Source organism: Ochotona curzoniae, unplaced genomic scaffold (assembly GCF_017591425.1).
Source record: "Ochotona curzoniae isolate NIBS_2020 unplaced genomic scaffold, NIBS_Ocur_1.0 contig_520, whole genome shotgun sequence".
Classification (NCBI taxonomy): domain Eukaryota; kingdom Metazoa; phylum Chordata; class Mammalia; order Lagomorpha; family Ochotonidae; genus Ochotona; species Ochotona curzoniae.
In genome coordinates, this window is record NW_024466457.1 from 259,624 (window position 1) to 324,233 (window position 64,610).

At 52.6% G+C, this 64,610-nt stretch overlaps 5 protein-coding genes across 6 annotated transcripts; 1 reads left to right on the forward strand and 4 right to left on the reverse strand.

Annotated features, from left to right (window-relative positions):
- Window positions 1-14,648: 14,648 nt before the first annotated feature.
- SOST (sclerostin) lies at window positions 14,649-17,225 on the reverse strand. Its single transcript, XM_040989280.1, has 2 exons — window positions 17,006-17,225; window positions 14,649-15,070 (listed from the first exon to the last, which is right to left on the reverse strand). The coding sequence occupies exons 1-2, from the start codon at window positions 17,223-17,225 to the stop codon at window positions 14,649-14,651; spliced, it is 642 nt and encodes a 213-aa protein (XP_040845214.1).
- Window positions 17,226-21,445: 4,220 nt separating this feature from the next.
- On the reverse strand, window positions 21,446-29,254 carry DUSP3 (dual specificity phosphatase 3). Its single transcript, XM_040989284.1, has 3 exons — window positions 29,092-29,254; window positions 25,917-26,143; window positions 21,446-24,926 (listed from the first exon to the last, which is right to left on the reverse strand). Exons 1-3 carry the CDS (start codon window positions 29,214-29,216, stop codon window positions 24,721-24,723), a joined length of 558 nt encoding a protein of 185 aa, XP_040845218.1. The 5' UTR covers window positions 29,217-29,254; the 3' UTR covers window positions 21,446-24,720.
- Window positions 29,255-31,080: 1,826 nt separating this feature from the next.
- CFAP97D1 (CFAP97 domain containing 1) lies at window positions 31,081-34,756 on the forward strand. The gene is made up of 5 exons (XM_040989285.1): window positions 31,081-31,296; window positions 32,292-32,362; window positions 32,649-32,767; window positions 33,845-33,968; window positions 34,437-34,756. The coding sequence occupies exons 1-5, from the start codon at window positions 31,173-31,175 to the stop codon at window positions 34,491-34,493; spliced, it is 495 nt and encodes a 164-aa protein (XP_040845219.1). The 5' UTR covers window positions 31,081-31,172; the 3' UTR covers window positions 34,494-34,756.
- Window positions 34,567-36,619, reverse strand: LOC121162280 (28S ribosomal protein S17, mitochondrial-like). The gene is made up of 2 exons (XM_040989200.1): window positions 36,175-36,619; window positions 34,567-34,664 (listed from the first exon to the last, which is right to left on the reverse strand). The coding sequence occupies exons 1-2, from the start codon at window positions 36,617-36,619 to the stop codon at window positions 34,567-34,569; spliced, it is 543 nt and encodes a 180-aa protein (XP_040845134.1).
- Window positions 36,620-41,178: 4,559 nt separating this feature from the next.
- MPP3 (membrane palmitoylated protein 3) lies at window positions 41,179-60,413 on the reverse strand. Of its 2 annotated transcripts, none has more exons than XM_040989240.1 (18): window positions 60,389-60,413; window positions 60,114-60,232; window positions 59,834-59,911; window positions 58,425-58,505; window positions 58,111-58,248; window positions 57,486-57,567; window positions 56,116-56,201; window positions 54,579-54,653; window positions 53,789-53,985; window positions 52,722-52,786; window positions 51,703-51,723; window positions 51,129-51,170; window positions 49,668-49,832; window positions 49,510-49,590; window positions 48,043-48,136; window positions 47,794-47,902; window positions 46,369-46,491; window positions 41,179-41,355 (listed from the first exon to the last, which is right to left on the reverse strand). In XM_040989240.1, the coding sequence occupies exons 1-18, from the start codon at window positions 60,411-60,413 to the stop codon at window positions 41,179-41,181; spliced, it is 1,758 nt and encodes a 585-aa protein (XP_040845174.1). The 2 variants fall into 2 exon arrangements, with proteins under 2 accessions (XP_040845174.1, XP_040845173.1); XM_040989239.1 differs by having other exon boundaries at window positions 58,425-58,529.
- Window positions 60,414-64,610: the final 4,197 nt, after the last annotated feature.

Genomic DNA, 64,610 nt, shown 5'->3' on the forward strand with positions numbered 1-64,610 from the left:
AGAGAGAACAAGAGCCCTGGAGAGAAAGATCTTGACTTTCAACATGGAAATGAACAGAAACTAGGGAGGCACTACCCTGGAGAGGAAGGGAGGTGTGGGGGCTCAGATGAGTGTTGCAAGCCAAAAGCCCTTTCTGTTCTGTTCTGACTTCTCCACTCATAACCACATGGGGCGCTGTCATTGCTCCCCATGAGGCATGGGGTGTTACTAGAACCATTCATTTCTCCCCACATCAGCCCAGGGTGGCAGTCCAGGTTCGCCACTGGTGCCAAGAGCCTCAGTGTGGTATCTGTAATGCACCAGAAGGTGTCAGGTCCCACTTGCCTGTAGTGAAGTTTCCTTTCAGGCACTATCTTCTCATTGACTTTGAAGAGTTTTTAAAAAAAAGTGAAAGATGCACGTGAAAAACAAATTCTATAGGGGCTAACATGGTGGAGCTGCCAGTTTGGTGGTGGCTTGCAATGTTGGCATCCCATCTCACAACGCTGGTTGGAATCCCGGCTGTTCCACTGCTGATCAGGCTCTCTGATAACGTCCCTGGCAAAGCAACAGAAGAGGCCCAAAGTGCCTGGGCCTCTGCACTCACATGGAGACCCAGATCGAGTTCCAGGCTCCTGGTTTTGGCCTGGCCCTGTCCTGGCTGCAACAACCATTTGGGGGCGTGAACAACTAGATGAGAAATCTCTCTCTCTCTCTCTTTCTCTTTGTGTCTGCCTTTCAAGTAGACAAATATGGGAGGCGGAGCAGGAGGAGAAATATAGCTGCTCTTGAAAAGTCAGGAATTTTTTTTCTGTCTTTGCTTAATATCTTCATTGAATAATTGCCATTAGAGAAAACTGAAGGAAACCAATTACATGATCTACAGATAACTTGTGTATTTTTCCTCAGTACTTTTCCTATTCGTGTGCACACACATACAAACACACACACACAGGACATATCTGTACCACATAATGACATTCTTCTGGTCAAGAGCCAACCACATGCAAGGACAGTGGTTCCATAAGATTACAATGGGACTGAAAACTCCCATTGCTTTGAGACACTGTAGGCACCTCAGTGTTGTAGTGGAACAGACTATTCACACGCTGGCGGTGATGCTGGTATAAACAGAGCCACTGCTGTAAAGTACAGCACCCACAATTACGTGCAGGGCATACTACCTGATAATGGCGTTCAACAACTAGGCTATCAGTTTACTTTCTTATGGAGCTGGGCTTTGCCTAATTAAGTTAGAATGGGTTCCATCCTATAAAGGCAGATGAAGCTGCCAGCAGCCTCACTCGTGGTATGTTTATGGCATTGCTCAGCCCTACTCAGAGGCCACTTGGAATGACAGAGCACAGCATCCGGGTTTGTAAGATTACCCCACAACATTCACATGACCAGGTCTCTTGGAACTTTCCTGCAGGAAAATGACAGGTGTCCATATAGGGTTTCACCCCTAGTCCCAATCAAGGACAAAACCATGGCCTGAGGGCTTCTTTTAAATTGCAGATTCTGTCCCAAAGCTGCTAAATGCAAGTCTACAACTTAAAAAGTCTGAGGAATTCACATGTACAGCAAGGGCTAATGTATACAGTGCTGGCTTTTTTTTTTTTTCATTTCCATCTATTTGAGAGGCCCCCCCAAAATTTCAGCAATCTGGCAAGGGAGAGCTGTTGCTTTTGCCTCCACCCCAATGATTCCTAGAGCAAATTGCCTCCATCTGGTTCTGTCCACTCCCGATGAGGCTGTCAGCTGGCCAGTTCTGCCATTGGTCCCCTTAACCCTAGCCAGAGCAATCGTACATAGGGTTTATTTATGAGAAGGTGGCTGTGGAGGCTTTCCACAGGCCTGGCCCTCAGCCACTCCTCCCAGGAGGATCACACTGTGAAGTCAGGGCTTCATGGGACTGCCAAGAGCATCACCCCAGCCGCCCTTGAAATCTGCAGATAGCCTCCCATGCCCATTGATCAATCTAGCTCAGCAACATCTACCAATGACTTATAAATCCTGCACAAATGGACTGGAAATGTTCCCCAGGGGTTCAAGACCCAAGTGTTCTCCCTGCAGCAACAGCACAACCCCCCCCCCCAGCCTGGGCAACTACCTATCCTATCTTCTATGAAACATTTATTTACTGAATGTTAACAGGTACCAGAGATGGGACCTTCTTGGCTGGTTCGGGTTATGGGATTGTAAAGTAGAGTCAGCCTTCAGGAAAACAGTCAAATTTTAGGTGTGGGAAGTGGGTGGAGAGAGTTTCCCTGCTAGATCATCCCATAGACAAGCAACTCTATCTGAATAAAGAAATTTGGAGCTACATCCTGTCCTTCATCATCAACAAGTTCACTCACCCCCTGCTTCAGGATGCAGAGGAGTCCAAACCTTTCCATTGAGCTGCCTCCTAGAAAACAGTGTCCAAGATGCCCAACAACTGCTGCTTCCCTTGGCTTCTCTTTCCTCCTTCCTCGTCCAGCACTTACAGAAAACCAGCTTCGATGGGGCCAGCCTTGTGATCCCGGATTCCATTAGCAAGCCCTGGCTGTTCTGCTTCCAATTCAGCTCTCTGCTAATGTGTTCAGAGGCAGTAGATGATGGCTCAGGGCCCTGGGCCCCTGACACCTGTGTGGGAGATATAGACAGGTTTCAGGCTCCTGGTTTCGGCTTGGCCCAGTGTTAGCCATCATCTTTCAAATGAATAAATAAACAAATCTTTAGAAAAAAGAAAATCAGCTTCACTCTTGTGGTCAGGAGCCAGCAAATCCACATTGTTCACAGTAACCTCTGTGCCCAAGGTGGGTACAGACACCTGCCCCGCACCCACCCAACCTCTGAATGGAGGACTCCTGAGATTATCAGTCTCTCTGGGAACAGGCCCGGCAGGGGAGAGGTGGGCACTCTCCTGATAAGCTGCAGCTCCTATTGGTGCCCACAAGAGCCAGGGCTGGGGATAGGACAGGCTGGATAAGACAGCAGCACCCATCAACATGCATGTGGGCCAGGTCTGGGGTGGGGCAGGCTGAGCTAAGTCACAGCACCCATGACTAGATACAAGAGTCAGATGGGATGCAGGTTAGAATGGACCAAGCCTCAGTACGTGTCAGCACTCATAACCAGGGCTAGGGATGGGCCTGGTGGAGGTTATTTGGGCTCACCTGGCCAGGCCACAAGCACCTGTTGGTGTGTGTAAGGACTGCGAAGAACTGGGGTGGGCTAGACCATGGCACCAATTAGTTTGTGTGAGATGGGGTTAGAGGTAGAACTGACCAGACAGCTGCATCCACTGGTATGTGCATTGGCTGGTGCAGGTGATGGACTGAACCTGACCCTATACTAGCTGGCATATACAAGAAACAAATCTGAGGGCCTGGTGTGATGGCTCAATGGCAAAATCCTCACCTTGCAAGTGCTAGGATACAATATGGGTGTCAGTTTGTGCCCCAGCTGTTCTACTTCCTATCCAGCACCCTGCTTATGGCCTGAGAAAGCAGTAGAGGAGGAAGGCCCACGTCCTTGGGACCCTGCACCTGTGTAGGAAGCCCGGAGGAAGCTCCTAGATCCTGGCTATGGATAGGCTCAGCTCTGACCATTGCAGGGAGTGAATCAACAGATGCTAGCTCTTCCTCTCTGTCTCTCCTTCTCTCCGTAAATCTGATCTGCCTTTCCAATAAAATAAATAAATCTTTTTTTTTTTAAAGAGTTAAGTCTGGGCCCGGCGCGGTGGCGCAAGTGGTTAAGGTCCTCGCCTAGCACGCCCGGGATCCCATATGGGCGCCGGTTCTAATCCCGGCAGCCCCGCTTCCCTTCCAGCTCCCTGCCTGTGGCCTGGGAAAGCAGTCGAGGACGGCCCAAAGCTTTGGGACCCTGCACCCGCGTGGGAGACCCGGAAGAGGCTCCTGGCTTCGGATCGGCAAAGTATCGGCCCGTTGCGCTCACTTGGGGAGTGAATCATCGGATGGAAGATCTTCCTCTCTGTCTCTCCTCTCTGTATATCCGCCTTTCCAATCAAAAAATAATAAAAATAAATCTTTAAAAAAAAAGAGTTAAGTCTGCAGTCACTCCAGGCAACTTTTCTTGGGGAACTTCCCAACTGGACTGCTAAACTCAAACCCTGATCACAGGGAAAAGCATAAGATATGTGGTCCTCAGTCCACTGCCCATGCTGGCAAGCACAGGAACCAGAGCTGGGAGGCCGGTCCAGTGGGGTTAACTGGGGGTCACTCTGACTGAACTGCAGCCCCCCCCACCCCCGGTAAATGTGAGGGCTGAGCATGTGTTGGGTAAGGCTGGGCTGGGCCACAGCACCCATTGGTTTGCTGGGGATAAAGGGCAAAACAAACTGATCAACCACCCCAGTGAAACTTAATGCAAATTTCTGGGCCAAAAGAGACTTGGAAGTGGACTATGACAGCCAATCAACTTGGAGGGGTTTCCTGTTCCGTGGAGTGGCAATATCAGTAGTATCTCAGAACTATTGAAACCACATGAGCAGAACCCTCAGAAAATGTTCCACAATGGGGACCCTGGGATGATATTGGGTGGTAGTTCCCCATCCCCCAGGTAATGTGATGATTAGGAGGTTGGGCATGGTTTCTCCTTTTGTACCCTCCTCTTTCCCATATTTAGGAAGAAGAAAAAGAAAATGTATAAACAATGGTCTCACCCACTATCTCCTGATCCTCAACACTTCCCACCCTGATCAACTATGTAAAGTTCATCAAAAAAATTTTTCAAAAGATATGTGGTCCAACCTTAGAGTACATGTATCAGAACAGGGCCTCTTCAGTTGCTGGTGCCCATGCAGTGGACAGTATGCCCAGATGCACATGGGGGACATGATAGCCAGCTCATCTAGGCCAGCAGAGGACATCAAGAGCCTCATCAAAGGATGGAAAACAGAACAGGTTTAAACAACTCTCCTGGCCAAGCTCCACAGCAATTGCCTGGTTCTATGGAGGCACTAGAGTGGACTTGCTCAGCCAATACACCTTCAAAACATTTTTTCAACCCTGGTGCAAAGAAATCAACAATGTCTCAGAATTATCAAAAGCACTTAAGAGACACCCCAGAACATTCTTCTCCACACTGAGTCTCTAAGTGTCATCAAAGGACCGTTCCCCATTTCCCGGTGAAAGCAAGGAGTAGTCCTCTTCTCTTTCCCTGCTGTGGAAACAGGTGGGAAAAAATACCCTAAAACATATATCCCACCCACCTTCCCCTCAACCCTCCCCACCCTAATCAGAGACACAAATGAGCACGCATCCCTTCTCCTAAGAGAAGCCCAGGTTTGCAGAATTCCTACCACCTGGTCAAAAAGAACTGGAAATGTTGAGGAGCCTCCTTCCCATCCCCTGGGATCCTGAGCCACATTCCTTGGGGGATCAGGCAGAGAGTGCGGGCAAATGTGGGAACTGGCACAGCCCAGCCTGGTGGGAGCCAGCATGCTGCATCTCCTGTCCCATATCCAGCTCCTATGCCCTCATCTGTTGCCACGTGTCCATCTGTCCACATGCCCACGGTGCCCCCCAGGACATCATGTCCTCAATGAAGTCCAGGAGCTTCACCCGCTTCCCCCTGCAGTTTCTCAGAAAACCGCCATGGGTGGTCTCTCTGCAGAAGCCTCTCCTACAGTTGCACCCAACCAACTCTGGCTCAGCTCTGGCCAGGCTAGATTTTCTCAGGGCTTCTCAGCATTCAAGGTGAAAGGGGGTGCAGCAGTTGACGGCTTGCACCGCGTGACAAGTTAATTAACAGCAGACAGCACAGAAACTGTTTCGCACCCTGCCCTTCCTACCTCCATTCAAGTTAGTTGAAGGCACGAAACCAACTTTGGAGGCTCCTTGAGCACCCCACACCTCCTGCTTTCCATACCATTCAGGCCAATTGACAGCGCAGAAATAACCCAGAAGGCTCCAGCCACTCCTGCCTCCTATTGTTAATTAACTACAGGAAAAACTCTGGGCTCCGTTAACTCCCTTCCTGCCTCCTGCACATGGAAACTGTGCTGGGTGATTGGAGAATGAGAACTTTAAAACCCCTGACTTTGACGCCTCAGCACAATGACCTTCAATTAACTTGAATGGAGGTAGGAAGGGCACAATGGTGTAGCAGGAGCTGCTGTCACCATGCTTGGGAAATAAAGATTCCTGCTAACATCCCACACTGGTCCAGTGTGATCTCTCTTGTACTCCACAACAAAGGAAAAGAAGCTTTCCTTGAGAACAAGGTGTGGTCTGGCTTCTGTCCAGGCCAGGCCCTGGACTGCCCACCTGTACTCTGTACTTGGCCCCAGGGCCCTCTCTGTGTGCCTTCCCTTTAACCTTCCTGGCATTGACAGAGCCTCTAGGCACCACCAGAGCAGCGCATGGTTGAGAGGGACTTGTATCTTGACAATAGCATTATCGAGACACTGCGTGAAAGTCATTTACTTTTCTGTTAGAAGAGGCAGAACTGGTGGTAGACGTTTGGCATAACTGTGGGACAAAGCTTAGGACACGCATACAGGATCAGCCTGCCTCCTGCTTTCTACTGGTGTTTCCGCTGGGAAGCAGCAGGCAACGGTCCAAGTCTTTGGGTCCTTGTCACCTCATGGGAAACTGAGGCTGAGTTCCTGGATCCTGACTTCAGCCTAAACACCAGCCTCAGTTTTGGGGGGGTTCAAAGAATGAACCAGCAGATAGAAAATCTCTCTCTCTCTTAATGTCTCTCTCTTTCCAATCTCACCTCCTCTAGTCTCTCAAATAATTTTTTTTTTAAAGAAAACAAATAGGTAGAGCTTCCCTATAGAAGAGAGTCAGGCATCTCTGACAAAAGTACAAAGATTCAGCCTGCTCAAGCAGACTGGCATGGTGGCCAGAGCATGGTAGGGAGCCAGGATGGCAGGGTTCTGTTCTAGCGGGGATGGCGGGGAAAGCTGCCCAGGAGGGGACATTTGATCCTGGAGCAGAGACTACAGGAAGAGGCTGAGGCAGCAAACAGGACCGTCATGGTGAGGGGTGGGGATGCTTTCGAGGAATGAAACAAGGCCTGGGTGGGTGGGGGAGGATGCTGAGAGCAGAGCGGTTAGAGAGAAGGTGGGGGCTGCCTGGGCAGGAAACCGACCAGTAAGGCCTCAGGGACCCCCATAGCTCAGATATGAAGGGAGTCCTCCTAGGGTGATCACAAAAGACAGGGGTTCTGCTTTAAGGAAGGGGTGCCCAGGCTGTCCAGAACAGGTGATCCAGTCCCCTCCCTGTAAATTGTCCAGTGGTGGTTTTAGAAACATTTCCTTTCTTGATTCAATGGCTCTTGGCCAACTTGACCAGGGAAAAATAAGTCCCTGCAAATAGCAATCACTGGAAAATGAGGGGAGATGTTCTCTTAAATTGAGGCTGGTTTCTTAGAAAAAGCAAGGAGGGATGGCAGAAATGTGCCACTGGGCCATTTCCCACCTCCACCCTCACTCCACCCTTCCAACCCCAGAGTGTGAGTGAGGACCAGGCTCCCTACCCTCACTAAGCACCAGCTCCAAGCCCGGCTTCTGGAAGGGAAGGAAGCAGACAGGGGAAGGAAGGCTAGCGATTAGAGAGGTTGGGGATGCAAATAGCCCAGGAGGAGCCACGCTGTCCTGCGCCCGTTCCCCAGGGAGGCTTTTGTCCCAGGGAATCTGGTTTCTTGAATGAAAAGTGATATCATTTATTTCTTGAGTCACAGTAGAGCTGTTTTCTCAGACATACAAATAGCCTAGCACCACAGTGCTGACTCGCTGGCCAAGCAAAAGAAGTCTCTGTAATTTGGGCATGTGATATGCCCCAGGGCAAAGAGCCATGAACTCTGTGTGCCAGAGGGGCCTGGCTCCTCCAACGGCCACACAGAGCTTCAGGGAGAGCCAAATGACGAGGGGTCCCATAGCTCTGGCCTCCTGCTGAGTTCCTGGGAACTGGGCTTCGCACTCCTGTTGCTCAGATCACAACTCATCACCCCAGAAGTCCAAGATTTCAGTAGATGATAATACAGCCTGGTGCCTGGCCAATGAGTGTGCCAAAGCACTCAGGCAGCAGCCGTGTGAGGCCCCGCCCTCAATGGCTTCATGGACCAAACCTGAGACTGCCAGGGTCAACACAGGGGTCTGTCTGCCTCTGTGAAAGAGGCTGTGCTCAAGGTGGAGCATAAAGGGAAAGGGGTTTTTTAGGCCAGATAAATGGGAGGAGGCATCCTAAGGCAGAAAGCGCACGGTGGGTGGATCCCCTCCCCCATTTGGTGGAATAGCAAGTAAAGCTGCCACCTGCAAGACAAGCAACCCAATATGAATGCTGGTTCAAGTCCTGGCTGCTCCATTTTCAATCCAGCTCACTGATAACACACTGGATAAAGCAGTAGAAGATGGCATAAATACTTTGGTTCCTACGCCTACTTGGGAAATCCTAAAGAAATTCCTGGCTCCTGGCCCTTGCTTCTGTCTGGCCCACCCTAGCAATTACAGCCATTTGGGAATGAACCAGAGGATAGAAGAGTTCTGTCTCTCCCAACTCCCCAACTCTACCTTTCAAATAAATAAAATACATCTTTAAAAAAGAAAATAGGTATAACTCCTATTGGATCATTTGCACGGTATTTCAAAGTGCCAATTGGAATGGACTCCTCCAATTCTGATCCAGCTTCCTGCTGTTGCATCCAGAGAGGCAGCAGGTGACAGCCCAGGGCCTTGCAGGAGAGCTGGAAGGGCCTCCTGGCTCCTGGTTTCCAGCCCGCCCAGTCCTGGCTGCTGCAGGCATCTAGAGAGTGATGGAAGAATGATCTATGTGCGTGTGTGGGTCTCTCTCTTGCTTTCCTTTTAGGTAAATGAAAACAGGTAAACAATTAAAAGTTTTTAAAATTGATTTTTAATGATCTTTTAAATATATATGTGAATACATGTTAGGTTTAAAGACCATACTTGTATACTGCTAATAAATAACATCTGTGTAGAAAAGTGTGGAGATTTATTAATTGTGGAGATCGGCTCCCCCCAAAACCAGATCACAATGCACAATGCCCAAGCACTCCTCTCAACCATTCTGGGCAGACTGAGAATGCTGCAGAGAACAGACTCCCTGCTGGGATTGCAGATCAACCTTGCTGGCTAACGTGCATGGGGAAGTGCAAGGCTTCTTCATCATCTCCCTCTTCCTTTAGTGGCCTAAATGTGTCTGAGGACAAAGTTCTGTTAGATTCCTTTTCTAGTTAGATCTGTTTGTTTACCAGTGTTGATTTCTGTAACTCATGTTTACTTATCCAGTTGCTCAGAGCCTGGTGGTTGTTTCCCCTAATCCCTTGTGATCAGTTGTTGGAGTCGTTTGCATACAATTGTTCAGGTAACTTGTAACTTTTACCAACCCGCTTGCCCTGCAAAAAATTGGTATAAGAAACCCAGAAAAAATATTCAACAAAGTGTGCACTGGTTCATCTCGCCTGTGCACCCGCTGTGTCCCGAAGTTCTTGGCATGGACATCACACCTCAAGTCCCACTCCCCACTAGAGGGTTCACTGAGAGAAAAGCATAAACATGTACATTGCTATTCCTGGGGAGACGGAGACGTAGGCCCCTGCCCCCACATGGGATACCCAGATGAAGTTCCAGGGTCATGGCTTCAGGCAGGCAGCCCCAGCTGTTGCAGCCGTTTGGGGAGTGAACCATCAAGAGATAAGATCTCTGCTACCCACGCTCTGTCTCCTTTTTTCTGTCACTCTGCCTTTCATATAAACGCAAAAAAGAAAGAAAGAAAGAAAGAGAGAGAGAGAGAGAGAGAAAGAAAGAAGAAAGAAAGAAAGAAAGAAAGAAAGAAAGGAAGGAAGGAAGGAAGGAAGGAAGGAAGGAAGGAAGGAAGGAAGGAAGGAAGGAAGGAAGGAAGAAAGAAAGAAAGAAAGAAAGAAAGAAAGAAAGAAAGAAAGAAAGAAAGAAAGAAAGAAAGAAAGAAAGAAAGGAAGGAAGGAAGGAAGGAAGGAAGGAAGGAAGGAAGGAAGAAAGAAAGGAAGAAAGAAAGAAAGGAAGGAAGGAAGAGAGAAAGAAAGAAAGAAAAGGAAGGAAATATGGAGGGAGGGAGGGAGGAGATAGCGAGGGAGGGAGGAATGGAGGGAAGAATGGCTGTGTGCTTGGATCTTAGAGTCCAGCAAAAGAGAGAAGTTAACGGAACACCAGCTTGAGTGAGGATAGAGACCTGCACCCTGTAGGAAAGACACAGCCAAGGACTCTGATCAGGGGAAGTAACGCATGTCTGAGGCCTGCGGGACAAACACCAACTCCACACAGGAGCTTCCTCTGCAGAGTACAAGCCTTTGGAAACAGACAACTGCACCAAGCCGTTCCACAGCAATCACCATCTCATCTTTTTGTAGGCAAAAGATATATTTAGCTGAGAGGCAGAGTCAATAGAGACAGAGAGAGATTGTTCATCTATTGGTTCAGTCCCCGAATGGTCATACCAGCCAGGACTGGGCCAGGTGGAAGCCAGGCTCCTACTACTCCGTTCAAGTCTCCCACATGATTACAGGAACCCAAGCACATCTTCCACTGCCTTCCCACGCACAAAGAGCTAGATAAAAAGCAGAACAGCTGAGACTCAAATCAGCACTCATATGGGATGGCAGCACTGCAGGTGGAAGTGTAACCTACTATGCCATGGTGCTGGCCCCAAGACACATCTCTTGATAGCTGGAGTGCACTAACAAACAGCCCAGATTGGAATATTTTAGAGTACAGGTGGGAGCTGCAAAGACTTAACACTGGGCCGACAGGTAGAAATCAGGACCTATCTGATTAATCAGGCTCAAGGTCCAATCGACTATAAGCATCTTTCCCTAGTCTCCTGCCACCAAAGGAGCTCAAGTGATTGGTCACAGTGTCCAGAGATGGGAGCTACTGCCTGCCCTTGCATGAGGAAGGAGACAGTGCATCCCAAGAACAGGCTAGGACTGTGGAAGGAATCACTACACAGGCTCCCAAGCTGCAGGGATGCGCAGGAAAGGAAGGGGCATGCAGGCTTGCTTCGGGGAACAGGTGGAGGGGATGCTGTGTGGCAGCAACTGAACTCTACTCACTCACAGATGGTGTTGCAGGCTCCCCACACTCCCCAACTGCCGAAGTCCTGCCTGCTTCAAGCTATTAGTGTGGGGAGGCTTGGTTTGTTCTTAAGGAAGAGGCAGAGCCCTGGGGAGTGTGTGTGTGTGTGTGTGTGTGAAATAAGGGGCATGGAGCCATTTCATCTTTCTATCTGTCCAAATGTCAGACTGTTAATACAAACCCTGTGCAGCTGCACCCCCAGAACACATGCCCCCCACTCTCCACCCCCACAAATGCTGTCACTTCCAGCTTAGCCTGTTGTTTGTTCCGTTTCTGTTCGGCGCCAGGCTCACAGGCCCCATGTAGGTAGAATATAACTTTCCATAAATAACCCTTAACCTGACCTACAATTTAGCCTTTTTTTTCCCCCCTCTCATGGCATCGGGACTGTGGCCTGGGCTGCTCACTCCTTAGCAAGCAGACCCTCAGTTGTGCTGGGAGTGGGCACTGTTGGAATTCCTACTCCCTCAGGCAGTTCCCCCCTACAGGGTACGGGATGCATTCAGTGCATGGCAAGGGGTGGTGGGCTGACTTCCTTCCATCTGTCTGCCAGCAGCCAGCAGCCTCAGTGCCTTTGCTTGGGCTATACACTCTGTTGACAAAGCCCGTGTTCCCTTGTCATGCTGATAAGCTTCTAAGCACCACCATGTCCATGAAGCTTTGCCTGACCACTACCCTTCCTGGTCATCTTCTAGCAAGTCACTCCTGTCGTTGGTTCCCATGGCATGTGGCACGGGACAGTGTGACCCAATCAGATATGCACATTGCCCAATAGCCTCTGAGCAGCTGAGGTCTGGCTCCATGCAAACCATATGGCCACTTCATGCCTTGGTTTCCCTAGATTGAAATAGCCAGAGCTGCAGAGCCTGTCCCCGCCATTGTGCCACACTGCCTCTGGCGGCGATATAATGACTGTTTCCTCTCTGGCTCTCACTGAGGCCACTCCAGGTCTGGAACCACAGAGAGAGGGATGGGGCAACAGTACCCACTGCTACCAATCCAGGGAAGACAGGCTTGGAAAAAGGGTCAGACATCACCTCTGCTCTTGAGTATCCCGTTTTTATACCGTGGAACATAAGAGTCACATTTGTAAACCAGTTTTGTGAGTTGGTTAGAACTGTGTTTGGCTTTTTATCAATCCTAGCAGCAAGCAAGTCTTGATTAGGCTCAACAGGTGTGTTATTCCATGGATGATGTCAATCAAGACATAGACTTAAGAAGTCAAGGAGTGATGGGGACAAAAAGGATTGGGGCATCTAAGGAGAGAGATCATTGCTGATGGGAATATCTCTGGAAGGTTTAGGGAAATGGTAACAATTACATGGACCCTAAAGAAAAATGTGGGGAGGAGGGGAGAGTCTGACTTTGCGGTGCAGTGAGTTAAGCCAGTGCTTGCAATGCAGCTATAACAGCAGATCCATTTCAAATCCAGGTTCCTGCCAACGTGCCCTAGAAAGCAGCAGATGTTGGCCCAAGTGCTTGGATCGCAGACACCCACATAGGAAATTAGGGTGAATTTTCTGACTCCTGACTTCAAATTGATTCAGACCTAGCTGTTGGTAGCCGTTTGGGGAATAAACCAACACCTTGCTCCCTCCCTCTCCACCTGCCTTTCTAGTCAATAAATAGATCTTTCAAAAATCTCAAGGAAAAGAAAAAAAAAAAAAGCTAGAGTTCTTGGGGGAGTTCAGTGTGGGAGCAGCCAGCATAGGAGACAGCCAGCAGCCTGGTCATCTGCAATTCTCACGCAGGCTTGCAGTGCAGGGTTAGGAGTCAAGTGGAAGATGGACATCCTTGTTAGACTGAGTTGCTCACACTTGACCGTGGGCAACAAGCAACTGCACGACCTGGAGCTGGGGGCTGAGGTTACAGCAATGACCTGGCAGAGGAATGAGGTCCAGGACAGGAAAGGTGACCACAACTTTTCAAAGGAAGGACACGACTGCCCCCCACCCCGCCGGTAATCCCATCCCCAGCCATCAGAGAGCAGAGATAACCACGAGGTCTTAGCTTCACGGCCAAGTGTAGGGTGTGACGGCAGAAAGAACTGATGGTGTGTGTGGCTGACAAAAGATGTCCACTTCCTCTCAGGTAGGACTCATGGTCTTTATTAACAATGCCTCTGGACTCAGAACAGACTGGTATTTGAGGAAGCAATATTAACATTGTCATTCTCTACAAGACAAACTTTTGCATAAATAACTTAAGTGAGAAAATAAATAGGTAACCTTACTCTTTTCAAAGCCATGACCCTCACTCTTATGGGGACATGTCCGTCCTCCACCCCCAGCCCCGCCCCGTTTCATGGAAGGAATTCCAAAACCTCCCGCCAGCCTGGCGGGCTCTCCAGCTGCTTGTGCTCCTGTTTAAGGCTGTCTTTCCTTGGGAACAATGAAAAACTACACAGAAAGGAAGCTGTGTCTGGGAACAACTGGCCCAAGTTGTGTGGGTGGCAGCAATTACACTCTGCAGTTCTCAGCATATGTACAGCACCTGACATCCTTCCCCATTAGGCCTTTTTTTTTTTTTTTCCATGTGAGAAACACCTTCACGGTAGAGCAGCAAGAAGCTGTGCTGGGGACAGATGCGTGTCTCTGAGTAGAGACCAGGGGATGGGCTTCAGAAAGGATCCGCTGGGATCTGAGTGGGGATGGCTGCTCCCTGTGCAGCATCCTTGAGGGGTCTCCACTTGTAGAGTCACCCCTCCCACCACCCTGAGGACCCTTCTCCTGCTCCTCCCCAGTCGGTGGTGTTATTTCTTTGAGATGGACGGGTGGAGGTGGGGAGGCCAGATGGGGGCACAGGCAACTCCTTTCAGGAGTGTCTCGGCCATACATAAGCACTGTTCTTTTCTCCTGCTTGTTTTTTCATCTTTGCCTGTCACTTCGGAGCTTCACAAACCCAAATTCTGGAAGTGACCTTGGCAGGGAATCCATCGAATCAAGTCTCTTTCCTCGCCTCTCCCTTCCGTGCCTTCCAAGGGCATCCAAGACCTTGGACTCATACAACAAAAGATTCCTTGAGACCCCTAATCCCACCCCACCCCCACTTAGCAAAGAGGAAGTGTGAGATCCCTGCAGGGAGTCACACAATCCAAGGTCATGCGCGATTTAGGGGCAGAGAGTCAGGATCAGAAACTGCTCCTGGCATCACACAGGTCTTAGGATGGGCAAAAATGGAGAAGGACCCTTAGGGGAGCCTTCCTAACTCCTCCCTGGACTTTTTCACAGCCAACACACACACACACACTCTCTCTCTCTCTCTCTCTCTCTCTCTCTCTCTCTCTCTCAAAACCCCAGAGGGTGAAATTCCTCCTCTGCAGAGGGACCAGCAGAAGTAGGCACCCTCGTAGGCGGGGCTGCCTGGCTCAGTGCGGCTCTCAGCTCCTTCCACCGCCTGGCGGGACCCCCTTGGCGGACAAAGTAGGGGGGTGGGAGAACTTTGCTGACACCTGGGTTCTGCCGGGCCCAGAAGGTTTTGGCCCCCTGCCCTGGGTAGCAGGTACTTAAATACATACGACCCCGCCCCGCGCAGAGGACAGAAACCAAGTGGGGGCTCCCGGGCCGGCGCACCAGCGGCGCAGGCTCTAATAGGCGTTCTCCAGCTCGGCTTGATTGGCTTTGGTGCCCCGGGCTCGGGGCCGCGGCTTCCGGCCCTTTTGTGGCCGAGCAGCTTCGGGCCCGAAGTCCTTGAGCTCCGACTGGTTGTGGAAGCGAGTGAGGCGCTTGCACTTGCACGAGGCCACGAGGCGCACCTTGTGAGCACGGGGCGCTGCGCCGCCGGGACACAGCAGCTGCACGCGCTGCGCGCGGTAGCGGTCGGGGATGCAGCGGAAATCGGGTCCTCTGGAGCGCCACCACTTGCCGCGGCCGATGGCGTTGGGCAGCAGGCGGGCCGGGCCGCACTGGCCCGAGCACACCAGCTCGGTGACCGGCTTGGCACTGCGGCACAGCCCATCTGTTACGTGGTGGGTGAAGTGCAGTTCCCGGCAGCTGTACTCAGACAGATCTGCGGAGAGAGGCGCGCGTGAGGGCGGGGCATGGCAGGGCCCGGCCGGTTCCCTGCACACCCACCCTTTCCCAGACCACATCTGCTTCATTCCCCCCCCCACCCCACGATGTGCCCGTGTGTGCCTCTTACAGGAAGAAGCTGATAGGAACATGCCAGGTCCACCTTCCCTGATAGCAGAAGCTGGAGTGTCATCCCTCACCACTGGTGAGACCCTCCGACAGGTTAACTTAGCCTATCACTTCTTCCAATCTGTAAAATGGGCTGTCCCAGAGTCTCCAGGGAGCGTGTCTATAGCAGAGCTCCCTGTTGGGCCTATGATAGGAGTGGGGCTGCTGGCTGTTGGACATTATTCTTATTCCTCTCCAGGGAAAGGGCTGAGTTTAGTCACATCTGTGCCCCCAGAGTTAGCAGCCACACCTGCACAGTGCTGACTTCTCTCAAATTCCTTTTCCAGCCACTTGGCAGGAGCCGGCAGGAGAAGGAGAAAGGAGGAGAGGTTAATTGCAGGCAATAAATCAGAGTAGCTGTGAGAGAGGAGCAGGATGAAGGAGAGGCGGTGGGACTAGGAATTCATTAGACTTGAAAGGATCCAAAGCTGTGTGTCCAACCCTCTTATTATCATCAACAGCACCAACACTGAAGCCTGGAGAGAGGAAAAACTGGCCCCCAAGGCAGAGCTGAGTCGCCGGGCTCCCCTCCTTGACCCAGCCCCTGCTGCATCGCGCGTGGGTGGGTTGCATGTGGTGAGTGCCTGCATCAGCTGGGCCACTGGGGCACTAGAGCTGCCATTCCTCCAGATACTCTGCCAGAGGGACTCTGAGCTCTGCCCCCAGACCCACAGCGTCAGCAGCCACCTGCATTTACCTAGAACCTGCTGTGTGCCCTGCTCTGGACTGAACACCTCTCTTGATCGTTGTTACCCAGATAGATGGGCATCCGATGGGGATGCAAACTTGCTCGCTGGATAGGGCACACTGCACTGGAGGACTGGCTTGGTTCCCTGCATGCGCTGGGACTGTGTCTCTTCCAGTGACTTAGACAGCTGGTTGTCATTAAGCAGTCAACCAACCCTAAAGGCTTCTCTCATGAGCACCCAGGGAGGTAGACATGTTGTATTGGGGTCCCCTTCAGCCCTCTAATCATCTGAACTCAGGAACTGCTGGGAGGAGGAGGACTCTGGTCCTCCCGTTTTGAAATTCAGGGTCCACATGGGATTGCCCTTCCCCATGTTCCATTTCCCGCAGCAGCCTAGGAGGCTGGAGGGGGTGGCACGTGGAAGCCTGTCAGTGCCCCCTCCTTCCCACCCAGATGATGCCGACAGGGCAGTAGGCCCTTAGTGCAGCCATCATCCCAGCCATGTAGGTTGTCCGCCCCCAGGCTTTTCTGGGCAGTCTTGATGGGAAACCCAGATACAGCCTCTCTGAGGGCTCTGCCTTATCTCCCTCCCAGCAGTGAGATAAGGCTGGGTCTGGGGTGGAGGCTCTGCATCCCAACTCCTGCCAAGGCCTGGACTCAGCTGCTGCCCACACCTGCCATCCTTCAAGGTGTTTGACCTCCACCCAGCACAATTACAGTCTGCCAAGGGCATCCGACAATCAGCAGGTATGTGAGGCTCCTGCCTCGTCCCCAAGCCTGGCTCCTGCACTCTAGGGAGAAGTTTATTTGAGCCCTTTTCTTTACTGAGCTGTGGAGCCAGTCTCACTGTTGCACCCTGCCCACCTCTGCCCCCTGTTAGCCTGGCACCCTTGAACATGAATGCTAAGGTCACACTGGTGTACCAACCTTCCCTGCCTCAAGAGCGCCTGTCCCTCTGCTAGTGAAGTAGAGACTGTGTCCCCTGGTCCTCAAAGCTTACCAAAGAAAAGATTCTAAAACAACCCTCCCTTGTTTCTCAGGGTCCTTGGGCTAACAGCTCTACCCTCTACCCCATACCTTTGGTCTCAAAGGGGTGGTGGGGAGGCCTCCCTCCGTTCTCGGCCCGGTTCATGGTCTTGTTGTTATCCAGCTCCGGTGGGGGCTCAGGGTACTCCCCCAGCCCAGGGATAATTTCTGTGGCATCATTCTTGAAGGCCTGCCAGCCCTGGCCCTCCACCACGTGGAAGGCAGAGTGCATCAGCAGGCAGAGGAGACGCAGGGCTAGAGAGAGCTGCATGGTGCCAGCCAGAGGAGGGCACTGCCTTCCAGTAGCACAAGCTCGGCTCCCCAGCCCAGACTTGGTCCCCTTTTTAAAGCCCCCTCTGCCTCGTGCCAGCCAATGAGGACAGGCTAGGGCAGGGCTGGCTCCATGTCTCCAGCAGCTCTGGGGGAGGGAAGGACTATGCTCAGAGCAAGCCCTTCCCAAAGATTTTTCCTGGAGCTCATCAGACTTCCAAGTTTGCAGCTGGCACTCCCAGGTGACCCAGAGAAAGGAGGCGTGTGAGGCAGGGCCCACGCCTGCTCTCCAGGCACCTCCCACAGGCCAGCGGCTGTGGTTTTCCCATAGCTGCATTGAGCTCTAGCTGTTAACAGTCCACCTCCCCTGGGCATCGTCAAAACACACAGTGCTCCAGCCTCAGCCTGACCAAGAGAAGGTGCAGCCCAAGCCAAGTCCCTTGGTCACTCCCAGCAACAAAGAAACCTCAATGGCCCAGCGTTTTAAGGCTCAGCAAGGACCACCCTGACCAAGAAAAGCTCTCTTGCCATTCTCAGGGAGGCAAGTGAGAAGGAAACGGTGTGTGGGGGTGGGGGAAAGGGATGGCACGCAGGGGCAGGGTGCTGGCTGGGGCAGGCACTGCCCAGCCAGGACCCCAGTTGTGGCTCATGGGCTGATTAGCTACAAGCAGTCATTTCCTAGGCCAGGCTCTGGTGGGAGTGAACCCCGCAGCAGCCAGTGCCGAGCCCAGTGGTACCAGCGTGGATGTTTCCCCCACACCCCCTTGTCTTGCAGCCTGTTCCATTTGTCACAAACAGCATGGAGTACCATGTGAAAGACTTCAGCAGTGCCTCCCATGGGATACCTTCTCTAAAGCCATGCAAGTTGAGTCCAGCCAGCTACAGAGAAACCAGAGGAAAGTGAGGCATCTGGGGGTGGGGGAGTGGGGCGGATAGCAGAGGAGGGTTCACACCTGAGGTGCCAGGAAAGAGAGGAGGGCCGGGCGGATGGACAGGCAGGTGGCGGAAGCTTTTGCTGGGGAGGGCCTACCACGGCCAGACAGGCCAGCTCACTGCTCTGGCCTGCAGGAAGGCAGGGACACAGGGGCTGTGGCCAGATCCCCTTGGTATGCTAACTGGGCAATGAATCAACCGGCCCCACCTGCAGAGCCGTTGCCACCTGCCTCAACTTGTACGTTCTGAGCCCACCTGTGGCCGACTGTCCTCTGCCTCTCTGCCATCCATCACTTGACACATGAATGCAGCTGTGCTGACAGTTTTACAAGCCAGACAGAAGCCCCCGCAGGAAGGGCCCTTTCTGATACCTGCTTCCTATGTCAGTTTCCTTCGGGGCAGACGAAAACAGCTGTGGCCATTGTTGGGAGTGATCTATCTCTCCCAGCAGAGCCAGCAGTATTATGAGAAGCTGCGCCTCCTCCCCTGGACCGTGACCCTCCAGCCTCCTTTTCCCTTCTAGCTCTGGAATGTGCACTGTTAACCCTGTTGTAGCCAGGCCCGGACTTTGGAGAAAACAACTGGCCCTCCTGGGATCTTTGAGACCGATGCTTAGAGCCCCACCTGCTGGCGGGAGCCGCTGCACCAGCCTTGCATCTGTGGGACCATCCTTGGAACTTTTCTGCCACCTGCTGGAGAGTGGAGGAGGAGCCAGCGACTAAGGGGCTCCACGGTTCATCTATTTTATTAGAAACAGAAGTCATATTGAAAAGAAAAAAGGAGAATCCGGTGGACTTGAACCCTGCGGTGATTAACAGCATTCTAAATCTTGTGCCTGTGGACAGCCATACATTCCACAGACTGGCTCGGCGTGAGTGCGGTGCCATGTCAGCAATTCATCCTCCTTTGGTCCACTTGCCCAGAGTGAAACCTCCAGGGTTCTAGCCAAGTCCTTGTGTGGGTTATCAGTTTATCTCCAGTAGCCTCAGCAAGGCTGCTAGGAACATCCTTAAGCAAACTCGTCTTCAAATGGATTGTTAAATTTTGTGATCATCATCAACTCACACGCACTTGTATGAGCTAGTGCTGAGGAAGTCAGCGCGCTCTCATCTCGGAGGTAAACCATGCGAGTGTGCACATACCTCCTCCAGGATGTGGCTGACACGTCACTTATTCCAGTCCCCCAGTGTCATCTGTTCTGAGTGCACATAATGCAAACTTGCGTAAGTGTGAGCGCAGATGTGTGTTCAATTTCATTGGAAAAGCTGGGTTATTGAGAAAGAGCTTGCATCTGTTGTTTCACTCCCCCGATGGCTCCCCCAAAGCCAGGAGCTTCCTCCAGGTTTCCCATATCGGTGCAGGGTCCCAAGGACTTAGGCCATCCTCCTCCACTTTTCCCAGGCTATAACCAAGGAACCGAATTGAAAGTGGAACAGCCAGGACTCAAACTGACACCCATATGGAATGCTGGTGCCCCGATGGAAGGTTAGCCACGGCACCAGCCCCTCAAATGTTTCCTTTTGTGAGGACTTGGTCATGCTGGATTAAGGTCCACTCTACTGACCTCAGCAAATTGTGCCTTTTATAGCCCTGTTTCCAACACAACCACATGCTGAGGTTCCTAGTCGTGGCACAAGAGAATGCCACTCCATAGCCTGTCAGCGCTGGGTCTGGGTTGTTGATGCTGTCCAATGAACTATAGTAGCTGGTGTGTGTGATGGTTGCCAAGCTCTTGGTCCTACTGGGCATCCTGTTCCGAAGCAGAGCAGACATGGTCACCTGCAACAGGCATGTGCAAAAAAATCACAGGGCACTCCACACATGGAAAGCTAAGAAGCTTTGAAAACACAGGGCGCAGAACCGTAAGAAGTCGTCACTACAATACTCAGGAAAACAAAAGGCACAGAACATGTTCCATTTATGGAGAAAGGATCTCTCGACATGCGCACATGTGTCTACACACGCATGGGACTGGAAAGCTGCGATCCCGCACTGCGGCCTCCTCTGCAGAGAAGCACTGAAGCAAGGGTGGGCAGCAGGGGGTGGAGGGGACGGCAGAGGAGCCCATTCTGTTATCAGCGTTTTTCTTAGTTTGATTTACACCGCGCGTGTCTTAAGTCAAAATGTTTTTAACATCACACTAAGTATTTTGAGCAGCCTTCTACATTGGTGTTCTTCCTTAAGGTTTGTGGGAAAATAAAAATCTATGTTGTCAACAAGGTAAGATTAGCAGCAAACGGGTTTACCTCAGCTTTCCAGATTTTTCTAAGTTTTCTCTATAAAAGTTTTCTATTTTATTTATTTAATCTGGAATAGTTGCCCAACTTAAAAAAAATCTGGGGCCCAGCATGGTGGCCTAGTGGCCAAGGTCCTCATCTTGAACGCACCAGGATACCATATGGGCACAGGTTCTAATCCCAACTGCTCCACTCTCCATCCAGCTCCGTGCTTGTGGTCTGGGAAGGCAGTTGAGGACAGCCCAGGGCCTTGGGACCCTGCAACCATATAGAAGACCCGGAAGAGCTCCTGGCTCCTAGCTTTGGATCAGCGCAGTACCAGCCATTGCAGTCACTTGGGGAGTGAACCATTGGACGTAAGAACTTCCTCTATGTCTCTCCTCCTCTCTGTGTATCTGACTTTGCAATGGAAATAAAAATAAATCTTAAAAAAAGTCTAACTAGCAGAGTGACACAGAGAAAGAGAAAAATCTTATATCTGCTGCTTCACTCCCCAAAAGACCACAAAGAGCAAGGGTGATCCAGGAGCCCGGAGCCCGGAGCCCGGAGCTCCACTTGGGTCTCCCACTGTGCTGTTTTCCCAGATGCATCAGCAGGGAGCTGGATCTGAAGGCAGCTTAATCTGCTGTTCCATAATGCTGGCTCCAAAGTGCCCAATTTTCCCTGAGGTTTTTTTTTTTTATCATTATTATTCAGAGGAAAAAAAATGAATATTGGACTGACAGTGGGATTTAAGGCAGCCTAGAGCAAGAAGTATGTTTTTGATTTGCCCATTTCCAGGATCATTCAGACCCTACAATGTCACATAGTCATTTTCAAGAAGTCACCTTGAGCTCTCCCCCCTCCCCATCCTCTCTTTCTTAGAAACACAAATCTTATCTCTCCCCTGCCCCCAATTCAGTGGACCACTTTATCAAGAGCATTCCTAACACAGGAAGTTTCTGGTACTGCAGATATGGTCAACAAATACAAACTGGAATGGACACGAAGAAAAAAACAACAGAAACACAAAAGCCTAAAAGAAAACTAAGAAGCAGGGCAAGAAAGTGACTTATTGATCATGTGATACATTTATTTTGGTTACTATTTTGGTAAAATTAGTGTCTTAACACTGACTCGCGGTACAACAAACATTGAACTTGCCCTTTAAAAAAAAATCAGTTTGATATCTTCCCTTTTTCTGTCCAAACAATTCACTCTTTCACAATCATACTCCTACAAGGCTAACAGGAGGCAACAGGGTCCCCAAAGTGAAACTCCCAGTCCACTCACTACCGCCACCTGCCAGGACCCCGATTTCCCAAGTAAAAACCTGGCTGGGCAGGATCACATGGGAGCCCTGGAGTGCCTCCAGCCACCAGTCTAAAGACAAAGATCCCTGCGAGAAGAGCTCATTTCTTCATACTTCAGGACAGTGTTTATTTTTACTAAAACATTAGCATCTCCACATGGTTAGCATCTTCACAGGAGCTTGCCACACAAAAGCCACCAACTTCCATTTCCCCATTCATCCACAGCCAGCGGAGCCGCACAGCGCCGCCTGCTGGCTATAATATTATTACTCCTCATGCACTTTAAATCCTAGGGTAATGGTGGCTTGGGGGGGCGGTACATTCCAAGTGGGATTCTTAAAAACTCTTGCAGTATCCAAGCCAAAAGGGGCCCCCGTGGTCTTCTGAATGGGCTCCCTCCGTTCGACAGGTGCTGGTTCCTGCTCTTAAGATAACAGACTGGTAAGGAGGTATGAGGGGGAGTGCTTTACAAAGAAAACTGCTTGGTGCTCTAACTTGCCTGGAAGGGGTTCTGTTGAATCACAGAAGGGGCCAGGGGTGGGGATAGGACACGGGCACCCTGAGTTCCTATTCCACAGCATTCCCAGTGGGTAGAGAGCTGCCCACTCATTGGGCATGAGTGGGCTCTCACTGCAAGCATTCACTGTACTTGATTTTACAGTTAAATCTCATGAAGAAAGCATCGGTTCCTCGGGCTACAGACTATCAGGAAATTCTCAGTGAGCATCTGCACTTCCCCGCAGACAGGCCTGGAGGAGGCGCTTCTTAGTTAACTGGCTGTGTGAACCTGTTCTGTTCACCTAGGTAACTGTGGCCGCTCCGTGGGGTGACTGCTGTGGGGGCATGGGATGGGAGCTCCAGTGCTGGAGCCTCTCCCAGGGGCACAGCAGGAGGCTGTGATTTCAGGGTGCTGTCACCTGGAAAGCCAGCTGCAGACCCTAACCTACTTGGGGTACCACAGGTTTGCTCCCTTTGCCAGGGCCAGGAGAGCATGTACAGCAGTATACCTGGACAGTCCCAGGTGGCTCCTTTCTTTTAAATTTTCTTTTCTCATCTACTTAAAAGGCAGAACAGCAGAGAGAGATAAGTCAACTAATGGCTGCCTTGCTCCCCCAGATACCTACAATAGTCAGGGCAGGGTCAGGCCAATGCCAAAAGCCTTGAACTCAACCCACGCCTCCCATGGGAGTGGCAGGGCCCCAAGTACTTCGGCTGCCACTTGCAGCCTTCCACGATGCAGTGACGGGAAGCCAACTGAAAGCAGCAGAGCTGGGACTTAAACCAGCACTCTGACACGGATGTGGGCACCCCAAGCCCACTGTACCCTAACACCAGTTCCCAGAGCTCACCTCTGTAGAGGTGTCCTTTGGAAGAAAAACTGACTTCCAGAACATCAAAGTCAGAATATTGCCTCTCTTATTAACAAAGAGCCGAGCCACAGCTTCCATTCCAAGGTTACAACACAGGACTCTGCCCCAGCAACTGCGGGGCCTGAGGAGAAGGAAGTGGGCGGGCAGGCAAGCTAACCAAAACTAGAAAGTGCAGTGTGGTCTACCGGGCCAGCTCGGCACCTGGAAAAAGACGACAGACCCCAGTTGTTCGGGGCTGTGGCATCACAGAGAAAAGGGGACAGTGACCATCCAGAGTCACACCTGTGAAGACAACCTCCCCCATCCCCCACGGACACCTGCTTCTCCCTGTCCCGACTGTCCTAGCTCCCTGACCTTGGCCAACTCCAAAAAAAGGCACATCCTTACCTCAACAAGGTAACACGACCTGAATTGAAATGTAAAGCTGAGTTTCACAGATTCGACAAAAGTCCCTGATGGCGTCTCCCCTGCGGGAGAAGCTGGTACAGATGCTTGCTTGTGATCCTACCATGGATCCAGGCACCTGACGCAGCCACGCCAGCAACACTCATTCTCTGTATTTGGTACTTAAATAAGGAGTTGCATTCCCTGACCTTTGATCAAACACCTGGGTTCCAGGTGCTGGGGGTGTGGCCTACCACCTGTCCACATACAGTGCTCCCAAAGGCAAACAACCATGCAGTGATGCATCACTTTTCACAACAACAGGACCATTCCCTTGCTGGCTCATCCGCCGGCACAGCCACCCCCCTCCAGCACCCCCACCCCTGCACTGTAACTGGCCAACTTCCTCCTCTGGGTCTTGGAATAGCAACTGTGAGGACAACTAGCTAGCGCATGCGCCTGGGGCCCACCCACACTGTCATTTCAGGGAAAAAAGAAAACCCTCATAATTCTGCAAATGGTGAGGGTTTGCAATGGGCTGGGCCTCAACATCCTGCTTTCAAATGGAGGAAAAGAAAGTCACAAGTCATGCCGGAGGCCGCGCCCTCCTGCCGGGCCCACAGGCGCTGAGGGGCTGAGGGAGGGTGGGTAGCAGTGCACTGTGAATGGGGGCTCCCCACAAAGTGACCTTTCAAAGCTCCTGGGGATGCAGGGCGTCCTTCCGGGGGAACTGGCCTGACCAAGAGGCTGCTCTGTGGGCAGTTTCCATCAGTACAACTGGCAAGCATGCCCGCCCAGAGGCAGGCTCAGGCAGCTCCGGCCTAGAGCAGGAAGTGGATGCAGGAAGGACTGTAGGGGCAAGGCGGGGAGGGGGAAGACAGCTGTGGTGGGGACAGAGGGGCCTGCACCTGCTAGCCGGCACCCCCTACTGAGGGCCCCACTCAGGTGAGGACCGTGAGGGGCTGGAGAGGAGGTGGCAAGGGGCCCTCCCGTGGCCCTGCTGCCCACACTGTGGGAGGACTCACGCCAGGCCTCCCCGTGGGCCTGGCTGGCTCGGAGAGAAGACACCGTAAGTTACAGAACAAGACAACCGGAGAGCGAGAATGCGCGTCTCAGCAAGCTTCTTGAGGGGTCCCAGACACTGCAGCCTGGGGCTGCATTGGGACAGGCGTGTGGGCGAGTGCCTGGTGATGCGAGGAACAGGGGACACTGTGCTTGCTAAACATGGCGGCCCAGGGTTCCCTGGCGGCGCCTCTGGAGATGAGGCAGAAAGCCACGCGCTAGAGTTTCAACTTCCCCTCCTTGACCAGTCTGTCGTTAAGCTGGCAGAGCTGGGCCAGGAAGCCGTCGTTGGGGCCGATTTCACGATTCTGCCTCACGGTGCTCAGAGCCGACTTGACGTCCATCTTCTGTCGCATCATGAGGTACGCGATGACCAGGGTTGGGGAGCGGCTATAGCCTTCACGACAGTGGACGAGTACCTGACCTGCAAGAAACACAGAGATGTCATGGGCCGAGGCATGCCGAAATCCACCCCCACCCTGGAAATACCGCACCTGCCACTGTGCACCAGGCACAGCCACCAGCCCTCTCCCATATGGCTGGAGGAACACCGCGGTCAGAGAAACAAGGGCCCTCACTTGTGAGCACCAGTTTGAGTTCTGACTGCTCTGCTTCCCATCCTGCTCCCTGTTAACACACCTAGGAGTGTGCGGGGGGGAGAGGGTGGGGTGGGCCCCGGCTGGCCACATGGATTCCTGGCTTTGACCTGGTCCTGCCCTGGCTGTTCTAGCCATTTGGGGAGTGAATCAGTAAGTAGAAGATCTCTCTCTCCTGGTAAGTTTATCTTTGTGTATAGGTCACTGACTTTCAAATTAAAAAAATGAAATCCAAAAAAAAAAAAGAAAAAAAAAAAGGAACAAGGCCAACCAACTCTCCTGCCTCCTTCTTGTCCCCCAGGGTCAGTGGGGTAAGGAGGGAGGAAGATGCAGAGAGACGCTGGGACAAACAGCTCAAAGCAGGGAGGCAAATGGCCTTCTAGGGTTCCCCCGATGTCCTTTCTGACCGGAAGTCCCGCATGGTTCTCCTTCAGTCTGACCTCACACTTGGGTTTCAGGAAACACTTGGAGGGCAGCTGGCAGATCAGGATTGGGGGCTGCAGCTTGCTGATGCCCTGGCTACCCTATTTCTCCTGGCAGGTGTTTGTGGGAGTTTGGTGAGGTGGGGAGTACTTGCTGATCATGGAAACAGGGTCCTAAGGAACAGACGGCTACCTTACCTCTTGCACTTTCCTGCGGCAGCATGGTGACGGGGAGGCTCGCAGCCTTGAGGGTGGCAGAGGAGACAGCGGGGAAGGGCCAGATCTAAGCCCCACCACCACGGAGCCACTGAACCCAAGGCTCTACCACCCCTCTCCCATGGAACTTCTCGTTATGTACTACAAATCGTCCCCCTCCCATTCTCCCTCACTCCTTACCGTTCTTGTGAGCCAGCGCCTGGTCTATGAAGTCTGCAGCTCTTTCAAAGTAGGCGCTGAGGTTGAACTCCTGGGTGTCATTGGCCTTAATGCCCAGGTAGGTGATACCAGAGTCCTTGTAGAAGTTGGCGTTGGTGTTGACGTGCATGAAAGACCGGCCCTCGGCAGCATTCAGGACATGAGTGATGCCCAGTTTCTGCAGCTTGGGGATGTCCTGGGCCACAGAGCTGGACAGGAAATGGCAGCAGCGGATGATTAGCCAACTGCCTCGCAGCAACCCCCACTCCCAGAACTCCTGTCTGCCCCTGCCAGTTTCTCCAGCCTCATGTTGGGTCCTCATGCCTCACTGCAGCCATATCCCATGACCGGCAGCTTCCCCAAATAGCCTAGTGGTTTCCTGGCCCACGCTGGGCCACCTGCTCTTGCAGACACCCGCCTCCTCATCTTTCACTGCCCTCGGCAATGTTGTCTCCTACTCCCTCCATCCACCTGCAATGACGCTGCTCATGCAGTGGGGGAGCAGCCAAGGGGTGAAAAAAATATCCCAGACTGCCTGGATCAGACCTCAACCCTGCCACTTCGCTTCTCGGCAACCTTGAACCACAGTTAATCTTTCTCTGCCACAGGCTCACTCTCCATAAAAATGAGGGTTGAATGCACTGTCCCACTGACACAGAATTACTAGTCTTCTTAAAAAAGATTTATTTAAAAGGCAGAACCATAGAGAAAAAGGTATCTTCCATGTGCCAGTGACACGAATAACCGTGACAGCCAGGTAGGTCTAGGCCAGGTTAGAGCCAGGAACTGCGTCCTGATGGGTGGCAGGGGCCCAAGCCCTAGAGCCATCATCTTCTGCTAACTCAGGTGCATGAGTGGGATGCTGAATAGGAAGCAGAGTAGCCAGGACTTACACTGGTACTGTGATTCAGGATGCTGACTTCTATATAGGATGCCAGCATCGCAGGGAGTGGCTCAATGTGTGTGCACCACAACATGGGCCCCACAAGTACTATTATTCTAACATGTGTGTACGGGTTTATTTATAGACTCTGCCAGGCAGCCCCACATCTGCTTCAGGTGCATTTCCCCCGCACCTGCCATGGCACCGGCACATGTTAGATGCTGACTAACAACACAGTGAATGCATAAGGAGGGACAGTGTGCCAGGCCAGACAGCCCTGCCCTGCACTCCAGTAGGACCTCCCCAGCCCACTCCACTCGCCATGGATCTCAAGTGTCCTTGGGTAAATTAGCATCTGGGAAGTAAGTGTCCCTGAGAGAACTAGAGAGGTTGCAAAGTGCCCCCCGACTTCACCAGATGACAACATCCCTGTTCACATGGCTTAGTTTGCGAAACGCTGTTCAGCCAGGACCCTGTGTGACCACCATGGGTCACCACAGCAGCTCCATGGGCAGGAGCGGTGGCGACACCCGGCCGCGCAGAACCAGGACAGGCAGAGGGATGTGCATGTGCTGCCATGCACTGCCAGGCCCGGAGCTGGGAAGAGTCCCCCTTCCTCCTGAGATGCAGCCCTGCTGTCCTCCCTCTCACCCCACCTCCCATGCCCACATTGCCTGGAAAACCCACAGACCTGGAAAATGTGCTGCCTTCACACAGGCTCTGCCTCTGCCTTGGGAGAGGTGGCTGAAACTGGTCATTTTTTAAGGGGCTCCCAAGGGATGAGGGGGGCCCAGATTCTGACATACCCCTGGCCACGTCAAAGTCAGTGTTGCCTTGAGGGCAAGCAAGGTGTTCTCTGCATGGGCACTTAGCACCCCACTGCCACTGGATGGTCCAGTCTCCCCTCGAGGAGGAAGTGAGGCTACAGTGGAATGTTCCGAGCTGCCCGCAGAGGCAGGGCTCTCAAGAGGCAGGCCAAGCCCCACTTGTTGGGGGGGGGCAGTGACAGAGAGTATCCCCAGACTTTTGCAATTCCTGGGGCCTCTGGCTGAGACTGGAGAACTCTGTGCTGGCTGCTCAGCCTGGGACGCCACTGCCTGGGACTGTCACGCCATGGTGACAGCAGACATGTTCAAGAGTCCCTCCCCTTCCTCTCCCAGCTCTGACACAAATTCAACAGCCAACAAAGGTGCCATTTAGTGACGACTCTCCTCTCTGAACGGACCCTGTGGTGCCTGGCTCACCATGGGGCTCAGTGTGATGAACAAATGACACAGTGGATGAGCCGTGTCCTCCAGTGGCCAGGACCTGCCTTTCAGACCCTGACCAGCTGGAGGACAGACCCCCATGGCTATGGCCATCCTGGGCCAGACAGCGGAGACACACAAGACAGTGACACTAACTTCACAACTTCTGTCTATACTCAGCGAGGGGAGGGTTAGCTCTCGACATGTGTTCCTCATGGGCTGGGCCTCAGAGCTCACGGTTTGGGTAACAGTGTCTGAGAAGTCTCATGGAAGCCCAGCCTGAGCCCACAGGGCTGGAAGCATCTAAATTATGACTCTTCTCGGCTGGCATTTCAGCCCCTCTCCTTCCTGCTGCTTACTGGTAGTTTGAAGAGCAGCAAACAGGAAAATCAATTTGGTAAGAAGCACCAGTGAGTGATCAATAATAAATGCATTCCTTAGTGGCCAGAAGACCAGAAGGCTTTCCCAAGTGATGGCTTCCCCGGGTTTATCCTTGAATGGTTCTAGAAATTCAGGAGAGGCAAACCCTATCTAGAAGATGAGAGAGGGCAAGAACCTCTAGCCCAGCTCTGTGGACTTCCACCTTTAGGGCATTTGGATTCCCTGAGGGGGCCAGGAAAAGTTCCACGCCCGGATTGTGACGTCAGCCCGTTGTCATGGCAGCGGAGGCAGACATTCCGCGGTGACCTCACTGCAGAACCAGGCAGCTGTCACATGACGCGCGGGCAGGAGAAGGGCCAGGCGACTGAGGGCCACCTGTTAAGGGAACATGGTAGCCGACCCCGCCCAAGGCAGAACCCATGCCTAGAGCCGGCACCCCCGGAGCCCCGAGGGCCACTATAACGTGAAAGGACCGCGCCGGGGTCCACGCGCGGGGGTGGACACCGACTCCAGCTCTCTCCCAGCCCCGAGGTTGCGCCGGGAGCGATGGCCGCGCCCGCGATCCCCCGACCCGCGTCTCCCGAGGCCCCCCGCTTGCAGCCGTGGGTGGGCGGGGCGGCGGGGCCGGGCCCCGAGGGACACTCACGCGTTGCCCACGTAGATCCTCGGGGTGACCTCGTTGCAGGGCTGGCTTGGGAGGCTGTAGCAGCCGCTGCCGTCCGAGAGCAGGTCGTTGAGATCTTGTACCGAGAGCTCGAAGGGGCCCGACATGGCGGCGGCAGGGCCCTGCACGCCGGGGCAGGAGCAAGCGAGGGGAGAGCGGCCGGGTCAGCTGGGCGGGGGCTGGCGAGCCGGGAGCCGCCCCGTCCCGCCCCGGAGGCGGGCCCGCCGGGCGCGGGAAGCGCGGCGCGGGGGCCACGGCGATCCTCCCCGGGGAGGATGCGCGTCGCTGGGCTCCGGCTGCCGCTCTGCCAGACCCCAGGCGCGTGCGGGAGCAGCCCGGGCTTGAGCTCGGGGGCTCTCTCCCATCCCCTGCTCAACGGCCTCTGTGTCTTTGTAAACTGGCAGGTGCGATAACTTTCCTGCCCTGAACCGAAGACAAGGCGCAATAAATGTTCCTATGGTGGGGTACAACCGGGAGTTCCATGGCTGTTTTTGCTTTGTTTTGTTTTTGTTTGGATTACAGGAACCACCAGGTTCTGCTCTAACTCTCCCTGCTTACGCTGGCACTTGTCAGTCTCTGCCCCAAGCCCAGACCTGCTTAAATCCAGGGAATGACTAACAAGGTCAAAGATAACTGGCAGGTGCAAGAACTCTGTCTTCCCTCTCCCCTCTCCTGTCCATATTTATTTGGAAGGCAGGTGGCAGGCAAGAAGAAAGAGATCTGCTATCCACCAATTCATACTCCAGATTAACCACTATAGCCAGGGCTGGGTCAAACTGAAGCTAGAATTCAGGAGCCAGGAGCTCCATCCCACGTGGGTGGTAGGGGCCCCAATACTTAGGCTATCTATCCTCCACGCCTCCCCAGGTGCATTAGCAGGGAGCTGGATCCAAGCAGAACAGCCTGGCGCCAAGCCCATCACCTGCCTTCCACGAAGTGGGTTGAGGGGCTGCTCCCACCAAGGTGCACCTGCTTTCCAGCGTCTTTGACATTCAGCATCCTGCTAAGCACTGTGGGCTCTGGCAGCCAGATTTGGGATTCCCACTCCAGGGGACTAACCTCTCTGAGCCTGTTTCCTGGAACAGAAAGGTGCAGGAAGATAGTAATACTTGAGGTTAAGCATCCCTAACCCAAAAAAACCCCAAATGCTCCATGGTCTAAAATTCTTTGAACACAGAAGTGATGCCATGCTCGGAAAATTCCACACGGAAATGTGACAAGCTGCAGTCAAAACACAGGAAGTTACTGTGGAAAATTATCCTCAGGTACATGTGAAGCAAATGGATGTCATGATTATACTTGGGTCCCCTCCCTAAGACCACTCAGCTTGTATGTGCAAATATTCCACAGTCCAGGGAAATTTAAAATCAGACTCATTTCTAGTCCTAAGCATTTTGGAAATGAGAAGTGAGCCTGGAGCACCTAATTCCTAGGGTTGCTGGAGCGATCAAATGTGGCATTCAAGGAAAGCGCCCGGTACTGAGAGTGCTCACTCTGTCAGTTGCTCCTCTTGCGCACCCACTAGGTGCCACCCTGGCACTGGTGTGGAGATCAGCCTCACTGGCAGCCCACTGGCGCCAGCTGGTGTCAGCGACTTAGCCTTCACTGTGTCTGTAAGGTCAACCTCTCATCCCTTCTCTCAATGGGGTGAAAGAATGTGCATCCCAAAGCCGAAGCTCTCACCTCCTGTTCTCAGCTCTGCTTGGTGCCTGCACAGCTTCATTAAGGTTCCTCATCTACGCAATGAAGGAATTGCGTCTGATTATCAAGATCAGCTTTCACCTTCTCCATAAATGCTTTTCCTTCCTGCACCTGCGTTCCTTCTATGCATTCCAGGCAGGTGGGGGAGCTCCCTTCGCCTTGGCCTTGCCTTTCCTTGGGCCTACGTTAACACTAAAAACAGAAGCCCTGAGGCAGCCATCGTGCTCTGCTCCCTACTCCTCTTCTGAGCCCAGTCCCTGATGTCATAACGGGGTAGCTATGACAACCCGCCAAGAGGACGGCTAAGCACCTCACAGAGGGGCCTGGGTGCCTCATTTCTGAAGTGAGACTAGGAAGAGAAGATGAACAATTCTCTGGATTATCTGGCCTACCCTGTTATCGTCTCTAATCATAGGCAAAGCACAACCTTCAGGAAGAAACTGGACTTTGGCCACTACATATTTCACAAGAATAGAATACAAATAGGTAAGATGGGCTGTTTGGACTGGACGCTGGTGTTCCTAACATAAAGACGTTGATGTAAACCAGACCACTGCACGACACGGTTAATAGGCTGAGCTTAGCCAGGAGCACATTAGACTCAGTAATGGAATGTACCTTTTGCCAGGGAGTTCATCTGATAGAAACATTCATTTTATTTTCATTTTATTTTCTTTTAAAGACTGACTTGAAAGAGCAACAGAGAGAGGAAGAGACAGATCTTTCATTAACCAGTTCATTCCCTAACTGGCCAGGCCAAAGCCAAGAGCCAGGAATTCCATGTGGTCGCCCATGTGGGTGGCAAGCACTTGGGTCATCTTCTGCCACCTTTCCAGGTGCCTTAGCACCAAGCTGGATTGGAAGCAGAGCACCAAGCACACTTGCACCAGCATTTTGTACAGGATGGGATGCTAGTGTTGCAAGTGTGACTTAATTCACTGTGCCACACAACACCAGCTCCAGGACATTGCATTGAAATGTTTTAAAACCAAAGTAAATTTGAGGCTAGAACTTCAGGCAGGTTAATCCTACTGAGAAGGGGTGGGAAAGAGGTTCCTTCATTAGTTGCAAGGGGCTTTCACCTCCACATGTGACTTGTTCTAGTCCTCATCATTCTTCTATTTCTGCTAAGAATGATATCAGATTGAAATTCTAGACCTGGCTCTTAGCTCCTGGCTTTGGATTGGCTCAGCTCTGGCCATTGCGACTACTTGGGAAGTAAACCAGTAGATGGAAGATCTTTGTCTCTACTTTTCTCTGTAAATCTGATTTGCCAATAAAAATAATAAATCTTTACCAAAAAATAAAAATAAAAAAGGAAGAAAGGAAAGAAGAAAGAAAGAGAAATAAAGAAATCTCTGAACTGGATGACGGTCAGAGTTCCACCTCGTGTTCATCAGTCCAGGTTACGGTCAGGCTCTGTGAGTAGGTTTACCTGCGTCTGCACCCTAATGTTGCCCTCTCTTATTCCTCCACTCCAGTGAAACCTACTGTTGATACCAAGCCTCCAGCAGCACACACACACCACATTCTGAAACTGAGCAAACTACAGGTACGTGCTCTGGCCGCGTGCAGGCAGAGTTTACTGATTTTGTTTTAACCTAAGCCCTAAAGAGGTCTGATTTCCCAAAGCCAGCTAGCTGGCCCCAGGACGTGTGGGTATGCCTTCTCCCCATCCGCTTGTCCCTCGACTTCCAAAGCTCGGCCCCCACACTCTCCCGTGTACCCCACACATGCATTCCTGGGTAGCCCTTTCCCAGCATCCCAGGGGAGGGCATGGTCACTGAGCCTCTGTGTGAGAGCCATGCCATCCCTGTGTGGGTGGGGTCTCTTCCCAGGGTGAGCAAAAGAGAATCGACAAGATCGAGTATGAAAACAAGCAACTGTGTCAGAAAATCGCCAACGCCCATCGCGGCCCTGCCAAGGTGGATTGCTGGAACGAGTATTTTTCCAAGAGGTAGCACATTCTCCCCTCATTTTGGTGGGGGCGAGTTAGGGGGTGGCAAGGAGGAAACAAATTTGACTTCCTAAGCTTGAGTTCTAGTGCAAAGTTCTGTTTGGAAGATTTAAGGGAAGTTACCTTGAGGGTTAACCACAGTGATGATGGTAAGGAAGGTGAGAACATCCATAAAGAGACCTTTGTCTAGCTTTAAAGGCGATTTTGATTTTGATTTTCAGCTACAACAAAATTCTACATCAAGTGAATAAGAACAGGCCTGTGGTTCTCACAGGTCATGAGGCAGCCATGGCCAAGGCACAGACCTGGTGAGGTTGCCTCCTGCCACACCAACTGTAAGCTTTGTGTGGAAGAGGCAGGGGGTCTCCCCAAAACCTTGATAAAAGCACTGATCCCTTTGCAGAAGTGAAGACCATATGACCCATGGGTTATGTCCGATCCCCCCGCCCATTTGATGAGGACCAGATCACTTCCCCAGGCCCCTCTCTCCTTACTAACACCATCATGTTGGAGGTCAGAATTTGAGGACACGAATGGTGAAGCCAAGAGGTTCACCTTCAGACCACAGCACTGCAGCTGGGACCAGGACATGGTGTTCCAGACACAAGTCCTGAAAGGGAGCTGCTTATGTAGACAGGAGCAATGCAGTGTGCGTAGGCTCCAGGGAAGTGCACGCCTTGGTGTGGGGGATGGGGAAAGGTGTCAGCGCCTTTCCTGCGTCTGGCATGTCTCAAACCACCTCGAAGGCGGGAGAAAAGAGAGGTGAGCTGAAACCTGCCACTGCTCATTTGTGATTTGTCCAAAAGGAGGCCTTCCCCCGCCCTGATAAAAACCAGAGATTTCTTTAGCCTGGCTTCACATTACACAAATCTTTGGGGAACTAGTGCAGCGTGGTGCCGCCCAAGCTGCAGCCTGGGCAGAATCCCCCAGCGAGCAGCAGGATGAAGAATCACCACCCATAAACATCTGCAAGCGAGTAGCACATTTCTCGGAGGGCTCAGCCCTCATGCTTCTCCCACTCCCACTCAGGACAAGCGCTTTCTGCTTGCATCCACTCAGCGGTTTTGTGTCTTGCAGCTTAAACAGAGAAACAAGGAACCGTGAGCTGGTGAGGATCACCGTGGAGAACCAGGGGATTCTCAAGAGACTGGATGATCGCAAACCCCACTATGACCGCAAGGCATCTGAGCTAGACTGGCAGGCACGTGGGCACACTTGCTGTATTTCCTGTCCGTGTTCAGCCTACACACAGCCTCAAAAGGACCCCTCAGTGGCTGGAGTCAGAACCCACGCATTGCCTCCACAAGCAGAACAAAAACCCACCAAGGCAGACAAAAAGCTAACAGACCATCAAACCAACGGCTAGAGACATCCCAGCTACAAAGCTGTGATGTGTCCATTTTAGAAAACTGGGCAGTGTGTTCTGGTCCCCTAATTCACTGAGGCAGCCTGTGGGGTGAAGGGACTATAACTCAGGGAGTGGTGATTGCTTTGTTTGCTTGTTCTAGAAATGTCCCTTCTGAAAGGAACAGGAAAAAAACCATCGCAGTGTTGAAAAGAACTCCTGTCCCCATCTGGCTTGGGTCTGAGCTGTCCTTAACTTGGGACAATCGCTGCAGCCCAGTACCCTGGCACTGACATAAACCTGTCTGGTTTGTTTTTCTTCTAGAATTCAAGGCGTTATATCAAAAATACTACAAGATATCTTCTCTCCCAAGATGAATAGGTTTGTGTAGCTACATCACATGGTCACAACTGATACCAAAACCCTAAGAAACTCATAAATGGTGAATGAGAGGTCATCCATCCAGGGGCCTTGGCGCTCTGTCTTTCTTGCCTCCATACAAGCAGGAGCTGGTACTGTCTTTGCCGTTGGCTTTGAGGTTCTGTGGGAGACCTGGGGGAAGCAATGGGTTCGGATAAGACAAACAGGATGCCTTGTGGCTTTAAAGTTGTGCTAAAGTCACAATACAGGTCTCTGCCATTATGCAAAAGTACTGTTGTGTAGGCATGTTGTATTCTTTCATATCATCGGGGATGAGGAAGCGAAATGGAGAAATGGACGCCCCAACTTTGCAAAGAATGGGTCTTGTCATCACCCTGCCTGTCATACTCTGCCTGCTGAGTACAAGGTTACTCACCCTCAAAAAAGGCACCAGGGAAGGCCCCCAGAAGCGTAGACTGCTTAGAGTCTCAAGCCGCTTCTGAGGGGCTGGACACTGAAATATCAGGGAACTAGAATAAAACCCAAAACACCAAATGGGGCAGGGAAAAAGAACCAGACCACGAACCTTGAGCATCGTTATTTGGGGCTCTGAAAAAAGAAGTTGTAAGGAGAGAGAGGAGTGCAAGGGAGGGGAGGGATGGTGGGAAGAGACCAAGAGTACCCCTGAAAAAGCTTACCATGGCTAGAAAAGGAGGGGTGTGAGGATTCACCCCAAGTCCAGTGTTGTCCAAACGGGAGGCAAAAACACCTAACAATGTTTAAGTTTGGCGGTCACAGGCAGCACAGGCCGTTAGACCCTCTGTGGCTTCACATGCACGCATCTTCTTTCCAGCTTTCTTGATGATTTTTATCACTGTCTATTTTGAAGAATTTTTAAAAAAAAAGATTTATTTTATTGGAAAGTCAGAATACAGAGAGGAGGAAAGACAGCAAGATCTTCAGTCCAATGATTCACTCCCTAAGTAGTCCCAGCGGCCAGAGCTGAGCCAATCCGAAGCCAGGAGCCTGGAGCCTCTTCCAGGTCTCCCACTCAGGTGCAGGGTCCCAAGGCCTTGGGCCATCCTCAGCTGCTTCCCCAGTCCACAAGCAGGGAGCTGGATGGGGGAAGGGGCCGTTGGGATTAGAACTGTCCCCATATGGGATCCTAGCACATGCAAGGTGAAGACTTTAGCCACTGGGCAACTGTGCCAGGCCCTATTTGAAGAATTTCTAAGGCATGGAGTTGTTTTCAGAGGAGAGATGAAGGGAAAAGTTGCCCAGCACCAGGTCTATTAAAGCCAGCCATGGATGCACAACATTGTCAAAGGTTGGGGGAAATACAGTAGGAAACTGATCAGAATTAACACCACCAGAGAAATGCTGTTCACTGACTCTTCATGTCTGAGTTCAAAAAAGGGCTTTGTGCATAGGCTGTAATCTGTGGTCATTAAACTAAGCGCTTTCATTCTGGATGCCTGATCCAGGAACCAGTGACATGAATGATGTGACTGTGGCCAGCAGACACACAATGTGGCTGCCTGTTTATTTTTTAACATAAACGTATGTTTCCTAAATTTGAAACTTGATCATAAGCTCTTACAGAAAAATTGTAGCAAGACTTTGACCTCATTTACTTTTAGCTATTTCCTAAATATTACAGTTACCATTGAACGGTCTGTGATGAAAGACAGGCAGATCTCACTTCCACAAGGCAAATGGATCAATCTTTCCCTTTTGCTCCTCCTTCCAATCCTGCTTCCTGGGGTTGAGATCTGCAGCTCTTCCAGGCTTTGGGTTAAGTGGATGGTTTCCACACTGAGTGGACTCTCCAGGTAGGCAGTGCACACACAGGGATTCCCTGTCCCTGGATCTACCACTCTTCCAACTTTGAAAATGATCTCGGCCAGTTCATGTTTCACATGCTTCGTCTCTGGGACAGGTAAACCTTTAAGAAGCACAGTATCCCCAACCATGCACTGCTCAAGGGCATCGTGGGCAAAGTAGGTCTGTCTCTTACTGAAGTACTTTAATAAGCAGGGACCCAGCATAAGCGCGGCGACTCTCACTTCAGCAATTTTGGGCATGGCTGTACCAATCACCTTCCCCACAACCCACCTGCCATGGACAGACAAACGGATAACTAACATCAGTGGCTTTGGTCACCTTTCAGGCAGTGGGAATTGCCTGTGGGACTTTAGGCTCACAGCTTGCTGTGGCTGCCTGTTTTTAACACACATTTGAACATAAAATGGTAAAAGCACAATGGGCTTGTATTTAACATATGAGCCCAGCTTGTGAATGACAGGTGGTTGCACTATCTCCTTATAGAGAGTAGAACAGGTGGCAGAGATTACACATCACTGGATCAAGACCAGTAAGTTACATGCTAACATTACTCAATCGGTGCTGGACACTGGTCCTGAAAGAACCAAAGGCAGTGCCTAGATTCACCAGGAGAGTGCCATGATCAACTAGTAATGTCTGTCACAGACGCAGACACTGATGGTGGCAGCACACATGCCAACCTTTTAGTGTTACTGATCTAGAAAATTCCTCTAGAACTCATATCCTAATTACAGACACAGGCAGAGGAGGTTTATTGTGTTTGAAGGCCTAAGGAGACCACGAGGAAGGAACACATCGAGGTGTTTTATGATGACATTTTTTGGCATGGATGACCAGAGTGATGCACTTTGAAAACATGTGGCCCAGGTCCCCAGAGCCTATGTACTGCTAAGTGGGATGGAACTTGGAATTACATTTACATACAGTTCCACGAATCCGCATTGGTAAACAGGTGCAATTTTAAAATGCTGTTGCTGCTATGAATAGTAAACACATCCTTAATGTCCTCTTTGTCTGGGGCTCCGTCCTTCCTATTCCCACTGATCCAGCTGCAGACAGCCTGTTTTGGGAATGAAGAGGCGAACTCCACAAAAAGTAAAGAAACCAGGGATGGCATGATGGCTCTGTTGGCTAATCCTCCACCTGCAGGCACCAGCATTATATATGGGCACGGGTTTGTGTCCTGGCTGTTTCACTTCTGATCCAGCTCTCTGGTTATGGCCTGGGAAAGCAGCTGAGGATGGCCCAAATCCTTGAGACCCTGCACCCACATGAGACCTAAATGAAGCTCCTGGCTCCCGGATTTGGATCAACTCAGCTCCAATAGTCACAGCCTTTTGGGGAGTGAACCAATAAATGGAAGATCTTTCACTGTCTCTACTTATGTTTGTAGATCTACCTTTCAGATAAAAATAACTAAATCTTTAAAAAAAAAAGAAGTAAAATCACATTTGGGAGCTTGCATTCTGGTACACCAGGTTAAGCCATCACCTACAACGCTGGCATCCCTTATAAGCATCAGTTCAAGTCCTACCTGCTCCAGTTCTTTAAAAAAAAAAAAAAATTTTATTGGAAAGTCAGATTTACAGAGAAGAGGAGAGACAGAGAGGAAGATCTTCCATCTGATCATTCACTCCCCAGGTGACTGCAACGGCCAGAGCTAAGCTGATCTGAAGCCAGGAGCTAGGAACTTCTTCCGGATCTCCCACACAGGTGCAGGATCCCAAGGTTTTGGACCTTCCTCGACTGCTTTCCCAGGCCACAAGCAGTGAGTAGAAAGGGAAGTGGAGCAGCTGAGACTAAACCAGCATCCATATGGGATCCTGGTGTGTGCAAGGCAAGGACTTTAGCCACTAGACTACTAGGCCAGGCCCCTACCTGCTCCACTTCTAATCCAGCTCCCTGTCGACTTGGAAAGTCAGCAGAAGATGGCCCAATTGCTGATGAAGTTCCAGCCTCCTGGCCCAGCCTGGCCCAGCCTTGGCTGTTGTGGGCATTTGGGGAAAAGCCAGCAGGTAGAAGATCTTTTTCTCTCGCTATGGCACATTCTACCCATTCCTGTTTTTAAAAATCATGTTGACACCTTGTTCCGTAACGCACATAAGGAGCACTGCTGCCATTCCATCTGGCAGCTGTGTTAAGAGCACCCAGTAAGCAGCACCCACACTCCACTGAGACAGGCAGGAAAGCCCTGGCCCAGGCTCAGCCACTGCCCTGCAGCAGTGTCAGCCTAGTGGGACCTGCCAGCACGGGGCTGAGGCGCCCCCATGTGGCCTCCCTCCCGCTCTGCAGAAGTCTGGGTTTTCCCCGGTGCTTTTGCCCGTGACGAGAGTTGATTCCAGTCTTCCCACTCGTGCTTCCCTGTGCTTTAGCTAGAAAGTTCTGAAGAATATGATCCTGCTGGAGAGGCCCATGGGGTCAGCAAGCTGGAGGGCTGCAAAAGTGTCCTGATAAGCTAGGTGACGTACAAATCTCTACACAGGCAGCAAGCCTCGCTGGCACATCACCTCTCACCTGGCTGCCCTGGCTTCGCACCGACTCAAAATGCTCACATGCATGAGTAGCCGCTTCTCGGTCTCAGCTGTTTTCACCACAGTGCCTACTATTATAAACTGTGCACAAACACCGTCCTTACTTGCATGTCAGTTACTTAGTGGGCAGCCTTGATTAGGAACCATGAGAAGAATGGGTGTGCGTAGTGCTTAAGCATCATCTCGGCCCAGCAGGGAAGCCTAGCGGCTAATGTCCTCACCTTGAACACACTGGGATCCCATAGGGATGCCGGTCCATGTCCAGGCAGCCCCGCTTCCCATCCAGCTCTCTGTTGTGGCCTGGGAAAGCAGTCGAGGACAGCCCAAAGACTTAGGACCCTGCACATGCATGGGAGACCCAGAAGAAGCTCCTTGCTTCAGATCAGCTCAGCTCCAACCATTGTGGCCACTTGGAGAGTAAACCAGGCAATGGAAGATCTTCCTCTCTGCCTCTCCTCCTCTCTGTAAATTTGACTTTCCAATAAAAAAGGAAATGAATCTTATTTTTAAAAAGTCTCTGACATCATGGACTCAAATACCTAGCCCTGCCATCTTTTTAAGCTTTGTATACTTGGCCACATTAAACTCTCATATATTGGGATGATAGCAATCTTTCTTTTTTTTTAAAGATTTATTTTTATTTATTTTTATTATTTTTTCATTGGAAAGGCGGATATACAGAGAGGAGAGACAGAGAGGAAGATCTTCCGTCCCATGATTCACTCCCCAAGTGAGCGCAACGGGCCGATACTATGCCGATCCGAAGCCAGGAGCCTCTTCTGGGTCTCCCACGCGGGTGCAGGGTCCCAAAGCCTTGGGCTGTCCTCGACTGCTTTCCCAGGCCACAGGCAGGGAGCTGGAAGGGAAGTGGGGCTGCCGGGATTAGAACCGGCGCCCATATGGGATCCCGGGCATGCAAGGCGAGGACCTTTAACCACTTGCGCCACCGCGCCGGGCCCAGCAATCTTTTTTTTTTAAAGATTTATATTTTATTGCAAAGTCAGATATACAGATGAGGACAGACAGCAAGATATTCCTTCCGATGATTCACTCCCCAAGTGACCGCAGCAGCCAGAGCTGTGCTAATCCAAAATCAGGAGCCAGGAACTTCCTCCAGGTCTCTCACGCAGGTGCAGGGTCCCAAGGCTTTGGGCTGTCCTCAACTGCTTTTCCAGGCCACAAGCAGGGAGCTGCATGGGAAGTGGAGCTGCTGGAATTAGAACCGGCGCCCATACATGATCCCAGCGTGTTCAAGGCTACTAGGCCATCGTGCTAGGCCCGATGTTAGCAATCTTTTCTACCAGCATGGTGAGTTTACCACACAGTAACAGTGTTGGACACAGCATAAAGACTTAAACACACTGGCTACTCACAAGCAATCAAGCTTTCTTATATATATCCTCTATATGTCACAAATCCACGGTGGCATTAGTCAGTTTCGCCTGGTGACAAACTGTGAGACCACACTCTGAGTCTAGAGACTTTTATTTTGATGGCAATGACTTCTCATGACTTAGATGTAGTTTTGACAGGAGAGCCACCTGGTTTTCCACAACCTAGTGTGACACAAGCGCCAGGAATCTCAGTAAGGGGACAGGCGAGAACCAAGGTCATTGTCAGTAGCTCTTGCTGGTGGACTAGAACAAACCAAAGCCACTTGCGAAACCCAAGTGTGTTTAGAAAGGAGGGCAAGGCAGCCAGATGCCCCCCCAGGGTCCCCGAAGGCACGAGGGCATGGCAGGGCTGCCCAGGCGTTTGCATGGCCGATGACGCTGGTGAGGCATGCCTGTTACCCAGAAACGGCTCACAGATGCTCATAAGCTGAAAAGAACCACCTGTTTCCAGGCAGACCTCATCACCTGCAAAAGGTTGAAAGTCAACACTTCAGTGGTGGAAGACAAAGCAACATCGGCAGAACCATCTCCCTTCTAGAACAATTGAGTTCCTAATAAAGCTCAAAAGAGGAGGCGTCCCTGTGCTCACACAACCAACTGCGGCACATGCACTGCCACCACCACCCCACCCCAAACACAGAGCTGCTGAACTTAGGTACAATCAGGGCCTCTGCTCTGCGATACTTTAATGAAGGAAATGTGATAAGCCCCCCACCCGTCCATCACAGACCCAAAGGGCACAGTGAGGAATAGCCAGCAACAAAACCCACTGACAAACAGGACTTCCCACTTCCAGGCTTCTTGGTGATGGCCTGAAGATGGTGGCAGGGAAGGGACCCGCCCCTCTCTGCACTTGTAACTCCTTGGTGACAAAGGATCAGGAGGCAGGGCTGGCCAATACGCAAGGTTCCCTCCATCCTGCAGTCCTGGGAGATGTTACCTGATCCAACTAACTGGCACCCAGTGCGTGTCCTTGCTCAGCTTCTCCAAGACCCCGTGGAACTGGCTCCAAGCAGCCTGTAGGTCCTCCCTGACCAGCACAGCGTCCACCAGGTGCCCGTAGTGCTGGTCTATGAAGGCGGCGGAGGCGGCCATCTCCTGCTGCTGCTCATCCTGCCAGGAAAGAGGGCAACCTGTAGAGCAGTCCTCCCGCGAGACACAGCCCCGCGTGCTCGGCAACATCCCCACCTGCAACTGCTAACAAGCCTGTGCCTCGTGAGCTCCAACTGTGTACCCAAGGACAGAACGGAATGACAATACCATAACAAGCTTGCAAGAAAGTGGATCAGCAATGGACACGGTCACCATGTGGTCACTCACTCACTGTCCCCCTACCCCCTCCCACTCCCTTCCCAAGACCTGGGAACTGAAAGCCACCGCATGAAGCACTCCAGGCAAGCCTGGATTGGATCTGTGGATGAGGGTGGGTGGGTATGTGTGTGTGTGTGTGTGTGTGTGTATCAGGATCTGTTAATGAGGGTGTGTGTGTGTGTGTGTGTGTGTGTGTGTGTGTATCAGGATCTGTTAATGAGGGTGTGTGTGTGTGTGTGTGTGTGTGTGTGTGTGTGTGTGTGTGTGTGTGCATCACAACTCCTGCCCCGAGAGGTCTGCCACGGACGTGGTGCTGGTGGGCCATACTGTAATTCAGTGTATTTGGGTGAAATAAAAATGAGAGAACTATAAAAGACGTTCACGACAGAAAAGCCGGGCCAGCGTTTCTAGAATCACCGGGGACAAAGGGGGAAGGGAGGGAATAAGGAATTCCAACGACCTTCCGAAGACAGCTGGACTCACAGAACTTGCATTTTCTTTCAGTTTCCTCAATTGAGGCTCAACGCGAGCTCAGCAGAGTAACTGAAGAAACTGCGGGAACAACCCTAGTCAAGTCCTCTGTTTCCTTAGGGTCCCTGGCCTCATTACTCAGATAGCTTTGCTGCCACCTAACATCAAGGGATAGGCAGCCACATCTGTCTGACTCAACCTGGTGACATTTGCTTCTCCATTCGAAATAAAATCTATGGGGTCTACCAGATGGACCTGCAGGCTGACAGCCCAGCAGACTTAGAAGAAAGGAAAGTGACAGTGACATTACACACCGCAGTTGATCGCTGGCAGTCACTCCCCTCTCTTCCTATGCCTTCTAGTCCTTTGTCACCCTCTCTGCTTCTGGGGGCTCAGGCTCCTCGTGCTGCTAGGGGGAGAGGGGTGACTTCTGTCTTGCCCACACACTTCCCCCACTACTCAAAACATTCCCTCCTCTTCTCTCAGTCGCCAGTCACAGGCCAACATTACAGAAAACATCAGCAACTTCATGATATGAGGGCTGCTGATCTAGGAAGCAGGGTTTTTTAAGACTGATTTATTTAGGGCCTGGTGTGGTAGCCTAGCAGCTACAATCCTTTGCTTGAACATGCTGGGATCTCATATGGGCACCGGTTCTAATCCTGGCAGCTCCACTTCCCATCCAGCTCGCTGCTTGTGGCCTGGGAAAGCAGTCGAGGACGGCCCAAAGCTTTGGGACCCTGCACCCATGTGGGAGACCCGGAAGAGTCCCTGGCTCCTGGCTTCAGATTGGCTCAGCTCCAACTGTTGGGGCCACTTGGGGAGTGAATCATCAGATGAAAGATCTTCCTGTCCCTCCTCCTCTCTGTATATCTGACTTTCCAATAAAAAATAGAATGAATCTTTAAGAAAAAGATGGAATGATTTGAAAGTGAGAGAAGAAGAGACAAAGAGGGAAAGGTATCTTCCATCTGAGGGTTCACTCCCCAAATGGCCTCCAAAGCCGGAACTGCTGAGAACGGCCTCCATCCGGGCCTGCCACACGGGTATCATGGGCCCAAACACTTGGGCCATATTCTGCTGCTGTCCCAGGTACCCTGAGCAGGAATCCGGGGTCGGAAAGGAGCAGCTGGGTTGAGAGCCAGTGCTACAATACAGGATGCCGGCATCCAAGGTGGAAGACTAAGCCGCTACGTCACAATACTGGCCCTGAGGCCCAGTAAAAACCCAAGAGAAGGCGGAGATCATGAATGCTCCTTCCTTCTTCCCCTCCAGCAGGGGACAAACTAGATATAACGGAGAGACGCTGCCCAGTTGCTGCTCTGTCCTGCAGGGTGTCTGTCACACTCAGGAGTGTGCTGCAGCCTGCATGTCCCATCTCACCTTCTCCACCCCCAAACACGTGCCCTCTGTTTCCTCCAGGCACCCGGACGGAAGCTCTGAGCTTGCTGAGAAATCACAGAAGGAAAATGCCTGCCTCAGTTTCCCTAGTGAACACTTGGAGCCAGAAAGAAGTGCAGGAACTCTCCAGTGGTGTGAAAGCAGCCCTCGGGCCCAGAAAGATTTTCCACACCACCTGCAGCTTCAGCAGGTCCTGAAGTCCCCCAGGCTGCCCCTTGTCCCATGCCAGATCAGCTGGAACATCAGAGGCAAAAGTTCCACCAGCCTACAGGCAGCAAAGAAACGCCCAGGGAATGTGCCCAACAACTGGTCCCTAGCACAGGTCCCTGACCTGGACCTTGGAAGTCATACAGTGGACAAATGCTTCCTGTTAAGCCAAGCCAGGCCCTTGGGAGAGATTTCTCCAAGCGTGGCCTGGGGTCTGCCCACATGCTTCTAAAGTCACAGGAAAGGTGGGTGCAGGAAGCAGGCATGCCTCGAGGCCGGCACAATGGCTCACCTAGCTAGTCCTCTACCTCTAAGTTCAGCATCCAATATGGACACCAGTTCATGTCCCTGCTGCTCTACTTCCCCTCCCTGACTGTGGCCTGGGAAAGCAGGGGAGGACGACTCAAAGCCTTGGGATCCTGCAGCCTTGGAGACCCAGAAGAAGCTCCTGGTTCCTGGGTTTGGGTCAGGACAGCTCTGGCTGTTGCAGCCATTTGAGGAGTGAACCAGCAGATGGAAGATCTTCCCTCTCTCACACACCCTTGCTCTCACTCTGTCTCTTCCTCTGTCTGTGTAACTCTTTCAAATAGAATACTTTTTTTAAAAAAATTTTATTGTAAAGTCAGATATACAGAGAGGAGGAGAGACAGAGAGGAAGATCTTCTGTCCGATGATTCACTCTCCAAGTGACTGCAACAGCCAGTGCTGCGCCAATCCAAAGCTGGAAGCCAGGAGCTCTTCCGGGTCTCCCACATGGGTGCAGGGTCCCAAAGCTTTGAGCCATCCTGACTGCTTTCCCAGGCCACAAGCACGGAGCTAGATGGGAAGTAGAGCTGTCAGGATTAGAACTGGTGCCCATATGGGATCCCAGCGTGTTCAAGGCGAGGACTTTAGCCACTAGGCCATTGCGCCAGGTCAGAATAAATTTTTTTTAATTAAAAATAAGTAGAGGCCCAGCATGATAGCCTAGTTGCTAAATCCTCACCTTCCATATGTCACAATCCCATATGGGCACTGGTTTGTATCCTGGCTCTTCCACTTCCTTTTTACTTCCTCCCTCCACTTCCCTGCTTATGGCCTGAGAAAGCAGTAGAGGATGGCTCAAAGCCTTGGGACTCTGGGTGAGAGACCTGGAAGAAGTTCCTGGCTCCAGGCTTTGGATCAGCTCAACTCTGGCCATTGTAGCCACTTGAGGAGTAAATCAGCAGACGGAAGATCTTTCTGTATATCTGCTTTTCCAAAATAAATAAACAAAACAAATAAGTAAATCTTTAAACGGGGCCAGCTCTGTGACATATTGGGTAAAGCCAACACCTACAGTGTCCTCATCCTGTGCGAGTGTTGGTTCAACTCCCAGCTGCTCCACTTAAGATCCAGCTGCCTGCTGATACGCCTAGAAAAGCAGCTGTAGATGGCCCAAGTGTTTGGGTTCTTGCTCTCACAAAGAAGACTTGGAAGAAGCTCCTGGCTTCTGGCTTCAGACTGGCCCAGCCCTGGCCATGGTGGCCATTTGGGGATTGAATCAGAGGAGGGAAGCTCTCTTTCTTTCTGTCTCTCCCTCTCTTTGTAACTCTAGTTTTCCAATAAATACATAAAAAAAAAAAAAGCTAGAGCATATCTTCAGGATCTTGAATTGGACAATAGTTTGTTAGATATGACATGAAAATCTTAAATTTAAAAAAGATAACCAAAACTTGACCACAACTGTGAAATTTTTTGCTTTAAAATTTGTGGGAGAAAATATTTGCAAGACACATAGCTGATAAGGGACTTGTGTCCAGAATATATAAGGAATTCTTAGCACTCAATAATAAATGATTAAATGTTAAGATGGATAAAGTGTTTAAATACACATTCTTGCTCATCCCACTCTCACAAGGTTTCTAAGTAGCTCTGCACCCAGGCTGATGGTCTCCTTGGAACTGTCTTAAGGGGAAAATTTCTGATGTCCCCATGAATCTCATCATCCTAGGTGACTGATGGACAGCTGTGACAAAACAGGTATGATCAAGGACTTCCAAAGTCCACAGTGGCAGGGAGCTTCCCTCGGAGCTGGGTGAGGGTGGGGGCACTGAGGGCCTCTTCCCAATGGAGCTGGCCAGACTGGAGCCTCGGACTCCCTCATACCAACTGCCAGCTCATTGTCCTGCCTGACTGTGGAGAAAGATGAGTCACCAAGTCTCCATGTCAAGCGACAATTCTGCCAAACACCTAGGCTCAGGGTGGGGGTCCTAAGCACTGTGGTGGTGAGAGCAATGCTCATTTAGACACACGCTGAAGTGGCTCACCCACTGGCAAGCCCTCTGATGGACCCTCTGATGGCTGGAACTGGTTTGAAAGCAGTGACCATCATCTTGTCAGCTGGCAAGACATGAAAAACAGCTCTGGGTTTGCCCTGGAATTCCACAGCTGAGTGTGTGTTTGTCACACTCAGAAGAGGGCTCCCGTCCTGGTCCCTTCTTAGGGAAAAAGGGAGGGGAGGGTGGCTAAGTGCAGGCAAAGCCACACTGCCTGGACTGGGAGGCCTTCCCGCTCTGTGACCATGCTGCCTGGGTCCTGGCAGCAGGCGACATGGACAGATGGTCTTGGCGTGCAGAAGGCCATCCTGGCTCCCTCCTTGGCTATGAGTACATGTGCAGCCCAGCATTCCCGGGTGCAGCCCAGCATTCCCGGGTGCAACCCCTTTTGAGTCCCCAGGGAAAAAAATTTTTAAAAAGCAAGCCACATGCAACTCACTAGCAGGACCGCTGTGTCCTCCCGAGCTGGGGACATTGGGGGCGTCTTCCTTTGCTCCTGAAGGGCAGGCCTCACAAACACAACGTAGGGCTTGAACTCGGAGGTCCTCAGCCGTTTGAGAGCCTGAGAAAGTTGGAACATATCACAGACGCAAAGCTTCCTGATATCAAAGACACTTCTGCAGAGCTTCCTCCCATAACCTCCAGGGCAAAGGGCCTTAGGTCACTGACCCTACAGTGGACTTCGGCAACTCATTTTCTCATCCTCCATTTGGACCATGAACCCAGCTGGTCCTGAAGGCTACTTGCTGAGAGCAGAAGGTTCCAAAGCCTGCGTTCAGGGTACCTGATGCCTCTCTCAGCCCTCCACTTCCAATTAACCTTTTCTCCACCTGCCAGTTCCAGACGCACGGGGGAAGGGAATTTAATGTGCATCCAGCTGGCCAGCAGCACTCTGTGTGAATGACACGCAGGAAAATCTGTGCCTTTACACAGGCCTCCTCCAGGTTCCCAAAGAGGACAAGGTTTGCAAGGCAAATGATGAACTTATCAAAGAGACCATTTGGATATGAAAAGCACATACCCTTCATTAGTGCATTTTATCCCTAATGCAAAGACCTCCGCTTGGAAATATTGGTATTAAACTGCTGTTTACATTACCTGTATCCCCCATCCCCACAGGAAAAAAAAATCAATAAAATCACTTTAAAAAAAAAAAAAAAGCAGCTGACATTTAGCCATTGCACGTTGCCTCCTAGCTCCCACCAGGTCCCAGCTGGGGAAGGCGTGCGCACGCAGACACAGCATGTTCTGTGCACCACATTTCCAGTGCACTTGGAGAAAATAAAGCCTGCAGTGGATATCACAAAGTTAGAGCTCTGTTCCTCCAAAGCAGGAGAAAAAAAAATCCCCAGACTGAGTTCAAAGCTTGGGAGTTTCTCTGAAAGTCAAGGTTAAAAGATGGTGGGGTTCCTGTGGCGCACAGCAGGCTGGGTGTGCAGAACTGGCTACAGTTTTGAAGCTCTGCACAGGGCCAGCCTCCCTCCCTCCCTCTTCTGCTCTTTCAAACAACTCGGCTGCCTCCTTCTCTGGCGACTCCCTGAGCATGAACTTCACCCGTCCCGGCAGGGGAGGGGACCGTCTGACTTGGCCTGGGTCACAGTAGCCAGCACCGCCTGCATCTACTGTGTGAGTCGCTGCCCGCAGGGGTTACTGCCTTGGGCCTGTTGTGCCACCAGAGGGGCCACCCTCTTGGCATCCAGTGTGGTGCCTAGGGTTAGAGATGCACCTGCGGATACAAAGCTTGCACTTAGTTTTCCCCAGGAGAGACCGGAGAACAATGCCACACCCAGAATTCTGCACGGTTACCATCCCCTGGGCTAAAAATCCCTTCAACTGGAAAGCCCCAAACAGCTCATGAACTCACTTCCGGGTCCACGTCCACCAAACAAACTTTGTTTTTGGCCATAACCGCCTGAATGGCCTCCAGGCTGGTCCCGTAGAGGTTGTCCTGGTATTCCCCGTGCTCCAGGAACCTGAGACGCAATCAGAGGGGGAAAGACCGTGAACCTCCCCCAAACTGACAAAGGAAAAGACTGCCCGGCCACGGCCATCCCAGGAGCTAGAGAGAACGGGCTGGACACAGAGACACGAGGCCCGCTATCCCGCAACCTACTTGTTGTGTTGCACGTCGGCCTCAAAGGCTTGTCTCGAGACGAAGTGGTATTCGACCCCTTCCTTCTCATGGCTCTCCCGGGGCCTCGTGGTGTCTTGGAAAGAAAGAGCGAGAACTGGGCAGAGAAGTCCTGGTATAGGGAGTCCCCTGATGCTCTAATGACGGGGTCACCTGTTCGGCAGTGGTGAAGCATGGTGCTTGGGGGCCTTGGCTGGCGACAGTAGAGCTGGGGAGCTGGCTCACACCAAGCTCCTCCCCTCATCTACACGGTCCCAGTGACGCTGTGGTTTTTAGAGAATGATATACAACCTGCAATCCTCGCCTCTATTTTCTGCATTGCTTTTCAGTTTTGAGGACAAAGGGGCCACAACCACATGTGACCCTGCTGTGGGCCTTTCACTCATTACCCTGTTTCTGTCAAAGGAGCTGTGACAACAGCCAGCTGTGGTGAGTCTGCTAAGTGTCCACACTAGGGCTGGGACACGCATTTCCGGGGAAGGCTGGCTCCCAGAGGCAGTCCTTCCCCCAACACCAGGGCCCAGTCCACGACCTAAGCAAAGCTTCAGAGTGGTCCCAGAACACTCCGGAAAGGCCCCATTGCTGCTACCATAGCATCCTCTCTTGGCAGCACCAGTCACACAGCTTCCACTTCCTGATAGCAGGATCCATAGTGACTCCCAGAGAGGAATGGGCAGGAAGTGGTGGCAGCAGGGAGAGAGCACAGTGTGACCTCATGAAGTGATCAGGGGCTTCAGCGTGGCCAACTGTGTGACATTGGGTGGGTTACTTACCCTCTCTGATCCCTCCCTCAGTGGTACCTGAAGAGCTAGTCAAGTTACTGCACATAGAAGCTCTGGAGGAAAGCATGGCACTCAACCCTCTCCTCTTCATCCTCCACTTTCTCCACTTCCCTACTTTCAATAACCAGGGTCCCTGCCCGCAGGCCTGGCCACGGAGGGAAGCAGGAAGCCTCAGGAACTGGCAGGAGTGGCATCTTCCAGCCACCCTGAGAGGCTGGCACCCAGCTGCCAGGGACAGCCTAAACTAGACCAACCCCTGGGCTCCCCACATCCCTGCACTGCCCTTGGAAGTCACCAAGGCACAAAAATCAATCCTGTCATTCTGAAGAGGAAGTTGGAGCACCCCCTACTGGGGGACCCCATTGGGGTCAGACAGAGACTGTCACATTGGCCAGCAGTGGACTCTGGACTCACGGCCCAGTCCAGCCAGGAACCACGCACACAGTCCCCTTGCTTCTGTCCCAAAAGGTCCTAGTGGGCACCAAGAGTGTTACTGCCCATCATACCTGGGTCTCACAATCTGCTACAGCAAGTAGTGCCTGGGATCCAAAGTAAAGGTTAGGATGGACACAGGGAATCGAGTTACTATGAAGTATTGGTGAGTGCACACATATGCAAACAAGCACATATAACACACATATGCAAACACACACACACGCTCTCTTACGTGGAACAGGAACGCCAAAGTGCTGTGGGTCCTCGGCCACCACCTTTTGCTTCAGCTCGTGCACTCGGGCTCCCAGAGACCCTGGGAAACACAGGGAACGCAGGCTGACCAGGGTCCCCACAGAGCTCCCTTCCCTGCCCCTCCAGGATGTCACTTACCAATCAGAACCACCAGGCGGGGCCGCTCCCCGGGCTGCTGCTGGTACCTGGCCACCTCCTCATAGGTCAGTAGCTCCGGAGCCTCAGCTCCCATGGACGGCTTCCCCTCCTGGGAACTCCCAGGCCTCTCCCGACAGCCCAGGCGGAAGCTCCTCCGAAGGCCAGCTTGGGGGAGGGATAGAGGGACACCACTGACATTAACCCCAGGACCTCCCAGTAAAGGTTTCCTCCATTGGTCAGGTCTAGAGATGGAACCAAGTCCTGCTGATCCCTTCCAACCTCCTCCTGCTCCAGGAAAGGGCTGTGCAAGAAGCACAGCAACACCAGGGCCCAAGGTCACGGTTTTACTTGGCACACGGCTGACCTTGGGCAGATCTCTCCATCTACCTTGAGCCTGGGGTCCCTTAGCTACAGAATGACAAGGGAAACCCACCAAGGCCTAGATCAAATCCTAGCCGAGGGTGGGAGGGACGCCTAACAGATGATCATATTTTAATAAAGCATATGACACTACTGGAATTTGATCACCATCCTGAAGTTATGTCACTTGTCCTCGTCTTTAGGACACACATGCTGTTAAGAGAAGGGTGGCTACCACTGACTCTCACGTGACTCAGGAAAAGACTGTCCCTTCAGCCGCCTTCTCTGTAGCTTCTAAGGGTTGGACACCACCAATAGCGGATGGAAAATATCTGGGGGTAAGGATGGGGCTAGATTGTGATTGGGCCAAGCACATACAGATTCCCGCACCCCCTCCCATTTTTATCAGCACTACAATGTAAGAGCTACACGATGCAGAATGTAAGGGGTTCTGCAGCATTTAACAGGGTTAGGGACCATAAGCAATCTAGAGATAGTTTAATGGAAATGGGAGACTGGGTATCAGTTATGTGCAACTATTACATCATTTTGTACAAGAAATTCAAGCATCATGGGAGATCCTGGAACTCGTGCCCAGGGACATGGAGGGGAGGGAAGGGAACAAACGATAAAGCCACTGGGGTAAGCGTTAACAAGTAGTGTACCTGGGACCAGCGGATAAGGGAGTTCTTTGTACAGCTCTTACAATTTCTTTGTAATTTTGAAATAACTTACAAATAAAAGCTTACTCTTTTTTTTTTAAGCCCATCTCTAAAACTTTTGGGGGAAAAAATACGGTGACATTTTTAAAAATGACAAATCCTTGGAGACCAGTAAAAGGCTCCGTCACCGTGGTGGCAGTGTAGACAAGGAAAGAACTCCAGTTCAGACGGCGAGGGGGGATGGACACCTGCTGCAGCTGCTAAGCACTTGAGACTCCAAGAGATTGGCTTAGATCCTGCTGTTTTGCTCCAGAGCCCACTTCTGCTGAGTCATGCTGGGGCAAAGCTCAAGTGGACACCCTGACTCTGCAGCCCCGGGTGGGCAGCAGGCTGCAATACGGCTGTAAGGGGAGGGGTCAGCGAGAGCCCGGCTACTCACCCACGTAGTGCCCTCTGAGATAGCCCTCACAGTCGCAGGTCTCTGGGAAGCAAACAGAGGGCAGGAGGTTAGAGTCACACTGCATCACCCCTGGCTAGGGGAACTAAGCCCCTGGCCACCAGGCAGACCCCCAGATGGAGCCTCAGGGCAAGCTCAGAGGTCACATGTTCTGGACAGCCCACAAAAACCAACTCTTTTCTGCCTGTGTGTCCATGCTCAGGACCCCTGTAGCCCCGCCTGGAAGAGGGAGGGAGGGCGGGGCGGGGCTCTGGGCTGCAGGTGCTTTCCAGCGGAAATTCCACTCAGGCAGCCCCCGCCCTCCAGTCTGCTGGCCACTCGGTCAGTCAAGCTGAGCCTAGGGTGGCTGAACCCTGTGGGTCAGCTAGGTGGAGAAGAGACCCTGAGTTCCTGTCCCCATGGTTCTGGATGCTTCAAGGACTGAGCCAAGCTGAATGGCAGCCCTGGGAGTGGGACGCAGCCACCAGTGGGGGCTGGAAAATGAGTGTCTCCAGGCCAGATCATGCCATGAAAAGGGGCCTCTGTCCATATGCACAGGGGACAAACACCGGCCTACCTTGGTCACAAGGCTGGTCATCTGCGGTGTGCACAAAAGACAGATGGAGTGGTGTTAGCGGAGGGGAACGGGAAGCCCTACAGCTGAGAAGCGGCCATGGCCCCCGGCGCCCAAAGAGCCTTCCATCTGTCCCTCTGCTCTTCCTCCAAAGCTGTAATCTGTGCTGTGCATGTTATTAAATCCCATGTCCTGCTCTAATTAGTCTGGCTGTGTGCATCTCATTAGTGGCCCAGAGCCAGCCAGCTCATTGCCAGGATGGTCGGGGGGAACATCAAGGCCTGTCCCTTGCAACTGGACAGCGAGCAGGGAAAGGTACCCACCCTTGGCAATGGCCAGTGAAGCTTCTCCCTGTGGTGAGAATACAACCCACTCACCCTTGTCTGGGCCAGGGACCTGCCGGGCTCATGCAGACACCACAGAGTGGAGCAGAGTGAGGCAGCCCAGCAGCCAGCTACGCTGCAGCCACCATTCCCCTGCTCAGAACTCACGGCCACCAGGCCACCTGTATTAGAAAGGCCCTGGCAGCACAGCCTGCAAGAAAGCGTCTTGGACAATAGGTCTGGGAGACCCCAGCCCAGCTCTCTTCGCTGGACTTTGCCACACATGGGGCAGGCTGCAGACAAACACAGCCACTCAGGAAAACTTGAATTTCAAGTACACAAGAAATGTCAGTATAAGTATATCCCAAACACTGCGTGGGATATACTTACTCTGAAAAACAAGTCTATCTGAATTGCAACTCGAACTGGGTTTCCTTCGTTGGTATCTGAAAGGACAGTCACTGGATCCTTCTACTCTCCCTGTCAGTGGTCTGTCAGTTCCAGAGACAGCCCCTTGGGAATCGAACAGAAGCTCCCTCTGGGCCCCTCAATGCAGAGGCTCCCTCCTCAAGGAGCAACTGCCCCTACCCATCCACCCTACTTCTCCTCCTATCAGCACAGATGGGACCCCAGTGTCCCCTCCAACCCAGCGCCAGTTCCCAGGTCCCAACCCCAGCCCCTCTCTGCCCATCTACTCACAAGGGGGCTTCTTGAGACTCTGGGGACTGGGTAGGGTGCCCGTGGCTCTCCGGTAGCTCAGTCGCCTGTGGAGACACAAGAGGGGACGTCCCGGGGCACTGGGTCAGAGAAGCAGCAGAAGAGAACCTTCTAGAATGGAGAAAGTGGAGACACCCTAAAGGTGCATCTAGAGTATCATGAAGTCATTTATCTGTGACCCTTCCTCTGAGAAGCTCTCCTGGTATGTGGGATGGGCAACACCCCACTACCAGCTCCTCCACAACAGAAATCGTGGGGTCCCAGCAGCTCCAAGACAACAACTGTAGCCCCACTGGATTCACACCAAACTCTGCCTGCCAGGGAAGGGATGCGTGTTCCCTGTCCCACACACAGAACTGTCCAACACATGACAAGTGTCAGGTCACACCGTGGAAAGCACCCCCAGCTGTTATTTCAAGTTTTTTTTTTTTAAGCAAATTCTGCATACAACACTCAGATAAAAAGCACAGGACGGGTACGAATGATGCCATCAAGATGTGAGCCATCCTTGCCCTCCTCGTCCAATCAGAGCTTCACAGCCCCTGCCTAGGGACTCAACCAACCTCAGATCACAACCATCCAGGAAAAAATAGAACACACGTATAGACTTTTTCCTCATCATTATTCCCTAAATAATACAGAATAACCATTTGCAGGATATTTGGATTGCATGAGATCAGCTAAACAGCCTAGAGGCGGTTTAAAGAGTGTGGGGGCGGGGGTAAAGGAGATTATGCAGATACTGTGCATTGCATAAAAGGGACTTGAGCATCCATGAGCTCTAGTGTCCACCAGGGGTCCCAATCCCCAAGGACACCAAGGGACAACAGTAACCACAAACTTAATAACAACAACTAGAAATCCTGTCTGTAGGTTAAGTCTTAGACAATTATCACAGGACGGGAAGAATAAGTTCAAAGCCCTTAGGTACTCACCTTAAGCAGCAACACGGAGCAGGCTCCCCTAGCTGTAGCGGCAGAGACCAAGGTCGGTGCCCAAGTCTCTGGCCAGCGTGGGGTTATCCCAGGACAATACACCCCAAAACCCACCTCTCCTGGAACTGCTTGGAGGGGATGAGGCCGGCTCGAAGGTTGGTGTCCCCTACTCGCTTGGCCTGCCACCATGTGGGGTCATCCTGGCTCACCACCTCCAGGACCTGCCTTCGCTGGAAGGGCAGGCCTGCCTCCTGGCAAGGGATGGCACGGTCCTCCCGAGGGTTGTAGTGGAAGAGGGCCCGCATGAACACCTGTGTGGTAAAGGCAGTAACAGTTTCTTTGCCGAGGTCAGGTGGGGCTTCTCCCTTTATCTCCCTCCTTACCCCAGATACACACACAAAAAAAATGTGGGAACAATGGTATTACCCACTTTCCTGCAACCCTTGACCCTCTGTGCCCTAATCAACTATGCAAAGAATATCAAAATAAAAGAAAAAGCGAAAAAAAAAGTTTCTTTGCCACCATATATTATAAGGACAGACCCCTCATCCAGGCCCAGCTGCTCCCAGGTTCCTGAGAGTTCAGGAAAGAATCCTCGTAGGTGGCCAGTCAGGTCACACCTCAGGTCAGAAAAAACAGAGAAGGAATAGCCTGAGGAACAGCTGATTTGTCCTCCAGGAAAATTAAATTCAACAGCGCCAAGCAAGAGCCTTTGCAAGCTTCACCTGTGGCCACATGCACCTGCCCAAGGAATACAGAGCATAGGCTGGCCATTACGGCCATTTGGGCAGTGAATCAGAAGATGGGAGACCCCCTTAGGTACATGCAGACAGATGCAGCTGGAGCAAGCCCCCAGCCCCGGCCAGGGAGCTGTAGCTTCGGAACCGACACCCATCGCACGTACCTTGCTTTCCTTGAAGCGATCTTCCTCCTGTGTTGCCGGGATGATTTTGAGGGTGATGGATCCTTGCGACTGGGCCTGCCAGAGACAGAGCAGAGGTTGGTCACCTTCCAGGTCTGACCTGCCAAGTGCCCAGCCTCACTGCTGAGGTCTAAAGACCCAGGTTCAGAGAATGAACTACGACACAATGGGTTAAACACTCACAGGCATCCCCTAGGGGTGTCAGGCTGCTCCAAGTCTCATCCAGCTCCCTGTTAACATGCCTGGGAAGGCAACAGGATGCCCCCAGTGCTTAGGTCCCTGCCATTCACGGAGGAGACCTGGATGGAGTTCCTGGCTCCTGACTGCAATCTGGCCCAGCTCAGACCATTGCAGCCAACTTGAGGTAAGGATGGAAGGGGAAATGGGTAAACCAGAGGATGGAAAATCTTTCCTTCCCTCTCTCCCTCATCCATTCCCTTCCTCTCCCTCTCTGTGACTCTGCCTATCAAATAAAAAAATAAATCAATCTTGAAAACTTAATAGAAAATGGAAGTAAAAGATTAAGTTAAAATAGATCAATGAAATTGATCTTTAGAATGCAGCCTCCTGCCCACAGCCCACCCTTTCAGGAGTGCCCCGACTGAACCAACAAACGCAAACCTGTGAGAGCCAGCATGAGCATGACCATGGGACAAAGGGATGGGAGAGTCAGGTGCGAGTTCAAGGACACAGTGCACCAACTCTGCCTCCTGGGCAGTGGGGGTGGGGAGGGTGCCTAAAAAGCCCTTCCTGTGGCATCTTTCTGGGAGGTCCCCCTCCCTCCGCGGGACAGAGACTTTGTCCCAGCACCAAGGATCCTGTCATTCCAGGAGGGTCAGCTTCTTGGGGGGTCTCTGGCCTTGCACTGCTATACAGAAGGTCAGCTCATTACTTGGGAACACAGGCAGTGAAGGCCAGCAGCAGGGAAGGAGCCCTCGTGCCACGACCCAGAAGGGCCAGGCTGTGGGTAGGATGGGGGCTGCAGCAGGACGAACCTCTTCCCATGCAGTGGGAGTCAGCAGAAAGCACCAGGTCACAGGAGACCAAGCTATGACAGGGGGCCTCTTCCCTACTTCCATGTTGATTCACCCCCATGCACAGTGCACTGGGCAGACCACCTTCACCCCAGCATTCACAAGCCCAGAATCCCCAAATGTGGAGAGTGCCTTATCCTTTTCTGAGGAGCTGCGAGTCCTTTGTCCTGCTTCACAGGGCAGAGAACTGCAACCCAGAAGACTGGATCACTTGTCCAAAGTCATGCAGCTACAATGAGGCACAGCCAGGATTCAAACCCAGGACCCAGTAGGAGAGGGACCTGGGAGTAAGGAGAAGGCTGTACTGAGAGCAGGTGTCCTGCTGCCCCCTGACCCAGCTACCAAGACCACCTGGCAGACCACCTGGCCTGCAGCCCCTTCCTTGTGGACACAGTCAAACCAAGGCTAGAAACTGCCTGGCTCTGGGACCCTTGCTCTGGGTCTCTGGGAGACCCGTCCCCACCCCAGCAGCACATGGCACCCACCAGAATCTGGCTGATTTCGTCGGGCCGCTTGTGCAGGACTGCAACCCCGTTCACTTCTCGGAGCTCGTCTCCCACGTGGACTAAGCCTGGCAGACACGGAAGCCGACCATGAGCTGGGGAGCTTGCAGCTCTGGACACCGCCAGCGCTTGCCTAAGGGTTCCCATGCCGGGCCAACTCCAGGTTAAAAGAGGAGGGTGTAGGGGAGGACCATCTGAGTCCCTGCATGCTGGACACCTCACTCAGCATGGAAGTCTCACCACCACCAGGGGACATCCCCAGTTTACAAGCTGGCAGCTAACGCCCAGGCACACAAAGCAGCTTGCCCAAGGTCATAGGGTTACAAAATAACAGAGCCTGAATTCAACCCCAGTTCCTGCAGTGTAGGAAGTCTCCTCTATGACCTCTGCTCCTCCAACATCATTAATTCTCACCCACTCCACAGACACACTCCAAGAGCAGCCTTCTTAAATCTCCACAAAGAAACCTAAAGGCATCTCTAAGGGGGCAGCACTTGGCGTAGCTGGTTAAGCTGCTACCCTTCATGTCAGCATCCTATATAAGTGCCATTCATGCCCTGGCTGCTCCACTTTTGATCCAGCTCCCTGCTAACACACCTGGGAAAACAGCAGAGAATGACCCAAATCTTTAGGTCCCTGCCACCCATATGGGAGACCCTTGGCCTGGCCCAGCCTCGGCTGCTATGGTCATTTGGAATGTGAATCAGCGGATGCTGCTATGGCTCCCCAGCCCCACCTGTCTCTGCCAGGACCCTGGGGCAGAACAGGCACCCAGATCTGCTGAGTCAGACTGCGCATGACCAAGGGGCTCCGGGGACTCCTGTGCTTATTAGCATTGGAGAAGCACTGGTTCAGGATCCAGTCACCAGGGTCCCCCAGACTTGGGGATGCACACACACACCAGCAGGCTTGCCTCCTGGCCTTGTAGCTCTTCCACATCAATGATCAACAACCTGTTTTCCACTCGGATGGATCTGGGACACACAGAGCCTCCCTTTGGCAAGAGCAGCTTGAGAAAGCAAGTGGGGAGCAGGACAGGACAGGAGACCCAGGGAGGGGGCATCCTGCCCCTGGGGACCCCCTAACAATTTCAGGCTCTGTACTCATATTCATCATCATTGGGCTAAGCCAGTGCATGAACCCTGCACTCTGTCCCTGTACTTTCTATTCAAGTTCCCCGAGTGTGGGAAGCAGATGGGCACTGCAGCCCTAATCCCATAAATCAAAGCACCTCCCAGCCAGGTGACAGGCTGGGAGTGGGGCAAGGGCACCCTAGCAGCAAGGCAGGGAGGCTCGGGGACCTTGGCTCTTGGTCCAGCCAGGCCAGCACCACCTTGCCAGCTCTCACTCACCACTCCGGTCAGCCGCACCCCCTCGCATGATCCTGGCCACTACGACAGCCCCCGAGTGCTCGTCCCGCCGGATGGTGGCACCCTGCATTACACACAAAACAGGCAGGCTCCTAAGAGGCAGCCCCAAGGCCAGACCTCGCCTCTGCAGTCCCCACAGCTGCCTCCCCACCTCCCTCTGCCACCCCACAGGGTGGGCCGGTGGCTCTGCCAGCGATGTAGTAAAACCTACATCTCAGCTTAGCACAGCCCCTTGGACAAGGCCAACATCGTCAAGGTCACCCTGCCTGGAAGGAAAGCAACACACTTCCTGTGAAGCCCAACCCAGAGCTGGCTCAATCACATCACAGATAATGAGGAGCATTTCGCATCCCATTCTCAACCTGCCACTAACCAGTCCTGAGCTCCAAGACTGCTGTTGTTGCCCAGGGGAGTCCATCAGGCCCAGCCTAAGCCCCAGGACCAGGACTCGGGCCATGGAGCACCACGGAGATGACATCTAAGATGAGGAAGACATGACAAGCCCTTCCCATCCTGCCCCATGCAGTAAAGCTAAACGCTGAGCTGCAGTTTTGAATCCCACTTTGCCACCGGCCATCACCACCGGCCTGGACAAGCAAGCACCCACCAGGGGTTCTTTGTTCTTCACCAAGCGTACAATCTTCACTGACTCCTCCTCAAAATCCTCTTCCATGTTCTCAGGCAGAGGTGGGAGCACGGGGTCAAAATTCTTCTGGGCCACGGTGTCATGGACCATGAGCATAGCCTGCAGGGAAAGTGTAGGGGAGCCAGGCTGGACCCACAGTGCAGAGAGGGCCGCGACTGGACAGGAGCCTGGGGCTCCCCGAGGCAACACCGGCCCAAGCAGTCCTCACTCAGTAGCCGACCCCCAGGTACCCATCCAACCCCACATGGCGCGGGCAGGGAGGACGGGGGGACTACCCTGAGGTGGGGGGTGGACAGCAGCTGCAGCAGCTCCCGCTCATCTCCGTGCACAGAGGCCGCCTGCAGCTCTTCCATCACCTGCAGGGAAGCAAACACAACATCCTGGGCAGCTGGGCCACCCCACCCCCAGGCAGCTCCCCTCTCTAAGTCTCACTTCCAAGGGTCCCCTCTTCCACCTCTCTCCACCAGCAGCACCTGCAGCACCCAAGGATGGATGAGACCCTCAGCTTCTGAGGAAATCAGGTGAGGGCCTGGGGGGAGCCGGCAGGTATCCAAGTTCATCGGACTAGAAGTAACGCAGCCCTTACTGTGCACTCTTTACACCATGTGCACCTGCTGACTGAACCTTCGCTACAAATTCAATGTAGCAGAGACTAAGAGGGGAAAGTCTGTGGAGAGCACGTATTAGAAAGGGACAAGGCAGGGATTTCCATTTTATTTCGTTCCCAAACGACTTCTCTTTTGATTGACTGACAGCTTCCACGAGCCTTTGCAAATGCCCTCATCTTGTGTTGCCATCTTACAGATGAGACCCCTGCGACACCTTGCCCAAGGTCACACCCAGGACTTGAATCAGGCTTTACCTGATGACTTCAGCACCCTTACTACCACCCTATCCTCCAGGTGAGAAGACTTGAGTCTCAGAAGGGTTGGGTGCCCTCGGAGGGTCAAAAGCCACAAACAAGTTGCTGAGCCTGGGAGCTGGGCACCCAAAACAAGGAGTGGGGGTGGGGGTGCTGCCCTCCTCCCTGGGCTGCAGCCTAGGTTCTGCATGTGCACTCAGAGCTTACTTCTGTAAGCAATCAAGACAGCACTTGCTGCCACCAAGCACAGAAGTCCACACTGGAAAACATCCCTTTAAACAGTGAGACAAGCAGGCACTTAAGAGTAACCATGCCCCATCCCACACCACAGTGCCCGGGTTTGATCCCAGGCTCCACTCCTGACTCCAGCTGTTCCCCAAGTCAGACACGCACCAGGAGACGACGGCTCAGATCACTGAGCTCCAGCCACCCACGGGGAGACCAGGAAGGGCAAGGGCCCCCACATCAGGACGGTGAGCTGGACCCCCAGAACACAGCGTAGTCGCCTGGCCAGTCCCCTTCGCCAGCTCAGAACAGATGGCCATCTGCTGATCCCGCTCAATGCTCCCAGCTACAGCCCAGGAGACAGACTTCTCCAGAACACACAGCAGGTGGGCGTCACCCCAGCCCTGGCCAACGCTCCCAAACTCCTCCTTGCCTGGCAGGAGGCCCAGGGAAGAGGAGGAGGAGAAGCTGCTCTTCACCTTCAGGCTCTCAACTCTGGTACCCACAGGCTTAGCAAGGGCGAAGAGATGAGACAGAGACCTGAGGGGTAGACAGAGAAGATGGAGGTGACCCCAAAAGAAGAAACCTGGTACTTACATCCTCAGCCAGGGCCACTGCGCTGTGCAGAACGGGAGTCGGACTCTGCCTCTCATAGTAGCGAAGCTTCTCATGAATCTGCAAAGACAACCAATGTCAAGTTTACCCTGGACACCACCAAGAGCTGTGGTGTCATCAGCAGTACAGGACAGCAGAAGAAGCAGCCCTGACTGGCAGGCTGGAAAAGCCCCCTGTCTCCCAGGAGGGGTGGGGGATGGCCACAGAGGCTGGGCAGACCCGCAGACGCTTGGGCACAGAAGGCTGGAGGATGTGACCTCACCTTCATGAGGTACTCCAGGCTCTTCTCACTGAACACATCCCTCAGGAAGCCCATCTCCTCCTGGTGGTTGGAGTCAGGCCTGAGCTGGGAGGTCAGCAGTGCCAGAGTTTCATGCAGACCTGGGGGTGGGGAACCGGGAAGGAGAGACAGGGAGGTAGAGGCAACTCCGTGCCCCCTGCCACCTCTCCCTCATCAACAGACCCTCAGACACAGGTGCAGCAGGTGCCTGGGCATCCTGTCCCTGGACTGCAGAGTGGTGGGGAAGGGACACTCACCTGAGTCCTCCGACAGCATGGGCATGCCTGGACCGGTGGGCTGCTGAGAGTTCCTTGTGCTGGGGACGGGGCAGAGGCGGGGTTGATGACGTCAACAGTGACAACACACCTGCCAGGTCTGGCTGAGACCAGTTCAGATCGAGAGGAAATGGAAACACAGTTATTTATTTATTTACTTATTCATTTAATTAATTTATTTATTTTTAGAGAAAGGAGAGAAAAGCAAGCTTGCCTGGGTGCCTCCTGTCTCCCCCATCCACCCTCCCCCCCAAACACCAGGCAGTGAGCTATGAGAAGTGCAAGGCCTGAGCCGTGGATATTAACACTCCCATTTCCCTGCCAAAGCAGCAAAGGTTGCTTGGGATTCAGCAGGTTACTCTGGAGTTACAACCCACACCCAGGGCGGCTCTTCCAGGACAAGCCTCCTTGACAGCTGGTGCTCTCCACCCTTCAGCAGGTGTATCTCTCACCACTGTCACCCTCAGAGGCCGTGCCAGGCTACCAGCCTGACACATCCTGGTCTGGCCTACAAGCCCTGACCCCCTACCCCCACCTCCCCAAGTCCCAGCCCAAACAGGGTCTCCAGAACTCTGCCTAGGAAGGAGGTGGGGGCCCTGAGAGTTGGGTTTCTACTATGCAAGGATGGGGGCGGGGTGGCTTCTATCTCGGGAGTGCATCCCAAGACGCTCTACAGCACGTGGACCCCAAAACTCCTTCGGAAGGAGACAAGGAGAGTCAAGATTAATTCATTCCGCAAACATGGAGCCAGCCCGCCGCGCAGAGCAGCTGGGACGCCCAGATGCATGAAGAATGGTGCCCGGCCCTCCTGCTTCGGCCCCAGCCCCGGGCCCTGCCGGACTCACCCTCCGGCTCCGGCTCGGTACAGCTGGAGGCTCCCCCCGCGCTCCCCGCCGGCGGCAGAGCAGACTCCTGCTAGCTTTCGGAAGGGACCTGTGGGACCAAGGAGCGCGGCTGGGTGAGGGACAGGCGACACCCGGAGACCCGAGGGCCGCCCCGGAGGATGCGGAGCGAGGACGCACGGGGTAAGGGGCTGCGGAAAGGAAGCTGGGAGGGGGTAACCGAGGGATGGAGACTGCCCCCACCCCAAGTTGGGGTCTCCGTGGACCCCCAGGGATGTTCTCGGCGCGCCCGGTCCGGCCTCTTCCGCCAGCGCCTGCCGCCTTGTCTTTTCCCCGCGCCTCCTACCTCGTCGCGCGGGGATCTGAGCTCCGTGACCGTGAGCCGCGCGGGCGCTCCGAGGCGCCGCCGCCGCCGCTGGCTCCGCCTTCCCGGGCTCCTCCCTGGCGCGGCGGCGCGGGGCGGGAGGAGGGGTGGAGCGGAGGCGTCCTCGCGCCCGGCCCCGCGGCCCTAGGCCCGCACCGCACCGTCCCATCCCCTGCCGCAGCACCGCCTGGCCGACCCCGAGAGCCCGGCCTGCCCCCACTCACACCGCCCGCCCCCGCGGGCGGAGGCCAGACACCTGCTCCACTGACCGCTCAGCTTTGCAAACACTTACCGAGCGGCCTCCAAGCACCAGGCACTGTGCCAGGGGCTGAGGCTCCAAAGGCTACCCTGGCTTGGAGGAGCGCCGAGCCTGGAGCTGGTGGCGCGACGGTACGCGAGGGCAACAATGCAGCAAGATTTATCGGTGCACCTGCCGCGGGGCGCGGACCGGCAGCGCGCGAAGGCGGGCTCAGTTGTGCCTGGGAGTGGGGTGGGGCTGCGTGGTAAAGGCGGCGCGTGTCCAAGGGCTTTTCCATAGGGTCATCTCAGAAATAGCCACGACCGTCCACGACTTCCATTGTGCTATGTTTGTACCCAGATATTCCGCAGACCACATCACAATAGACCCTGAGATGGAGACCATCTTTATTTCAGCCCAGCCACGGAGGAACCCGAGGCTCGGGAGGTGGAAAGAGAGGATTGGAGCCGCTGGGTACGAGAGCAGGCGGGGGCGCCCGGGTGAAGTCTGGGAGGGAGGTGAGCGACTCGGCTGGAGGAAATGAGCGCGCACCGCCCGCCAGCAGCCTGCGGCGCACCGGGAGGCGGGAAGGGTCGCCAACGTCTGGCCGGCTCCTCCCTCCGTTCCTCACCTTGTGTCTGCGCCTGTGTTCTTCCAGAGCCGCGTGCCCGGTAACCACCTGGGGCTGTGGGGGTGGCTCCAGGCGCCCCTGCTGGACTGCACACCACACACTTTGGTAGATAGACATGGCACAGGACACATTTTCACCTGGCGGGAAAATTATTTTAAGCATAAGGTTTGTTTGTTTTTGATATTTCTGCTTTTTCCATTCTTTGTGCTCTCACATCATGTTTTGGTGCCCTTGTCAACAAGCATCCTATGTCAGATGGTTTTTGATAGCATTCCCAAATAAGCCCCCCACCCCAACTCCCCGAAAGACCATAACAGTCAGACTGAAACCAGGAGTCTGGAACTCTCTCGGGGTTTCCCACATGTTTGCCTGGGCTGGAGTACTTGGGCCATCCTCTGCTGTTTTCCCAGGCGCATTAGCAGGGAGCTGGAGCTGGACCGGGGCAACTGGGATTGGAATGCTCATCTGGGATGCTGGGCTGCAGGCGGGAATTAGCCCACCACAACACAAGCTCCAACAAACCATTTAATTTGGTCTATTTGTAATTTTTTAAAAAGATTTATTTATTTTTATTGGAAAGACAGATATACAGAGAGGAGAGACAGAGAGGAAGATCTTCTGTGCGATGATTCACTCCCCAACTGACCACAATGGCTGCTGCTGAGTCAATCCGAAGCCAGGAGCCAGGAACCTCCTCCAGGTCTCCCACACAGGTGCAGGGTCCCAAGGCTTTGGGCCGTCCTTGACTGCTTTCCCAGGCCACAAGTGGGGAGCTGGATGGGAAGTGGAGCTGCCAGGATTAGAACTGGCGCCCATCTGGGATCCCGGTGTATTCAAGGCGAGGACTTTAGCTGCTAGGCCATTGTGCCAAGCCCAGAGTTCTTTAACTAATATATTTATATTTATCTGAAAGAGAGAAGGAGACAGAGAACGAGATTGTCACACTCCTATCTGGCTCCTCCCATGCTCATTGTACCAGGCCAAAGCCAGACCCCTGAAGCCAGGTAGGGTCTCCCGCATGCGTGGCAGGAATCCAGGTGCCTAAGCTGTCACCTGCTCTCCCAGGAGCCTGTGAGCAGGAAGCAGGACTAGACAGCGAGCTGGGACTTGAAGCCAGCACTTCAACATGGGAGTAAGGCGACACAAGCCACGTCCCCACCACTGTGCCAAACACCCACCCCTGAGAGTTTTTTAATAAACTCGACATTTTGGAATAATTTTAGATGTATAGAAAAATCAGTAATCTAGAATAGAGTTCCAGAACAGCATTACTCCGGTCTTTAGCAGCTTATATAACCATGGTACATCTCTCAAGCCTAACAAATTACCGTGGGCCCGGCATAGTGGCCTGGCAGCTAAAGTCCTCGCCTTGTACGCATTTGGATCCCATGTGGGCACTGGTTCTAATCCCGGCAGCCCCGCTTCCCATCCAGCTCCCTGCTTGTGGCCTGGGAAAGCAGTTGAGGACAGCCCAAAGCCTTGGGACCCTGCACCCGCATGGGAGACCTGGAGGAGGTTCCTGGCTCCTGGCTTCGGATCGGCTCAGCACCAGCCGTTGGGGTCACCTGGGGAGTGAATCACTAAATGGAAGATCTTCCTCTCTATATATCTGACTTTGCAATAAAAATAAATAAATCTTTAAAAAAATCGCTTCTTGGCCTTTTGGCTAAGATCAAGTGTAATAAATCTTAAAAAAAAAAAAAAGAAGAAAAAAATTATTGTAGGTACATTGCTGTGAACTAAACTCCAGTGGTTTTTTTTTTTTTTTACCAGTTTTTTTTTAATGTTCTAGGAGCCAATCCAAGGCAGCGTATTGCACTTAATCTTGAATGCTTCGAGGGCTCTTTTTAATTAATTTACTTAAGAGACACAGACAAATAAAATTTCCATGAGGTCAGTGCTGTAACACAGAGGGTTAAGCCACCTCCTGTGTCACTGGCATCCCATGAAGGTGCCGGCTCAAGTGCTGGCTGCTCCAACTCCCTTCCAGCTCCCTGCTTATGGCCTAGGAAAGCAGCAGAGAATGGCCCAAAGCCTTAGGACTCTGCACCAACATGGGAGACTCAGAAGAAGCTCCTGGCTTCAGATTGGCTCAGCTCTAGCCATTGCAGCCACTTGGGAACGAATAA

Coding starts and splice junctions, on each gene's coding strand:
- SOST (XM_040989280.1), bottom strand. CDS start 17,225: ATGCAGCTCTCTCTAGCCCTGCGTCTCCTCTGCCTGCTGATGCACTCT. Junction 15,071..17,005: donor CCACCCCTTTGAGACCAAAG/GTATGGGGTAGA, acceptor CTCTCTCCGCAG/ATCTGTCTGAGTACAGCTGC.
- DUSP3 (XM_040989284.1), bottom strand. CDS start 29,216: ATGTCGGGCCCCTTCGAGCTCTCGGTACAAGATCTCAACGACCTGCTC. Junction 26,144..29,091: donor AGGATCTACGTGGGCAACGC/GTGAGTGTCCCT, acceptor TTTCCTGTCCAG/CTCTGTGGCCCAGGACATCC. Junction 24,927..25,916: donor GGCGCTGGCTCACAAGAACG/GTAAGGAGTGAG, acceptor TGTTTCTTGCAG/GTCAGGTACTCGTCCACTGT.
- CFAP97D1 (XM_040989285.1), top strand. CDS start 31,173: ATGAACAATTCTCTGGATTATCTGGCCTACCCTGTTATCGTCTCTAAT. Junction 31,297..32,291: donor CAAGAATAGAATACAAATAG/GTAAGATGGGCT, acceptor CCTCCACTCCAG/TGAAACCTACTGTTGATACC. Junction 32,363..32,648: donor TGAAACTGAGCAAACTACAG/GTACGTGCTCTG, acceptor GTCTCTTCCCAG/GGTGAGCAAAAGAGAATCGA.
- LOC121162280 (XM_040989200.1), bottom strand. CDS start 36,619: ATGTTAGTTATCCGTTTGTCTGTCCATGGCAGGTGGGTTGTGGGGAAG. Junction 34,665..36,174: donor GATCCATTTGCCTTGTGGAA/GTGAGATCTGCC, acceptor TGCTTCCCCCAG/GTCTCCCACAGAACCTCAAA.
- MPP3 (XM_040989239.1), bottom strand. CDS start 60,413: ATGCCCATGCTGTCGGAGGACTCAG. Junction 59,912..60,113: donor GCCTGGAGTACCTCATGAAG/GTGAGGTCACAT, acceptor TTGTCTTTGCAG/ATTCATGAGAAGCTTCGCTA. Junction 51,171..51,702: donor TGACCAGCCTTGTGACCAAG/GTAGGCCGGTGT, acceptor TTTGCTTCCCAG/AGACCTGCGACTGTGAGGGC.